Source organism: Microchirus variegatus (assembly GCF_963457635.1).
Source record: "Microchirus variegatus genome assembly, chromosome: 5".
In the NCBI taxonomy this organism is placed as follows: Eukaryota; Metazoa; Chordata; class Actinopteri; order Pleuronectiformes; family Soleidae; genus Microchirus; species Microchirus variegatus.
In genome coordinates, this window is record NC_139806.1 from 12,639,946 (window position 1) to 12,712,034 (window position 72,089).

The window sequence follows — 72,089 nt, forward strand, 5'->3', positions numbered from 1 at the left end:
ACGTGTTGTAAAATCTCAGAAATAGTTTCATGTGAGGTTCAGCGGAATAAAAAAAAAAAAAAAACGCCGCTCAGCCGATCAAAACATCTCTCTTAAACGTTAGAAGTCCACGCGTCATCGCGCCTTTACGCAGCCAAAGTCGCGTCTCCAAGCAAGCGCTATTTCTTTTCTTTTTTTCTTCCCAAAAACTTCTCTTACTTTGAACTCAGGTATCCAGGTAATCGGCGTCTTCTCTGGAGTCAACTGCACACAGCTCACAAACACTGTCTACAATATCCCGCAAGGACTGGAGGCTATGCGTAAAAGCAGTGCGCCGCTCCGCCTGTCAGAGACTGTGTGAAACCGGAGCGCGCGGTGGCCGCTGTTCAAAGTGCTGAGATGTTTCTTCCCCATCCACATAGCTCAGATGTCTTTTTGTTCCCGCGCTGAGAGGAGGGAGGGAGGGGGGGGGGAGGAGGGGGGAGTGATTGTCATAGAGGATGGTCATGGAGGTTCTCAGCAGAAGAAAGTGACATGTGTGTCTTTCTTTAATATTCCACATCTTTCTTGTTTTCAAGCAATTTGAATTTCCAGCAATAAAGGTGAACACTTCTGACAGAAGCCCTTGACCTCTTGACCTCTCAGGTCTATAGCCTGTGCCCAGTAGGCCACTAAGGTAATCCTTCTATACAAACATACACCTGCAAGTCATCACTCTCTACACACAACACACACTTGTGGCCTGTTTTGCCACTCTTGTGTTTGCTCGGTCAGTTTCTCGGCCTCTTGAGCAGTCGCATCTGTCACGGTCCTAAAAGGATGACCCCCACCACGCTTCCTCAGCTCACTGCACCACACTGTGCCGTTTCCAGCCTCTCCAGCCTGCAAGGGTTTGTCCCGTCCTATCCTGCCACCCACCCTCCAACACACGGAAAGGCCCTCCAGCTGGGGCACTCCCTGCAGGGCAAACAGTGAGGCCTGACGAGCAACAAAAGGCTGGGTAAACAGCTCCTTAGCTTTCCTCTCTGGGCCGACTCTCTGCACCGAGGCAGAGACAAATGCAGGGAGGATCCTGGTCTCTGCCACACAACTATTTATAGTAGCAACCAACGGGGCAACAATGCACACAACTGAGGTGCATGACACGCAGGAATGTACCGCCAGATAATAAGGATGAGCTCAATAACATCAGGAGGGAAGGGAGATCTGCTCGGATCAGACAAATTATAATACAAGACGGTAAAAATGTCACATTTTTATGGGCTTTTTTTTTTCTGATTGTAATCTCCCTTATGTGAACAAAAGATGACCACACACGTCTTACTTCATCGGCGGTCAAATCACTCATTTCCAAGAACTTTATTAGTCCCACTAGAGTCGATGACGGCGAAACACAAAGACAACTAGAAAAAACAAGCACGTAAATGCACCAGGTGTCAAGAACAACAAAACAAGATGTTTTACAGGTGTAATAAAAGCATTAAAAAAAAACTCTTTAAGAGGAGAATCTTTAAGACTGATGAAGGAAGGAAGGTAGAAATCGTGCCAGTGAGATAAAAATAATGAGTGGAAATAAGATAGATCGGTCAAAGTAAACAGCAGAGATTCAGCAGAGGGCACCAGAAATGGAAGAAGTGTGTCGACGTCATCCATCACAGTGTGTGCTGGTGATTAACTTGTTCAGCTTTGTGAGAGGGATTTGCACCGTGACACTGCTCGTACAACCGCAGTTAAACCCCATGCAAGCACTGCACACATGCATGCACACACACACGCACACGCGCACATACACACATATTTAGTCTTTGGCAAGTGACAAGGAACACGAACGCTGGAATTTTTCATTTCCTTGCAAGAACATAAAACTAAAAATGATGAGATTTTTTTTTTTTTAAAAAGAATAAAAAAAAAGTGATGTTAGTGTGGTGAAAGTCAATATTTTATTCTCCACATGCGCTGCTGTGCCTTTGGGATGTGTTAAGTGGTTTCCACGGATATAAGCTGCTGATCTGCGCCTGAGCTGTCGTGAGTCCATCAAGTTGAGAACTGGACGAGGAGAATGAGCTGCTTTGATGTTGAAAGGAGACAGAAAAGAGGTTCATTTTTTTCTCCCAATCTTCTGTTTGCAAAGGTCACCACCTTCACCACTAGTCCTTTCTCCTCTCTCTATCCAAAGGTGACTTTCCTTTTTTGGGGCCTCATCCAACTTTTAAGTATGTTTTCACATTTCAAGTGGGAACTCCCCTCGTGTGGAACACTGACCACAGCCCCCTTTTACAAAGTCTGTGGGACACAGAGTCCAACTGTAGCTGGGAAGAGCAACGCAGTGAACTCCATAACAACGGTGTTTCCACATTAGCTCAACAAGTGAACGTAGCGCAAATAAATCTGCAGTGATTTACAATTCATCAGAGCATTTCAAAGCTGCATTCCTGCAGGCGTCCTCCAGGTTTGTTCTATCACAGTTCACACAAACAAATCCTGCAGCAAAGTGTCAGCATATGGCTTGATTAGAAGCGTTATTATGCGGATGGATGAGACTGGGGCGCGCGACCAAAGAAGTGAGCAGTGTTATGGGTAATCAGAATTCCCAAATGCCGAACAAAGACAATGTTCGTGATCAATTGATCCTTTTATGTCATTGATTAAAGGTCCAGTGTGCAACAGTCAGGGAGGCTCTTTGGCAAAAAATAGAACGTCCTGTTTACAAAGCATGTTTGTAACTGCTATAAAACTGACAGACTATGACTTTTATGTGAGCTTATTAATGGTAAGAGTTAATCCTGACATTCAATCTGCACACGTGCCAGGAAACTCCTTCACAATGGACCTTGGGGTGCTATAATTTTGGGAATTTAAATGGACAATTTATTTTAAATAATTCACAATTATAACTAAATAGGCTGCCTAATCAATACAAACAGTGTTATCTCTGGCTACAAAATTGACAATAAAGTTGTTTAAAGGGGACATATTATACCCTATTTCTCCAAGTTAACCTAGTTCCCTGGTGTCCTAATGAACATGTCTGTGACATGTTTTGGTCAAAATACCATAAGGATGAAGCACCACAGCAGTTCAATCACCCTGCCAAAACAGCCCTGTTCAGAACGCTCTGTTTAGTAGTGTCTCTTAAGGTCCACCTTAAAAAAAAGCGACAGGGACAGGAAATGACATCAGCCACAGAGGCTACTGGGAGCTAACAGCAGTTAGCATTTGGAAAAGTGACCATTTGCAGGCTCTAGCAGGCACATTGCCGTCATATATAACATGTATCCACTGGACAGATAAATCCTCTGAGGCTGGAAGTTTGTGTAGAACTCTGTGCTGCACTGTGGAGCCAAGAATACAACTTGTCGCGGACTTCCAGTTTTCGGATGCCGTTGACCTCGCCAGCACTCTTGCATGTTTTACGGACAAAGTGGATCTCCGTGAGACAACAATTCCAGGAATTTTGCGCATTGTGACGTCCCAATGAGCGCGGAAGTCAACATCGCGTGTTTTATCTCCTGAGACTCCTGAGGACCACAAAAACGTGAGTGAGTCATCTTTTTTCACACTTTGCCAACTGATAGGGCCTCCAGAGTCCCAGATATAAGGATTTAAAGGATTAAAAAGTTGATTTTGCATAATATGCCCCCTTTAAAATGTCCGTGCGCTGCTTTCCTCTCATACATCAATCACCCATAGGCACATGTTTGAGTTCTTTGTTTCAATGGCAGCAGAAACGTCCAGAAAACACTGAAAACACCGACTTGCACACGACTGTTAAAAATGATGTTTTTAATTATGAAAGAATCCATCTGTTGACATTCTCTAATGATCTACGAACGATCACTGCACACTACAAGCTCAGAGTTTGACAGGAGGAGACGAAACCCTCGCTTGGTTGTGGCGATACAGGTACATGACAGCCGCGAAGGCGTGTCTCAACCTCACACAAAAGGTAAGACCGACAGAATGTGGGACACGGCGCGGAGAAGGGAATGTTGTTTTCCCTGATCTCAGCTGACCCAGCATTAAGTAAACACAGGGAAAAAGTCTGAAAGGACGTCTGAAAGGGTGTTTTCTCTCTCCCCATTCAAACTCTTTTTATGAGGAGTTTGAATTTCAGGCCCAGAGGTCATGGCCTCTCCGTTCCAACCCTACTGAGAGGAGGTGGGGTGGGGATCCTGTCGCTGAGAATAAAAGGCTTGTCGGCTGAAGAGGTACAGACACGCTCACTCCCCTGTCTGCAGGACAAACAGGAACGACCGCCTCCAGCCCTACAGCTGCCTTGAGGGGGAGATCCCTTGAGGCAAATATCCACCCGCTGTGGGGAAGGAGCAGTCAATCCCACCCTGTAGAGGTCACAATATCTGTCAAGTCAGAGCAGCCAGAGCTCGGTGGTTTCGGTGAGCGTTGAAGCATGACTTGTTGGAGCAAAAAAAAAATGTTTCTGGGGGATTTTCAGCGGGATGGGACTGAAGAGCGGAGCTTTAAAGGCCCTCGGCATCCTGTTCTCTTTCACCTCACACCAGCAGCGACTTACAGCAGCTCACAGCTGGGCGGTTTGCTTGCACTTGCTCTCAGCGACACTCCTTTGGTTTATGGCGACGGCGCAGAGCGTTTAAAGGAAGTGAGAGTTTCACTGCCACAGCTGAGCGGTCTGTATTTAGTGGTGTAGGCTCTGACCGGGCCCCCCTCAAGGCTACGTCAATGAAAGGAAATCCGCGTCAGAGTTGAGCAGGTGAAGAGAAAGAAATATACGGGAGAGTGATGGGAACAGACGGAGACATAGAAACAAAGAGGAGAACGAACATAAACACAAGAGAGGATGTTAGCGAGGAAAAATTATTTCCTTTGACTCTGTAGGTACAGAGCAGCAGAGGAAATGTGCACACACCTCCAACTCCATCCCTCCTTCATCTTCACTGTGAGCTTCCTGTTAAAATGACACAGACTGTTAAATGCACGATGTGCGCAGCATGAATTAAGTCAACACTTGCTGCGTGTGAAGATGTTCAAGTTGGCATAAAACAGAAAGTAGACTAAAAGTACATCGAAAAATATTTACTATATAAACTCAAAATTCACAGTGCACAGAAATGTGTTTATATAACAAGACATGTAGAAAACAAAAGTCTGTCCAGCTGTTGGGGGAAATCTGTCCAAGTCCAGAATCAAAAAAGATACAAACAAGCACAAAATTATCCATTACAAACTTATTTATTGAGTCGCAGAAAGTTTGTGCGCAAGTGTGTGTGTGTCTGTGTACATACACACACAGACACACATGACACAAACAGTCGTTTTCTGTTGATCAATCCAACTTTCGCTGATGGTGAAATGTAAAAATGAAACAAATGAAGTGATATAAATATGCCGAGCTAATACAGGTCACTAAAAACAGGCAACGTGGGTCCAAATCATTTGAACTCCTCCAGCATTTGTATATATAAAAAAAGAGGGGAAAAATAATAATAATGAAGATTCACTTCAACTAATCCTGTCTGTCTTCTGTCGGGCAGTTCCTGGGTCCCAATTATCTGTGTCGCTGATTCTACTCACTGATTGGGCTGTGATTACTTTCAATCCTTCTTGCTTCCCTTTGCGGGTGATGAGGTGTATTTGTTGGCATTGACAGCACCCTATAATAGTGTAATGGTCAGCTGTTGCCTGTAACACTTAAAAAAATCAAATGAAATAAAATAAATACATTTAATAAAAACTAAAAAGGACACAAATTTGCCAAAACTAATGATCAATTCGTCCAGTTTTGAAGGGACTGGGCTGGACGATCTATCCCAGCAGTGATTGTGGAAACATAATCAAGTACAGGAAGACATGATGGAGCGATGTAACAGATGCAACAGCAGCAGCTTACTGATTGAGAGTGATGGCAGCGAACCAGTTTGAGCACAATGTACAGTAAATATGCACTTCTTAAAGTGAAACTACAAACAGTAAGTGGGGGCGAAACCCATTAAAATGCACCATTACTATATATATATATATATATATATATATATATATATATACATAAAGCTGATTTTCGCTCTCAAATGATAACATTCTCTCACACTGTTCGATTGTGTAATACTTCACATTTCTCCACTTAACAATGGTGATGAACAAAACAATACTGAGAAGCATACGTAACACAACCTTCCGCTGAAAAAAAGCCCCGTTAGTGTGTGTGTGATTCACGACGGAGCCCGACAAGGAACAAAATTGAAACTCGAACGTACGTAAGCTACGTACGCGTAAAGCTGCATGACTGACATTTAACACCCATGTCAAATGAAAACAGATTAATCGATGAAGTCGATCCCTCGCCACAAACCCTAAAAAGATGCAGTCTTTGAGGAAGCACACGTTGGTGAAATCAAAAACACAAAGTCAAGCGTTCTGTGTTTCTCTCAGAACATAAACGATGGAAAGCAGGCCTGCCTGTGACCAAGACATTGGGACTTTGTAACAAAATAAATTATTAAAATTAACCTAAAAGCAAAAATATATATATTCATATTCTACAATCCGAGATTTCACCGTTTACTGAAGAAGAAGGAGAAGAAGAAAGTCTGCAGCAACATGAGATGGGGAACGGGAGATGAAACACACAACAGTCTCTGCTCTTTGACCAACACACCACATGTTAGAGTGATGCATGTCTCCACTGTGACCTGCAGGCTCACAGCTGATTAAGTGATGAAGACAGTACCGTGGCATGGTGGAGGAGGAGGAATGATTTATCAGGAGAAAAAACGGGTAAAGAGGAAGACGATATGTCCAAATTTCCCTTCAGGGTTCACCTGCCAGCGCTGGTTAACTTGAGGTTATGAGTGAATGTAATAATAATCTAGAATGAACTATTAATACATACTTTTCCAAATGCATGCTTTTAATGCATTGTAGTGCAGAAGACTCCTAAAAGCTAAAATCACAATTTTAAAAAACGAGCATTACTGTTTTCATTAAAATTTCTCTTCATTTTTGATGGCACCTGAACTGACGGGTATAAACTGACTTTTTTTTTTTTTTTTTTTTAAGAAAAACTACACTAAAAACCACTGATCTTTTCAGATTCAGATTCACAATAACACACAGAATCATCCAAAGAACGACAGTAAAACAACACTTTAAAATGTCTCCAAAAAGACACCAGTCAGAGCGGCAGGTGACCCTCAGTGACTCAGCTGTGGTCATCTGGCCAAGTAAAAATGTGACTGAAGAAAAGGGACACAGGGTGTGGCAGGGTGTGTGTGTGTGGGGGGGGGGGAGGGTTGCTGCAGCTCGATAAAAAGCACAGTAAAAATCTTTGATATTTACACTGAGGAAAGTGAATACATTCAGGCAGCAAAAGGAGAGGGGGAAGGCGACCTCTCCCCCCCTGTACGAGGTACGATTAGCACTGCTAATACTCAGCACTTCCCCGCACAATCTCCGCGACAAATGTCCGCTATCTGCTCCTTACACTTCTGTCCTCATCAAGTTAAGCCAGTAAAAATCACGCTCGGCTCACACAGTTCCACATCAGCATGTGACGTCCGCTCTCGACTGTCGATTGTTAAACTGGTTTCGGAAGTGGTAAAAACGTCGAAGCGTGGGGGGCTTTTTCTGCAACTGTCTGACGGTGCAGCAGGAACAGTGTAGATCCAGTCCTCCCCCCAGGATTCCAACCCCTACCTCAATCAGCAGGAGTCTTTGGTTCAGAAGGCACATGTGCATCTCCCCACAGAAACCCTCCAGTATTTCTTTACATTTTTCTTTTCATTAAATAATCTCATTTGATATAAAAACCCCTGGCAGTGTTCAGGACACCCAGATTTGAAAGGGTTTTGTTTTTTTTCTCCCCAGTTTATTCAATTCCCCACCTTCCTGGTCTGCTGTCCCTTGTGAAAGGCAGGAGGGAGGCTATACTGTAGGTGGGCTGTAAACTCAGATACCATTGGTCAGGTCTGTGATGACGTTGGCTTTAACCAGCTTACGGAGGAACTCCTTCTCCTTGGATATGTTGTGTGTCCATGACTGTGAGGAGAAAAAAACAAGGAGTTAATTCAGTCATACAGCAAAGACAATTTGACAGGCTGTGTAACTTATAACAAAAGCATTGTTATTATGCACTGAGGCACAAGCAGGTGTCTTAGTTTAAGATATTCTTATTCCCAGTATGTGTGGGTGTACATAATATGTGCATTTATATGTGTGAAGCCACGCTGGGTCAGTTTTCCTCCCTGCTGTGCTATGAAGACTCAGTCCAGAGGGTCAGTCAACTTGTAACCTGAGCTGCTGGTTCCTTTGTGGTTGTGCTTTGGGGTTAAGAAATGAAAAGCAACATAGAGCAAACGACGGAGGCACAGGGTGGAGGGAGGAAGAAACATGCAGGAGGGAACAAGAGTGTGAGTGATTGGGCTCTGCAAGACTCGGGTCCAAGATTCTTCCACAGGCTTTGAGTGATGAGTCACATAAGGAACAACGAGCCAGTTTAATTGGGAATTTGCATTGGAAACAGGGTTTCCCTGCATAAATCATGCTAAAATATTTCTTAGAAATAATCGTGTAACATAGATATTCTTTACATGCATTTATGAGGTGTAGAAAAAATTATTCTTCTTCGGTCCAAATTTCTAAAGGAGCAGGTCAGAGAAAACGGAGATGAGGTGCAGCAAAGAACGACGACTAGCACCGTTTATCGGCTAACGTTTGCAGTTCATGCATGTAAGCTGCTCTAAATGTGACGACTAACTGCCTGGGCTTATCTGAGCGAGCCTTTAAGATATCAGCAGCACATTTAGCGGTGAGTGGCAGCTTGTTCGAGAAACCAGTGAAGTTACAATGCATTAGGTAACATAAAAGCTCTTTAGCAGCTAAACTACATTCACCAGATAGTATCTAATGTTGTTAGTCTCCAGTTCACTGCTGGGCTGGTAGTTTACAGAGGTGTTTTTTTAGATCTTTTTTTACTGAGAAGAGAAAACACAAAAGGTAAAAGATGTCAAAAAGCCGAGGGGAAACTAAAGACACCTTTCACATACCAGAAGTCATTTGATTCATTTAGATAGAGTAATTGAAGCAGTTTAACTAAAATTCTAGCCTTTATTCTGCAAACGTGAGAGGCTCTGGGATAACATCTCAAAGCAGAGCATCTCATGAACTCAGCTTTTACAGTGACATATGTGACATTTTACTATCACTTTTTGTGCACCCTAACCCGCTGGCTACAGGATTTTTGTGGAGCTTCAGAGTATAAAGTCTAGATTGGAAACAGGCTGGAAAAAGCGGCAGAATAAAAGTGGATGGTTTTCCTGCTCAGTGGCAGTGAGGTCCCAGACCAAAAAAATAAAAAATCTGACACCTCCAGAGACTGGCAGTGTTTATTAAAGAAAGCTCCAAACAAAAAATCCCAAAGCATTCCCATTAATTAGCCATGTTTGGCTGACGATGACAATGTTGATGATGAAGATGATAATATATGCCAAAGGTTCATTGGACGTTTAGACAGCGGTTATCATCGTCGTGAGCTCATGGTTTACACACATCAGCACGCGGGGGTGACATCTTTGATTCCGCTGGGCTTCAGTCTAAACACACAGAGGAAGACTTGACCGATGGAGAGGAGAAAGGTCTGTCGAGACGGCACTTAGCAACGATTGTTCTAATGACTGTTAGCATGTTGCTGAAGTGACTAATGACGGACGAGTAACACTTGAATCCGGGGGTCTTTAATTTCTTCCTTTAAGCGGTTCAAAATGTTAGTAGAGTTTAATGTTAGGTTAAGTAGAGGAGAATTTATTTGATTTTATTATGTGTGCGTCAAATCAGACTGCAGAGAGGATAAGTTGTGCATGCTGAGATGAGTTAAAGGAAGTGTGGAAGAATTAGTGACATCTATTGTGTCAGCCCTCGCTTTCCCAAGTGCAACAGGCAACTATGATATACTTCAGGTACCAAAAAGCATATTGCTAATCTTTGTGTACATAATAAGCTTCTGTCTCACATCCCTAAAAGTTTGCTGTGACTGGTAATTCTGTTGGCTGAGGCTACAAAAACCACTCTACTATTATCCTAGAGCTATCATACACTTGAAAACATACATATGATTAGTTTATTTCATTTCTGCCAATGAACCCTCTTAACACAGGTCCTTTAAAACCATGCACAATTTTTGGACTAATATTTGCATCAGCCCTGAAATGGAAAATGAATGTATTTTGGATGAAAGCCACTTCAGCCCCCCCTAAACTGTCACAGGCCTGGTGGTCCCTCCTCATTAAAGAATAATTATTTGTTATTTGAGTGGAGAGGCAGACCAGAATATGTTGTTCAGAGCACCGGGGTCATCTGATAGTAGCTTGTATGAGTTGTGTTGTCAGAACGCTCACCTCTTTGATGGTGGACATCTTGACAGTCTCGTAGTAATGCAGCGGAGCGTGGGGCGTGTTCATGTCGTAGCCGAAACCTGCCACCGCCACCTCGTCACAGTTGTGCAGCGCCATCGTTATAGCGACGGTTCCTAACGTTGGAATGTTCTAAAGTCAAAGCAGAGACACAGGTCGATCATGTCATTCTTTGACACGGTCAATAAAGATTTATTTTGAATAACACTGGGGGATTAACGTGGATCAAAAACATATGGAGTTTCGACCGTTTCTGAAACACTAGTTCGGAGACAGATGTCCAACTCCTGCTCATGTATCTGCTTCCTTCCCTCATTCATGCTTCTCTGTCTTTGTTCTTCTCCGCTGCAGCTAACCGACTTTGAGCACTTGGTGATTAACTATTACCTTTAAGACACGACCCCTGCAGACCCCTGCTACGACAGTGATCTACTGGGTTGAACTGTGCTTCCTAACTGCCCTGGGCTGCCAGAGATCTGGGGGGTACTGGGGCTGAGTGTGTGATTGTGTGAGGGGATTCTGGAGAACAAGAGACAGGAAAAATGAATGTGTGCTGGAAGAAGGAAAAAAAATGTGGGTCTAGAAGAAAGAATGGAGGGAGGCCCCATTTAAACCATTACCCTAATTTGCAGCCCTCAGGGTAGGTGGAGCTGCACTAGCAGCTGGTCAACCCCCTACTGCGTGTTCTAATACAGATTAATTTACACACGCTCTCATACAAACTCAACATAAACACTTGTATAACAAATAGACCTGCTCATTAATTTCCATGTACATAAACATACACCCTGATGGTCATCACAGAGACGGGAGAGTGTTCTGGGGGAAAGAATGTGCTAAATCATACAATTCTACTGCTTGTACCGGATGAGACAGCACTGCAAACACCCAGACACACACACACGCACACACACAAATGACCACACTTATTCAATCACACACTTGCACCCACAAACTCTCTCACACACACACACACACACAGGCCAGATGCCCACATGTTGAGCATATGTTGCAGGGGGGAGTTCAGCAGCAGTGTTCTGGTGGCCCCAGAGGGCAAAGCTAAAGTGATACACTCCTCATTTCTCCAACAATATTCTCTCTCTACCTACAGCAACCATATGCATGAACATACCAAGATCACACATTTCTCTGCTCTGGGCCCGTGTTGTTGGCCACCATCATTTATATAAAATTATAAATGTTCTCTAGTGTCTGTTCAAGGCCTGATAAAACAGTCTAGACAAACGTGACTAATTTGCAAAGAACAGACGTCGACTTCTAAAATACAGAGGACTGCAACATTTTCACTGAACCACTCTCCAAGACTTTGGCAATATCAACAATGAAAATTAGGTAGGCATTTCCTTTTTCTTTCTTTGTATCTTTTTTTCTATTGCAAAAAAAATGTGGAAACGTGGTTTTCTGGGGGAGCAGAACATCAAAGAGAACCTTCAAAACTTTTTATCAAGAAGGTTGACTGAGACTACAAAAAGTCGACCTTTTAAAGGCAATTTGATTTAATTGTAAAACAAATTGCCTGAAATGAATCTACAATATGGCTTTTTATCTATATCAGGAGTTCCTAATCCCAGACCCAGGGACTATGTGAAGCTCTCTGCGTTACATTTCTTTTAAAAGTGCTTCATATCAGTTCTGTAGCATCCCCTCTCCCTTCTTCCAGCGAGCTGCTGTCCATTCCTTGTAGACAAAAAGGTTGGGAACCCCTTGTCTATGCAATTACTGAACAGAGGATATTGGACGAAGCAGGGCACAGTTCCGCTGTCATCTATCATTGGCTTTAGTATAGAGGTACTGATATCAATTCAGAATATTATTGCTGGCATGCGTCTTACCCCTTTGCCCATGAGGCCATTGTTGAAAGGCAGGCCAATGAACTGGAATGCAGCCTCCTGGATGAAGTAAGGGTTCAGGATTCTCATCTCAGTTGGCTCCCGCGGCACAGAGTGAGCCACCGACTTCCAGAAACCCTCCGTGCCCCTCTGAAGAAAAAGACAAGAAATTTGAAGAAATTAGTCACTGTGCTCATTTTATCTCTACAAGATCAAAAATGTACATAAAACACATTCACACAATGACACCCTCCCAACCTCAAAGTGAGATTATTCTCTGTTACACTGACATAAAACACAGAAGCCAGACCCCGACTAGCACTGATTAGGGAAATGGCTTTTGGGTCTTTAATGGATGAAGTCAGGGTGAGGGGCTCGCAGGACATCGGTAATTACGACCCCTGGTAGAAGGAGAGTCGAGCTGTGGGTGAGGGGTGCAGCCACCCCGTGGTGTCCCAAAGCGTCTCCAAAATGAATATGAAAATTTGACTGTTTTTCAGTGTCAAGTGTCTCAGCACGTGTACAAACGTCGTTTCCTGTAGTTTTACTAACTTGTAAAGAAATTTAAATGTACAACAAATTGCGTTTGTTAGATGTTAAAAGTCACTCACACATGTTTGTGCAGCATTTGTAGTGAGGACACTCACAACCCTAACCTTAAACCATCACAACTAGTGCCTAACCCTAACCCTAACCATAAAACCAACTCTAAACCATGAAAAAGCCATTTTGAGGGTTGCCAGAATGTGAGCACCAGCCACAAAGTCCTCACTCCCTATGTTTATACACTTTTTGGTCCTCACAAAGATACCCATACAAGAACACACACACACCTACTAAGCAGCAAGATTTATCAAAACAGTAATAGATTGATCTTTTCCTAATTTTCCCCAACATGCCCCGAGTTCATGTTTCTCTCCGACTACTGGAAATGAATCTACCGTTTCTTCTTTGTTGCAAACATGCAGAAGTTGAACATGGCATTAATGATTAGGCCTGATCAAGGGCTTTGCTCTGGGACCCAATAATAGTATACTGATCAATTACAGGATTTAAATTAGAGAACCGGCGGTTAAGTCTGCTCTGATTTGTAGGTAGACATGCAGCTGGGACATCACAAACCCCCCGAACACATTTGCTGGCCGACATCCGAGGTTAAATATGGCATTTGACAGGAAATGGTTCAAATCACACCTTGACCTGAGGGTGTTCTGCGAGACCGCGGGTCTTTAAACGCGAGGCAATCATCATCAGTTGCTAGGGAAACCTGTCAGGACTGTTGCACCACCTGAATAAAATTATGTAACTCTAATGAAACACACTTGGTCTTATCAGTCATACTAGAGCAGCCACTGAAGTGTGAGAAACGGGGAAACGGAATCACAAAAATATTTTGTTATTCCTGTTTTTACACTATTATTACACTCGTAAAACATTGTTGGAGTGAAGAAAACCTGTTCAAAATCACATCTCTTACAAATCAGTTATATTTGCAGCTTTGCTGAATTAACGTACAATGGACGAGCAGTGCGTGATGGTCTTGACTGACAGTGTGATTTCCTAAAAGGAATTGACTCCAATAGGCTCAGCAAATGTAAATGGGAATCACCTGTTCAAATAGCAAAGCACCCACACGGCTGCCTTTGATATGGCAACGTATTAGCGTGTGTGTGTGTGTGTGTATGTGCGTGTGTGTTTATGTGTGTTGGCAGAGGCAGTAGCAACAAGTCTGCTTGCTTTGTGGCTTCAACAGTGGCGGCTCCTTTTTGAACGTAGGCCCAGCTCTGTGCCTTCAGCAAGCTGCAACAGGAACAGCAGCTCATCTCTCCTGTCAACACAGCTTGTGTTTGCCAGGAATCTATTTAGCAGCACTGTTTGGATGTGTGTGCGTACGCTGAATAAAGAGAGTGATGCATTTTTTTCTTTATTCTAAGAAGGAGAGCGAGGGAAGGTAATGACACACAACCCTCGCTTTACACAGCTATGACCTGACATGTACATATGCACGACTTTCACGGGGCGTGGATTTCTTTGAAGATATTCAGACGAGTACAGGTGGCTTTGACAAACGCTAAGAGCAATTAGTATGTGTGGATTCAGAGGGAGGGGGTAGTGGGTGTTGTTTTGACTTTAGGAATGCAAGAAGTTGCTCACATTGTAACGTCTTGTAACGATTTGTACCAGTAGTTATCAGGCTTAGGGTAAAGTTAATGGAACACTCCTTATACAGCATTTAGTTATTAAGCCGACAGCATGGAAGGGCCATAATTGGATTTCTTTTCGCAACAAGTGGAGTTGATGTCCATTAATGCAAACACACCGTTCAGGCACTTCCACATGAACTTCCTGGAGCCAGAGACTAACAGAGCTTTTCCATTATACAGTTCTAGCAATTCTCAGTTCTCCTCGGTTTGGTATCAGGCATGATGTTTTCCATTACGTCATCGTACCTCCTCAACGTGGGCACTGTACCTCATGGCATGACTGTGCGAAACTGTTGTGATATCTGTACTCGACAAAAACACAGAAACTAGTGACACACTAATGTATTGAATCATTAGAATCAAAAAGCCGAATTTAAAAAACTGAGGTTCCACGCTGCTGACAAATTGGCTGGAAATCCCGTATCTCATCTGATATCCATAATTCATTAAACTAGACCGATTCATCCAATTTGGATTGGTTGCTTTCACACAGGAACCATACCAAAGTAGGGCAGATAAAGCGGTCCGAGACCTCAGACCGGTTGATTTGGTGCACACCAAAGTACCGAGATTACATTCAAACCTGACAACACTCATGCACTCATGCCCATCAGTGCCTGGGAGTCACATGTTGATGTCACATTTTAGTATCAGTTCAGCTGAATTGTACCCCAAAAAAAGCCAGAGAGTAGAGCCGAGTTGAGTGCTAGAACTGTATAATAGAAAAGCGCCATATAGGTGCAAAGAAGCTACAAATTCCAAAACTAGAACGATCACTTCCTCACCCAGGCAGCAAAACGGATGTACATCATGACAGATTCAAGATGGGCGACCAAAGAGTGTTTGGCGACAGCCATTATTGACATGGAGGCATGGGTACACTGTCACTCCACCATCAGTAGTGAATACTGCTGCAGCAGTACTCCGAGATTTGCAAATAACCTCCATGGAACAGGATGTTGATTTCACTGTGGACTAGTTTGTCAAGAGAAACAGCGCTGCGTCAGTAGCATGTGAACACAGACAGAACAGGAAATTGCAGAGTGGTACACCACTTACTCACCAGGCCCTGACACACACACACACACATGCTTAAAGGTGAACAGAAGTGTGTAGCTCGGCCTGTTGGGGCTGTCACTGGAGCTGTGGTCCGAAAGGAAATGGCTGTTTCCCTTCTCCAGCAACAGCTTTATGGTTAAATTGGTCTGGATTATTATATTTAAGTGTGTGCACAAGGCTGTGTGTTCCAATAAAGCACCTGTGAAAACAACTTTGAACTTGGAAGCCTAATTGTTGCAATGGGATAGACGGCAGAGAGGTCAACGCTACTCGGACAGAAGGTAAAACGGGCCATAACAATTCTACTTTTGTTGACATTAGTGTTATAAAACTTTCTGTCCAAAAGAATCAACTTATTTCCAGAAAATTTAAAAAGAAAATGGAAATGTATGCATTATTTTATCAGGAAACCAGGAGTAATCATCACACTTGAATAACCAGAACTTAATCAAGTGAGATTAGGCCTTAATTGCAGAGGCGACCTTAATAAAAGCCTGATGTTGTCAGAATACTGACAGTTGTTGGCAGAGTTTCTGAGATTCACTGAAGAGTCGCTGAAGAGGAAAAATAGTTCTGATGAATTCACTTCACATTTGACAGCCATTCCCAAACTTAAGAGTGCCGGCCCACGCAAACCTCAAATCATGACTCTGATCAACGCATGAGACTCAAATCAATTTCATGTGAACATGGGATAGAAATATTCAGCGCAGGTTAACAATCAGTCCGCTTCACTTCATTTCTGAACTTTCAAAACGTGCATGTAGTTATTACAGCTGGAACTCACCACTGAATCATTAAAGTAGAGCTGCAACTAACGATTAATTTCTTGATTAATCGATTGGTCCATAAAATGTTAAAAAACGTTGATCAGTGTTTTGTCCACAAACCAAAATGATTCAGTTTTAATGATTTCTTTCTTATGTGGAGCAAAGAAAATATTCACATTCAAGAAGCTAAAACAATCAATCAGAAACCAATTAATCGAATATCGAAATAGTTGACTACTCATTTAGTAATGAATTAGTAATTGATTAATAGTTTCAGCTCTACATTAAAACACATAACAGAGTGCTCAGTCTTGGAACATATCAGCCCTAGAGAGCCCGGTTAAGGCTGTTTGATGGCATTTAAACATCAAACGGATGCTAAATTTAGTAACGGGAACTTCACTTCACATCTGTAGTAAACACAGATCCCCACACACAACAACAATGTTGTATGAACAGATATTCAGCACTGGTGAGTGAGTGAAAGATAATACAAAGGTCACGACACGTATTACTGCGGATTCTAGTGTGGCACGGAAGATAATGTCTGTATTGTAAATGTATTTCCGAGTAGACAAACACGATAAAGACGCAGCCTCATCATGCCACTGTTGTAGACTACACCTGAGGCTTTGCAAATCCTATGTGTATTTACCTTGTCATTTTGAAAGTGCCAGCTGTACACAGACCGAGACCAAAGTGCTTTTAAAGACGGGATTAGAAATCGACAATGTAAGGGGGGAAAAGAGAGGAGCTACTGTAAGCCAGGAGTGACACATCACAAAGATGGAAAAAGTGATGCGGGCTGAGAGATAACGACTGCTCGGAACAATGACGACAGCTAAAATGGAAAATGTACAGCATTCTATACAGCGTTGCACTTATGCATCTGTTTTGGAAAAATAAATGCGCAATAAATATGATGTACAAAAGCAAAAAAAATGAATATAATGACATGAGTTCTTTCTATGGTTTCCATTATGGGTTAGTTTTAGTGTTTGTGATAACATAAACCAATTAGACTTAAATTTTGACTGAATAACAACAAACAAATTCAAAACAAAACACAGTTAGCACAAGTTACCTACCGTTTACTGACCTCGATAACCTAGCAAACGCAGTCTTACTTGTTGGGCAGCTATCATTTTGTTGAACTACGCTGTAGCCGGGCTCTTCATTGCAGTCTGTCAATGTGGTTGTGCATTTGATTTTTATTGAAAGGATGAATTTAGGAGCACCGTTTTCCACAAATATGGACTTAAAACTGTAGTGTGCAACGTTCGAATATAACGTAATAAGTGATCTGATTCACAGTGTTGATTAAGCTGCACACACAAAGTTATTTGTTTTATATGGAGACCGATGAGGCAACAGCAACACACACAGAGATATGGCTGCAAACGTGTGGGAGTATGAATGAAAACACAAAGAAGTGAACTCTACTTCTCAAAAAAACTCAAAAAGGATAAATGATTCTTGCCCTCACCTGCCCCTGCACACGTTCAGATTAAAGTATGCAGCATACAAACAACGGTACATCGTCTCTGTTCACAAAGAACAAACAAACGAGAATTAATCAGCAACAAAAATCAAGAAAAGTTACCTGCTGCAGCTTTAAAGGACAAGTGTGTATCATTTAGGAGGGTTTATTGGCAGAAATAAAATATACTTCATAAGTGTGTAATAAATTTAAATAACTTTTTTTAGTTTTTCATAACCATAGCCTTTTATATGCACTTTAATCAAGGACCTTCCTATATGGAGGCCACAATCCTTCTACAGCAGCCATAACAGAAGAACTAACCAGAGAGCAGAAGCTTACAACACCGAAAACACAGCACACCTTTGAAGCAATTTACCAGCATCCACCCCCAAAACTGCCAACAATCATAACTAAGTGCTCATATTTTCCAAAGAAGGTGGTAAATAGTGAGGTACGGAAGCATATTGCTGCCACACCAGCATCATTTTATAACATAAGTAACATAAATATCAACATACATATATTTTAAAATACAATATAGGCATTTTGGCTATTGCTGAACGTTATAGTTAAATAGTTTATTTCGTATTTGCATATTTTGACAATGACTCTCCAAGAGCAGCAACAATCAAAAGACATTAAACTCACTACACTACACTATATAGTCAAATAAAGTAAATAAAAAAAAAAAAAAATACTTTCAACTACCCTTATTCTTGTTTACAGTCCTGTACATAATTATGATTGTATATGTAAAGGACAAAAAAGCCAACCTTTAAAATAGTTTTGCTGAAGGTGTACCTAAATGTTATGCTGGTGGACCCAAGTTAAGTGCACCAGTGCAACCGATGCAAAACGTTAGTTTGAAGCTCTGCAAAGTGTATTAAAACAAACCTGTGTGCAGGTCTGTGTGCTAATCATTGCAGGATAGGTAAGTGAGTCATTGTTGAAACACAACACTCCGGGGTAATCAGTGACATCCGGACACTATGTTAGTCACTTGGTCCATGTTCAGAATCCATGTTTACAAGTATGTAAATGTTTATGGATGTCATGTATGCAGGCTACTTTGGGCTTCTGCACAGATGTTTGGGCTTAAAAAGAAATACCTGAATAGCCGTTACGTTTACATTCCACAGAGCTACGGCTGGGTGATACAGCCATATAAAACATGGGCTTGATCAATATTGATAATCAATACAAAGATTAGCTCCTTTAAAGAAAGTTAAAGAAACACGTTAATTGTGGTTTAAACCTATTAATGAGCATAAAAGAGCCAACATTTAAGTTCATAATACATGTTTGTGCAATGGATAAACATTTGATCAACATTATTGCACAAGACTGGCTTCACAACAATATTTTGACGCGCAGCAAAAAAAGGCCTGGGTGTACTTCTATTTAAGAAGGAAGTACTTTTCCTTAAATTGTCTCCATCCATCATTTATCGCTGGCCTGTAGAAAGGCAGGGAACGCTCCTGTAAACAAACAGCAGAGATAGAACACCGACACTCCACCTTCAAATCCCATGTTTACCGCCGGCTGTATATCCTTCGCTGGCTCTGTTTGAAAATATCCCCACATATACAAACAACTGAGGCTGTGTGTTCATGAACTGCGAGCGTGCGTTGCGCGTGAGGGCAAAAATTGAAACTCTTAACATAGGGGAAAAAACGAACTATTGACAATGGTGGAAATCATGTTTGAGCACATTTGTAAACAGCACGTAACCGGGCAATCAACTGGGCTGCTGCATGTGAGGGGTCAGTCTTTCAAGACTGACCAAGTTAGGTCGTAATCACGTATACCTGCCGTAATGAGGGATTAGAAAAGCTGGAAGCCTCGTTATGCAGCAGTACTGAAATCGCAGACGTAAAAGAGGGCTTCACTGATCTAAAATGCAAACACATTTCGAGAAAAAAAACGGATCTGAGAATCTATCCAGGACTATGGTCATGTCTTCCTTGGCCAGGACTTGGTCGGAGCTTTGCCCTGAAGTGTATGACTCTCTGCATGTGTGAGTGAGTGCGAGGCTCTGTGTGCATTTGTGAGAGTGGACCAAACACTAAACAACAGATTGGTAAATTGCCCTCGCTAATTTGTACTCTGTTCACCGATCCGAGACAGCACTGCAGGCATTTTAAAGCCACAAAGGCACAGAGCCAAGAATGTTCAAGCACACTGTCCACCACTGGCTAGATGAGTCACTGACGGCTGCACTACAACTCCGTACCACCCACTAACCCTTTTAAAGAAGAAGAAGGCAGAGGCAGACACTTTCATAACCACAGAAAGAGAGTGAAAAGGCTTTGCATCCCTCCGAGCCCAGAGTGTGCAGGTTACACAAAGAAATCCCTTTCTTGTATAACAAATGTAAAAGCTGCCACAGCTGTCCATGGTTACATTATGTCTGGTTACTTTAAATAAATCAAGCAAGGAGAGGGAATTTTGCTACTTGTTGAAAAATGGAGTAAGCAGCGTCACTCTCTGAGCCGACCATCATTGACATTTTGTATTTTACCAATTAGAAAGCGGTAATAAAGGGGCAAAAGTGGGTCAGTGTTTTTGGATGTACTGTGTATGTCCCCAAGTTCACAGAAGGAACATATACATACACACATAAACACCTCTCCATGTTTATGTTTCCACTGCATTAGTCCATGTGGGCGAGTCAGATACAATGAAGCTAGGATAACACAGTCTTTTAACAGGACATCACTTGCTTTCATGTTGTTGCTAAGACAGAGCATCTACCAGCATACAGATATCTTTCTGGATATGCAACTGCGTGTTAAAATTGACTTATTATACAGAGCATAAGTAGCATAATGTCCTCTCTGTGCGTCCTCCTTAAGCGATCTCTTATATTAAAATTTAAATCAGGGGAACCTGTGCTGCTAAATGATAGCTTAGAGGGAAATGTGGGTTAAAAGCTTTTGAGACTCCTATGGGCCAATTCATACTTTCCACTGTCTGTGAGTCTACCATCCACCTATGTTCGTGATGACACCTGCAGACCCTACGCAGGCTTAAACGTGCAGCATTTTGAGGCCAATGCATGAACATTACACACGTCCAGCACTTTCTGGTCCAGTTAGTGGTGCACCTTTGTTTCTGTTGAACAAAATGGCAAAAAATAAGACAATAACCATGGACACTGACTTCAAAGCAATCTTATAACATAACATTGGCACCTACGAGAGTACTATGGGGGCAAAATCCTAGACTACCACTGCTAGAATAGAGATGCAGTGTGCAATGCATGGAAAGCCATGTAATCTGAAGTGGAAATGACCTAGCATCTCTCGATGGACAGCAAAGGCATAAAGCATGGAATGGGCCCTCTGTCATGTTAGTTGGTACGAGCCCAAACTCTTACTATTGGGCTCTTTTGCATTGTCTGCATTCATAGAAAACGATTATTGTGAGTTATCGAACAAAGATGTAGAATATTGCTGTCAATGACCTGAGCTCAAGTTTAATGCCAAAAGAATAATTTAATTGACCTCAGTTGGCCATTTAAGTGGAATAAATAGCCCAGGAAACATTTACATGAGGTGACAAACAGTATTTATATAATGGTAAATCAACTAACGCAGATGTATAAAACAGACAAAAGTCTTGAGGACTATCCAGAGGTCAAAACATGAGTCTTTGCACATCTGTCAGTTCTCTTCTTCCAAATTATCATCAAGGCTCCAACCAAAAGACACTGATGATTTTTTTCCCCCCTTTTTGTTCCTTGATTTTTAACCCACGGGAAACATTCTTCCCTCCTCAGCAGATCAAAGAGGCCTGAGTCAGATGCCAGGGGCCAGATCAATTATCCCAAGCAGCCATTTCCACTGTCCTCTCCCTCTGACACGCCAGAGAAATCTGGGCCCTATCAAAGGCTGAAGGGGCCATCAGCCAGCCAAGTAAACTATTTTCCTCCATTTTACTTTTACCATTATACCTTCCACTGCTCGTTTTCTTTTCCTCAGCCATTATCCCTTTATCCTATTTAACTTTATCCTCTCCATCTATCTTTACTCCATTCTTGCATCCTTTAATCTAAATTCACACCACGACTTGACTTGTCTCCAGCTTGTCCTTTTCATCCACTACCAAATATATGGTCCTTTCCACTTTCCCCATTTTCCCCCCATGATTTAAAAATAAAAAAATACTTCTGCTTTGCCCGATAACACAAAGGCATTGTGCACTAAGGGCAGTTTAGCTAATAATAATAATTGAAAGGGATTTATTGACAGGACCATATTCAGCTATAGTATTGCTACTCGAGGGAATTAAATGAATACAAAAAGCACAAAGGCTGATAACAATGCCCCTTTAATATCTACTACTTTTCTTTGAATGACTGATCTTTTATTAAGTGCTCTTTAAGAGTCCTGGAGTTGAATGGGCACAAATTAATCTCTCAGTGACACTACAAACTAACCTCAATGAGAGCTTCTTTAGCGACAGGAGTTATAGGTTATAGGGTCACATGGGCCGTTTAAATGAATGCTTACCTTAAGAGATAAGGGAGAGCCTGTGCTGTCATTCAGTCTGACCCTTTAGTTTAAGAGGCCAGTTAAGAGCCGTTATTTCACTGTGGTAATCACAATGTTTTTAAGTGCACCATCGAGCAAGATTTGCGCTGTGATAAATCAGTTCATGATGAGGTTTGTGCAAATATCCTAAAAAAAAAGGAAGAACAGGAACTCAAAATGGCAATGTAGCTTTCCCTGAGACAAAGGAAAACAATAAGTAGCTGGTTTTTCACGTTATGCATTATGGCCCCCTCTACACCTGGCACTAGAAAGCATTTTCTGTCATTAACATGCGTTTCTGGAGTCAAGATGTGATTGCTGTCCAAGCAGAAAACCAACAAAAGCAGAGGAGACTTCAGTTTTGTCACCGCTTTCACGTTAGCTGCTAACGCATTTTTGCTCATGTAGTTGTTGTGGGTGGAGCGGAAATGCATCGTTGACATGTTGCATTCACACATCTGTTCATTACGGTTAATTCGGCAGAGATTTGGCAAGTCGGATAACAATTTGTCCTTGGGTGCATTTTCAAGTAAATAGGCGCTATCCAAATGCAATCCGATCACAGAAAAACGCATCTTAATGGGGACCTATAATGTAGAATTGCATGTTTTCCTCTTTGGGAGAATGGCTTACATTTCCAGAGAAAGGAATGTACAGAATGTGATGAGTGCTAAGACTTCAATGTTCTGAAAAAAAAGAAAACACATAACTCACCCACTGTAAAAAACTGCACTTCTGAGCTGAGTTTTGTTGTGCAGCTGACCCTTTTCTACATGTTTTACTTTTATATTTGAACACCCACACCGAAAAGATTTATTTTCTGCTGAGATTTGTCCGTTGTTGAGTGTGCATGTGCGTTACATATGTTCAAACCTTTTTTTCATTCATTTCTTAAGAGTGAATGATTCAACCATATTCTTACCAGTTTCTCCTTAAAGACCATCTGTCTAAGCCACTTGAAATCCAGAGGTTTGAAAGCAGAAAAAACAAAAAGCGAGTCTTTTTCATAGTTTTCAGGCTTCTGGATGGCTCCCTCTGGGTACGTAATCCTCAGGGTGGTTTTGGTCCCTACGTCTTTGCCATAACCACTTACTGGGGCTTCATTTAACCTGCCAGCAGAAAAAGAAAATGTCTTAGTGAGTGAAATTCATGCATCAAAGATATTCTTACTTGGAACCATTGCATCTCAAAAGTGTTGTCTCACCTCACTACGACATCGTAGTCATCTATGCGGGGGCCCAAAGACTTGTTGAACAGGATGCCCCCGTTGCCCACAATGATACATCTTTTACAGCTAAGGCTGGAAGGAAGAGGTTAATGATGTTAACTGATGAACAGAAAAAAACTGGGCATGCTGCTGATGTGGGTGAGTAGCAGTAATTACCTGTCCAGCTCCTCTCCAAGTCCATAGTTTTTTGTAGTAGTTAAAATGCCATCTATGATTTTCTCTGAAATTAAAAAAAAAAAATCATGATGAGGAGGACAACTGAGGGTATGTTGCACACAGTGTGCAGTGCATTATGTAAAACATTATTTTTCTTGAGCAGTTTGTGTGTAAAGATTTTCAGTGAGTTGGAACCTGTGATATCAGAACATCATCAGAGATTCATGTTGAGCAGCTGTGGCTGCAGGATGGGTGGCGGTGATGCTTAAAGATGCTGATATTTTGGAGTGGTTTTCTCATTAAGGTTCCATGATGAACGCACTGTTCCCTGACTCCTCCACACTCTGTCTCTGTGAGTGTATTAGGGCTGTCACAAAGTTCAAAAGATATTCATCAGACATGACTGCGTTCATGATGGAACCAGCAATCATCTGGCTGAGAGAACATCTTCTTCTAACTGGAGTTCAATTCTTTAAGATATTGCATTACATAATTTGGTAGCAAAATAAAAGTATTGTAATCATTTAAAGGGGACATATTATACCCCATTTCTCTAAGTTAACCTAGTTCCCTAGTGTCCTAATGAACAGGTCTGCGACATGCTTTGGTCAAAACACCATAAGGATGAAGCAACACAGCAGTTCTATCACTCTGACAAAACAGCCCTGTTCAGAACTCTCTGTGTAGTATTTTTCACGGATTTCCGGTTATCGCTGCCCTCGCCAGCATTCTCGCGTGTTTTACGGACAAAGCAGAGCTCCGTGAGACAACAATTCCAGGAATTTAGCGTCTTGTGACATCCCAATGAGTGCGGAAGTCAACATCGCATGTTTTATTTCCTGTACTTAGACCGAGGAGGACCACAAAAACATGAGTGAGTCATAATTTTTCTCACTTTGGCGACTGGTACGGCCTCCAGAGTCCCAAATATAAGGATGCAAATGTTAAAAAGTTGATTTTGCATAATATGAGATCTTTAAATCCTCACTTCTTATGTAAAAGTACAGAAGTTTTAAATCATTCTCTGACAGTGAATACATCAATATATCCCACATTGGAAAATCCAGAACAGAGGGAACTGCTCCTTTAGTAGATGTATAAACTGCCAAACGCTCCAACATACCACGAGAAATATAGCAATCTAGGTGGTCTTAAGACAGTTGGAGGAGAGAACACCTCTCTCCGTTTATTCAGTCACAGATAAGGAGAGACCAATCAGCCTTTTGGAACAGTGGTGATGGGATGAAACTGAGAGGAGGAGGAGTGAATCTGGGAGAAACAGACATACAGGGTTCTGGGATGGTAAGTGTGTGTATGTAAAAAACTCTCCCATAAAAGCACTCAGAGAGGAATGCTGTTTTCAAACAAGCACATTCTCCTGGTTAAGTGGGTGATGGTTGGCTTGCGTGGCCAGCACCCCTCTGATCGCAGGGTGAGAAATGGGGATGTTTAGTCATAGCGAACATTCCTGCCATGTTCTGAACGGCATTCTGCTGGAGTCATGGTTCCTGTATTAGATTATTGCATATGCTGTATTTATCTCTCCCCTTGACCATTTTTAGGCCTCTCATACTTGAAATTCACCTATCCTAATATCCCAAACAAAGCAAATTCCTGATTGTTGCTACTATTAATTAAAACCCGAGTTCCATTCGTAGTAATCCATATAAGGATAACACGGAACACACGACGAGGACGACTACCTTTACTTTATTTGTACCCCACGTTATAAATATCAGTAACCCTGCATCCATAACCCTGCATCCATCCATCCATCTTCTACATACAATACATAATATACAAACATAATGAGTAGTTATACAAATACAAACATAATAATGAGTAGTATAATTTCTGCCAATAAACTTTCCTAAATGTTTCAAACTGGACATAAGAGGCATTTCATTATCCTCAACTTTGAACATAACAATCACCATATAGCATATTATAAGCAAGAGAGGACCAAGAGCAACAGTCAAAAGTCAAGTGAGAGGGAAAAGAAGAGTGAGAAGAAGAGAGTTTAGACGTCGGCCTCCGAGCTGTTTGTAAGACGTATTACAGCCCCATTCACCCTGACCAACCATCCTAATGATTAACCTGCTGAGAAAGGCAGGCAGAGCAACGGCCCATTGTTTGGATGTGGTGTCGATGTCTGGCGTCAAGCATCACCCTGAGCAGCATAAACACAAGGCAGCAGACCACACCCGGATCCAAGCGGGTGAAAAGTGAAAAATCACAATGGGCATGACTCTCTTCCAGAGAACATGGAAGCCAATTGTTTTAAGTACTCGGGGTAAACATTTCAGCAAAGTATGTCTCATGGTCTCCAGACAAATGGCCATAGGGTCAGACATCATTCCAACACGGAACTCCAGAAATGACAAAAATCTTTACTGGCATCTCAGCGGAACAACAGAAGAATCCCATAAAACATCAACACAGACACAGTGTTGGGAAGAGGATAGCCTAAACAATATAAAAGATCATGTGATGAGAGATTGGTATTTGTTGCCCCTGCACTGAAACAGGCTGCTTACTCGTCAACTGCTATGGTGAAAATAATGACTATTTTAAGTGCAGGATGACATATTATTGATTATGGATTCTGGTATTTGAACAATACTTGGTGTCTAAGTCTACGGGGGGTGTACAAATACTTGGCCTCAGTCTTTCTGGCGTCCAACCTTTAAGTAAAGTTGCATAACAGTCTTCATGTGAGGAGTATGCTAGGAATGAAAACACCGCCCGATAGTTCAGTGATTAAATTTATTAACTTTATCGAACTTTTGAATTAATATTTAAAATCACAACTCCCATTTAATTTCTCCCACAAATAAACACCTCAAATATATGACCTTGGGACAAAGACACAGCAGTATGTGTAGGCAGCATATTCTATAAATGCAAATTCATATAACATAACATAACATACGAGTGAAGCCTGCTCTCTCAGCTATATCGGTTTGTAAATAGATGGTAAGAGATGGTTTGTAAAGTCAAGTTAATTTTATTAACATCACAAACGCAATTTGCCACAAAGGGCTTTCTTCACAGTCTGTACAGCAAGTGACAACCTCTGTCCTTAGACCTTCTTAGACTTAGAACTCCACAAAAACCCTTCTGTAAATGTACTTATTAATTATAGATAGACTCATCAACAACATCTAATGGGATATAACCTTTTACGACCTCACTCAGTGATCCAACCATGGCAGCTGAGTCATTACTGCATCTTTCATTTACGGCTGCACTGCACATTTTCAAAGCCCTGTACAGGACAGGACATATCATTAAACGCTGGTACTGTGGTTATTTGAACAGTCAGAATTACACAAAAACTGCCTCTTGTGCCATCATCGGGGGGGAAAGAAGACATTCAGTACTGACGAGCACTTCAACCCTGTTCCAAACTTGTCTCAAATTTCCTCAAGATTTACCAAACACAGACGATGAGACAGTATACACTACCGTTCAAAAGTTTGGGGTCACTTAGAAATGTCCTTATGTTTGAGGATAAGCACTTTTTTAAACGAATCAGAAATACACTCTATACATTGTTAATGTGGTAAACGACTATTCTAGCTGCAAACGTCTGGTTTTTAATGGAATATGTACATAGGTGTATAGAGGCCCATTTCCAGCAACCATCTCTCCAGTGTTCTAATGGTACATTGTGTTTGCTAATCGTGTTAGAAGGCTATTGGATGATTAGAAAACTCTTGAAAACCCCTGTGCAATGATGTTAGCACAGCTGAAAACAGATTTGCTGGTTCTTTGACAAATGGGATAAAATTATTATTTTGAATAAAAATCATTATTTCTAATCTTGTCAATGTCTTGACTATATTTTCTATTCATGTTGCAACCCTTTTGATGAATAAAAGTGTGAGTTTTAATGGAAAACACAACAAAAATGGTATAGGTGAACCCAAACTTTTGAACTGTAGTCTAGCTCACAGGAGGAGGCTACTTCGCACATCTATAAGATCCAAGAATTACCAAAGCAATATTCTTTGTCTTTTTATCTAAATTCCACAAAATGTTCCACAGGAAAACTGAACATGATCACACAGCTACCAATGTCCTTAAGTCTCCTCAAGACATTGCGCAAGATAATTTTATTTGCAATGCAGCATTTAATAATGTAAGTAAAGTATAACTAGAAACATGTGATGAACATTCGCTAAAGCGTATTCTGTCAAGTGGCTTTTCCCTGAGACCAAATCAACACAGCCTCATTGTTTGTTAGCTATGGCTGATGTGTGCCAGTAGATACTGGTGGAACAGAAAGTAAAAATAAAACTGACGCCCACCTCTCCGTGTTCCCAATTTGGAATCCTTTGTGGCGTTCTATTCAAGATCCACACGTATCATCTCTCCACATGGGTACCACTAAAAGGGAAACCCTACTGCTGTCGCAGTCCATGGAGAAAACAGAAACCAGGTGTGACACACACACACACACACACACACACACACACACACACACACACACACACACACACACACACACACACACACACACACACACACACACACACACACACACACACACACACACACACACACACACACACACACACACACACACACACACACACACACACACACACACACACACACACACACACACACACACACACACACACAGGGAGTGCTCTTTTCATAGCGACTGAGGCTGTGTGTGTGTGTGTGTGTGTGGGTGTGTGTGTGGGTGTGTGTGTGGGTGTGTGTGTGCGCGTGTGTGTGTGTGTGTGCGTGTGTGTGTTTACAGGACAGTGGAGCACTTGCCACAGCACAAAGGTAACATTCAGTATACCTTCAGCTTCTAAGTATTGGAAAATATGTGACAGAGCATGTCACTGAAGTCGGGTTAATGTTATCTCTTCACTTCCCATGGTATTCAGTGTGGGAGTGTGTTAAGGTCAGGGAGCAAACACCGTGTGTGTGAAGAAGTTAAAGTTAGAACATGAGAAACGTGACAATTTTCTGGTCCCAGGGCAGAACACTTTCAGCAAATAAATGCCCATCATTTACAGCATTTCAGATACGCATAAATCACATATCTATGCACAAAAGTCAACTTCAATTAAAATTATATAGACGCACAGAGGAAAATCAAAAGAACCGATGACATCAGACGGAGCCGTGGAAGATCGTGTTGGTTGTGTGGGCTGGGTACCAGGAAACCTGGATTATTCTAATGAAATTATGACGGTGATGGCCTGCTAAATATCTTGTTACAGGCTCAACAATGTCTCCGTCACCTAGTCTTCACTCACAAAACAGTGATAAGCCTAAGGTCAAACGTTATTTGCCAAAATCACCACCCAGACAACAGTGACAAATGACCAAAAGTGCAAACACAGCTGAACCATCAGAGGAAAACCTCGACAATGAAAAAAGGTATTAGACACATCAACTCGCTGGATTTTCTTATGTCTGAATCATTGCCAAACTACAAGATGTTTTTCTGAACTTTGAAGCTGAAAAGCAATGGAATGGGGACAGTTAGTTGATTGGCCTAGATCAGAAAAGTAGATCCATTATGAGAGGCCAACAAACGCCTGGTGATAAGAGAGGAAAATTTGGCAGACCTGAGTGTAATGTTGGCATCACCAAACAAAATCAGGACAATACTGAACACACGAAAGGCTGAACTTGGTACCAACATGATAGATAGGACAGAATAACACTTAGAGATACCAGGCACAGTAGTGAAAGAACTGCACCATGTAGCCAGTATCACAGTATCACTGTAAATACAGGCTCTCAACTGGCTTTAAAGGGATAATCCACAGATCACATGTAAAAAGCTCTGCTTACTAATCATTAGGAACACCATCTGATACCACAGTTAATACAACAGCCCTGGTGCAAAGATGACACTATGACTAGTTTATTGACACAGCAATGATCAAACCACTAAATATGACCCTTTTAACTGCCCTTAACTGCATGTGCTTACATTTTAACAGAACCCAAGGCATGGGGATGGAAAGAAGCAGGTGTTATGGAGGCAGGGGGTCTGTGGAAATATGTGATGCAATGTAATTAGCAGTTTTGTTTCCAATGTGCGCAATACCGAGAGTGAATAGTCAAGAGTGTCTCTGCTTGTGCCATTTTTCATTTTTAACAATTATTTTTTTAATCAGTCTTTCATGACCTTTCAGGTAGTACAACATTAATTGCATGATAACATGGACCTTAAACCATAAAACGTAGCAATTAGAATTATGTTAGTATAGAAATCAACCATCAGAAAACATTTTATTAGTATTAAGAATATCCCAATAGTGCAGATAGTAACCGACGTAATGAATGTTTCTTACCTTGTGTTTTAAAACCAAATGGAGGTAAATAATTGCCGACTTTTGCGAGACGTTTGAAGTTCCGATCAAGAAACATGGGCACTGGCCTCAGGAACCTGCAAAGGAAAGAATGTACATAAGGAAGAAAGGAAAAAAAGAGAAATTATTCATTAGCAGAGACAAACACATAAGACATTATGTGTTTGATATCAAATCATAATAACTACAATTACATCATTAAGCACTATCCCATTTTCCATAGACAAGACTCTACACTCCCATATAATCTGCCCCACCTGTGACAAGCGTTTATTAACAATTTCACTGGCTCCACTGTCATTAAAAGCATTCCAAGGCCCTGTGATTTGCCATTTAAGCTTCCCAAAACAAGCACAGGGCCCACGGTTGGTGAAGTGAAAAACACCAACCGTTGGGATTAGGTGATATGGGGATTAGGTGAATTGGTCACTCTAAATTGACCGTAGGTGTGAGAGTGTGAGTGAATTGTTGTTTGTCACTATATGTGGCCCTGCGATGGACTAGCGAACTGTCCAGGGTGTACCCCGACTATTGCCCAATGTCGGTTGAGATAGGCACAGCACCCCACCGCCACCCTCTGGTGGAGGATAAAGCAGTAGATGATGGATGGAAAACAAACACATTGGAAAGGTAGCTTAAAATTAACAGGGCAATACAAACTGAGAGGCAGGGAGAGACGCAGGAGGCAGCTGCAGAGCATTACCCATCAACATATCCTCTCCACCCAAGCCTAAATCACAGCTGACATGCAGTTTTGACAAATCTACCGACCCCTGCCAGAATGCTTTTCCTCAAACGATCTTCAATGTGTAGACCGTTACGACAAATTGAATGAGAAGAGTAGGAACTCAGAAAAGTAAGTGTAAAATAATAAAATACCTGCCCGTTTGTATTTGAGAACACTATTTTGTGACCGGTGTTTTTTAATGCTCCATGAACTGCTACTTCCATTATCTCCTCATCCTGTGTCTGTTAAAGTGTGTGTGTGTGTGGGGGTGGGGGGGCTCGTTGATTAATTACTTTACTGAAATCAAAAGAAGCCATTTCCTCTTAGTCACGCCTGCGACCTGACTGGGCTACGTGCCACTTCTGCAAGTGTGGCTTCAAGATGGATGTGTGTTTTCATGACCTGTTGTCATGCTGGGAGGGAAACGAGAGGAGAGAGAGTTGTCTCTTCTATGACGTTAACATGCATGGAGCACCTTGGATTTAATTCTGCAAATGAAATTATCTTTCAGGTTAGAAAAGACAATGCTCGGCACAATGAAGATGCCTTCAGAGCTGGTGTACTGTATATTACTCTTGTTTATGACAGCTACAAGGACTGTTATATTGTCTTAATAACTGGAACCAGACCACCAGCAACAGAACTACTACATCTGATGTTTGGCCGCCTCCAACACACAAATGGCTGGTCTTTCTTACCATCTATAAATTATGGCTCCAGCTGATGACAGACCACACTAACTACAGAAGACATTTTAAACTCTGGAATCAAGTGAGAACACACAAGTATTACAACAGTGCCTCATTTCTCACCAGTGTAGCTGGTTCACAAGGCATAATGGAGCAGAGGCGTCAAACTGGAGGCCCATGGGCCACATGGAGCCCCCCAATCGATTACATGTGACCCACCAATTAATATCATCTTATAGTGAAAATCTTCCTTTAAACACAGTGGGTGTGGCTGAGGCACAACTGCCAGAGAAGTAATAGAATACAATACTATACATTTTTTATAGAGATGAAATTATCACATTATTTAATGTATTACCACATTAAATTGCTAAAGGGCTCATTTGGCATTTTAAAAACAGTTAATTGATAAATGTGTCACGATTGTGAATACATACTTCCATATCAAAACAAGCACTTTTACTTTTTAAATTATGTGAAATATCATCAAGAATAAAATTATTTTATAATTTTAAGATCATATTGCCCACTTGTGACCGAACCGTTGTTTCCCCCCCCCCCCCCCCGAGACAGCCCCCCTCTTGACCAGACGAGTGTGGACCCAGGTCATTTTAGTTTGACACCACTGATGTGAAGATTGGAGCCACAATGCCCAAAAATGGTGGACAATGTCGGAGAGCTTTCCTGGGTAGCATCAACCTCTTAAAGGCACCCTAATAAGTCTTTGTTACCCTCATTATCCTCCAGCTTTAAAGCAGCAGAGCAGAGACTAAAGAGAAGAAGCAGTTATGTATGGTTTTCTCGTCTCAGATCACCTGACAGAGGCCCTCTCTCTCTCTCTCTGTCTCTCTCTCTCACACACACACACACACACACACACACACACACACACACACACACACACACACACACACACACACACACACACACACACACACACACACACACTTCTATCCTGCCAAAACAAATGGAGATTCATTAAACCCAGGACTGAGGCCGTAAGGGGCTATAAATAACACAGGATCACTGAACCCTGACCGACAGTCAGTCACTGACATCCTGACAAAGCAAAGAGACAGGGGGCTGCTTGTTGTTAAATAAAAAGTGAGGGCTCCCAAAACAGCCAACAGGCAGGGATGCATTGTGCTTGCTTCCTTTGCTGGGTCCATCTCTCACTGGCAATATTTTCATAACCGTGCTGCTTCAAGTTCACTGCCAAGACTTGATTTAGGGCTCCAATGCAAACAGTTTTGGGTAAAGTAGAGGAGAGAGGGGAGGTGTGGAAAATAAATTGGATTCTGCACGGGCAAGAGCTTCGAAAGAAGGCAAACATGGAGGAAGCAGGAGATGATTAGAGAGCCGCAGGACCTCACTGCTAGGGGTTAAGTAGGTTTTCTAAGAGCTGAACTATTATAGACCCCCTCCCATTTAGATAAAGTGCTAACAAAAAAATCTCAATTGTTTTTTTTTCCCTGAGCTTTGCAAAAACAAGTTTGTTAATTGCTTACCTCCTTTCTCATAACTGACACAATAAATCATGAACAAATACTGTGTATATCTAAGCACACACCCATGCATACAATATATATATATATATGCACAAACTAGCACAACACGCTGCATTAATTGTGCTTATTGACCTGTGTGTGACTAGGTTATAGGTGGTAGTAATCACATGGCTCCCAGTGGGGTTCTGCGTTGGACAGAACTTTGATCCGACACGTGCGGCTGATTAGAGGAAGTCATTATGAGAGAGGACATTGTTAATATGTAGCCTCTCAAATAGGGAGAGGGCAGTTCCACGAAACTACTTTGTTCATCTTGCAGATGATGTTTGTCTGTAGTACAACACAGTCTAATCATTCAAAAACTCGAAAAACTTAAATTAGTCGTACAATGTTTGTATTTTGTTGTTCAGTGCATCTTCAGACAAGTTGGCAAATGTGTTCCATAACTATGTCAAGAACTACATTAAAGTGCCACTGGCTGTTGTTCAGCAATGCGGAAAATTGCCCCACTATTAGCTTAGCTCCAAGAATGCTAATAGGACAATGTCTTATAGATGGAGCTGGGGTGGGCACCAAATAGAGGCACAGAGGAAAATCAAAAGAGCCAATGACATCAGACAGAGCCGTGGAAGATTGTGTTGATTGTGTGGGCTGGGTACAAGGAAACCCGGGAATGAGTCAAGACAGGAAGTTGGTTTGTGTCATTCATAGAAGAAAGTCTCTTATGCGCTGGGAATATGGACAGGGAAAAGATGGGAGAGCTTGTACTTGTGTGACAAAGGTTCTCTTGTGTGACGGGAGATCACAAGGACACAGGCGAGGTTTTTGTGGTGGGGGAGGAGGAGATGACAGAAGCATGACTGAAACTGGGGGAGATTGTACAGGATTGTGGCAGCTTTTCTGTTTCTAACCCCCAAACCCCTTGAGGTCAGGTTGGCTCATGGAATGTATCTTGGTTACTTGAGTGAAAGTTTTAGCTTTTCTTGAATTGACTTACAAATTAAATCATTTGTTTGGAACTCTCCTGATTGTATATGTGAAATTCTCTTACATTTAGATCAAGTACATTCACAGACATTTATTGCATTTCTATGTGAAATGTGTTTATGTGAAATGATGCGTAAAAGAACAGGCAATCCTCCTCACTTAGGATAGATAGTGGTCATCTTGGCTGCTGCATATCCTGGCTTGCACACTCCTTCGCTGAGGTTGCCATACTTGTACGCCAACTCCAGTGGCCTATTCATCCAACAGAAGAGAGAGAGAGAGATTAATCGGACACATCATGACAACTGATTATCAGTCATGCTGACACATTTCAAAGCATCAAAAGGCGAGTTTGTCAAACAATCTGCTTGAGGGAGAGGGAAACGGGTTGCTTAGGAAGTCAGAGAACTCAGCAACAGCTCACAATATCACCTGTGTGTGGCCAGACAAAGCAGAGAGGCCTTGTTCAAATAATCACACGAGCAGTGCTAAAGCTAGAACCTCCCGATTACTAGCACGATCATTAATTACCTGATGAATGCCATGAATCTAGTTCAAATAAACAAGGGGATGGGAAAGAGGCCCACGCCTGAGCGCTATGTGAGGCCCAAAATCAATGTTGGCACGAGAACGCGCTAGACTGGGGCCTGTGCTTGTGTACAATTTGAATTCATTTTTATACTTTTTCTAATCTTTAAATCACTACAGATCCCATTTACTTATTCACACACTTTCTGACAAGGTCTCACTACATAACCGTGCGGTTTGCATGCAGAGCATTAAACCACAATCTCTCAACCCTGCTCTCGCGAGTCACCGCCTGCTTTGAATATTACTTAAACCGTGCTGGAATGTTGTTCACCTGCAGTTTGACTGTAACAGGTTTTAAGCTGGTAAGTGGTTTGGTGAGAAAGAAATCTTTGGGACACTTTTCTATCAGCAGTGGAAATAAATAACCAGTCACAGAATATTTTACTGGCTCTGAGATTGATTGCACTAATGTATGCATCTGCTCTAATGGTGTAATTAATGACACTGTAGGGAGCTGCGCTAGATAAATCCAGACGATGTGAAACCCACCTTATATATATATATATATGTATATCTACACTGTATACTTAAGTGCTTACAGTGTGTGTGCAGAGTGTGGACAGACATGCCCTATGAAAGCCAGGGGTGGTGATGGCAGCCTATGATTATTGAGAGTGTCAAACCAATTCAGGGAATTATACACACATCAACAGACATGCTGACACAATGATAGCTGCATAATGACTCAAGGTAGTGTGTTCTCACACTAACAAACCACAGCCGTTAAGAAAATGGAAATAACACTAACTACATCTTCATTTACACTAATTTCTTAATGTAATACTCGGACCAAAAACCTAATTTGAGCTTTTGTAACCAGGTTATGCCTCCAATGAAATTCTGTGTATAACCTATAGTGAAAAATAAAAACGAGTGGGATGAATTGGCTGCAGGTTTACATTCCCATGTTTTCCCATTGCTCATGCTTTAAAAATGTCAACACTCATGGGAGTCCCAAGCCTGACTGGCAGTTTAACAACACTAATTGTGTTGACATAAAAGAGCATCAGTGTTTTCAGGAAACACTATTTACTCACAGTTTTGTATTCAGCTGCAGCAGGAAGCCCTGCTTATCATACACTGAAAAAGAAACAGATGTAGAAATGAAATGTTACTACACAGATCCTCAAACATTGCAGGTAGAAAAAAAAAAGGGCAAACTTTATGTGGTTGGTTCATGAGCACGGTGTCGTCGGGTGTACGTAAATTCAACTATCAGCTCATTAGCTGTAGTTAATACATAGTGGGCACAAACCAAAATGGCAAATAATGTCAAGGTAAAAGCATTAGAATTTGTGACAAAACAAGACAAGCCAGGTTAGGGTGAAGCCAGCCAAAACAATCTGTTGAGTGTAAAATAAAGTTAGAAAGGGAGTTAAGGGATCACCTATGGACAACCAGAGGGGCAGCCAATAGGTGCCTGGCAAAGCATAGAGGTAGAAGACAGAGAAGCACAGAAAGCTAGGAGATTAATACTGACTGTTACAAGTGAAATAATAATTGAATTATGGCACATAAACATTAATTGCATTATCATTCTTATTGTTATTATTATCATATAGCATATAGTAAAATTAACATGATGAGCATTAGTTAAAAGTAGGAATAAGCACAGTTTTACTCCTTTGGTTGCGGCTCTTGTCTTCACAGAAAAGCTGGAGGAGAGAGATAAAGAAAAAAGGACGATGGGAATGCATGGCGGCTGGTTAGGGAGAGATCCAAGCACTGCCCTGGAGGACAGGGACTTTTGCCATAGCAGCCGAGATGAGTGAGTTTATATGTTACCGTGAAACGGCGCAAGGCAGCCAAAGGGCCAAATAGAGGGAAAACAGCTTGGGGAAAATTAAAGGGTCCAACCACTAAGACAAATGCCGATTTGTAGAACCTTGCAGTATTATCACAACAACACTCCTGCAGGCTGCTGCACATGGCAACAATTTATTACAGAGGTGAGGCAACAGAGGGCAGTGGTGTATCACAAGCAGCTTCTTGAGATAATGCAGATTTAAACTCCTCACCAGTTGTCAACCTCTCAGTAGATGATGGCTGTACACTAACACACTTACACTACCATTCAAAAGTTTGGGGTCACCTATACTATTTGTTTTCCATTAAAAGTCACACTTTTATTCATCAAAAGAGTTGCAAAAACAAATAGAAATTATAGTCAAGACATCGACAAGATTAGAAATAATGATTTTTATTCAAAATAATCATTTTGCCCTTTTGTCAAAGAACCAGCAAAACTGTTTTCAGCTGTGCTAACATAATTGCACAAGGGTTTTCAAGGGTTTACTAATCATCCAAAAATCTTCTAACGTGATTAGCAAACACAATGCACCATTAGAACACTGGAAATGGGCCTCTATACACCTATGTACATATTCCATTAAAAACCAAACGTTTGCAGCTAGAATAGTCGTTTACCACATTAACAATGTATAGAGTGTATTTCTGATTCATTTAATGTTATAGATATTGAAAAAAATAAGGACATTCCTAAGTGACCCCAAACTTTTGAACAGTAGTGTACTTTGTTTTCCCCTATCTGGAAAAATATCTGGTTGATACTAACAATTTTTCCCAAACTCCAAATGTGGCAGCTGAAGTATTGTAGGGTATTAAAAGGTTCTGAACTTTTGACTGAAATGGCAGAGGGATAAAGGAGTGGACAACTTTGGTTGGGCTGCAGATATACCTGAGCCTACTATTTGTCCCACGACGATGTCTGGTTCCACCTCTGAAACACAAAAGCGTCAGTTAGCACTGAATGAAGTCAGTCTGTTTATGGCTGCACTGGACTTGAAAATGAAGCCAACTGCAAATGTCACACATAACAAGAGTTAAGAAAAAAACCAAAAAAGGAGGATAAGGACGACGAGGAGAGGTTAGTAGCTTTAATCCCAGTAGGGTGAATTATAATGCTTGCTTGCTGAACAGCCCAATGAAGTGGAAAATTAACTGCAGAAATCCCCCATTGAGATTTTGTGATTATTAGGGTGGTATTCTGAGTTGTTCATAAGGACTGAATGAGTGACTGCACACATCTTTTCAAATGAAACAAATGATAAGGATAGGTAGTGTGAAAGAGGAAAAAATGGAAAGCTTACATTGTTGAGTTAATAGGGAATTATAATCCATAGAGGAAAAAAAAAAAAACTCAGCAACAGCCCACTTTAAAACCACTTGCTTCAAAATAGTAACCCAGGATATGAAGGCAGAGTCTCATCGCCTCTACCTGCAATTCTTTTCACTTCAGCACCTTTAGTCAGGACTACAGTTGTCTCTTCTGCATCACTGTCTGTAAACAAAAGGGGTTAAGACACTGAAGTAAGAGCATCATCACTGTAGAACTTTGGAAGCAACTATAGAAGACAACTATGAAGCAAAGACATCAGCTTCAGCAAAAATCAGACAGTGGCTGTGCACAAAAACAGATGGGTACAAACAATAAGCAAACACAAGAGACACAAAGAACCCAGAAGCATTAATACATAATATCTAGTGGTGTTTTATTAGCGGTGTTTGTTATGGCCAGACTTTGGCAGCTGCTGTGCCTTAGCTTCTATTTCCCCCTTTTTGATCATGATTTGTTTTAGTACGTAAATAAATCAGTTAACAAGAACAATTTCATTGTGATTTTGAGAGAAAAAAAACACTAGAGCATAAAATACTTATTTTGCTTCTATCTCGGGATGGGCCCATACCACTTTTTGTGTTAGATACCGATATTAGTCCGATACAGGCATTTTAGACAATTTATCAACAATGATGACACATTTGTGCTGAGTCATTTCAAAGACATCATTCTCCAACTGTGTAACAAATATTGTTCTCCCAAAAAGAAGAAATAAACAGGCCAAACATGACAGCTAAACTGCCTTTGCTGATTTTTATTTACATTTTACTGTGCATATAGAGGCATGCGATATACATAGGATTTTATCAGATTTTTACATTTTTATCTGTCCGATATCTGATCCAGTGATTTTGACCAGTATCGGACCGATACTGATTCCCATAGTTCTACCAAAAATAATCAGAGCTCGGTCACTTCCCAAATGCCCAAGTATGACAAAACCACGGGTAGAGAACAAAAAGTGCTTTGTGACGAAAACACAGCAGTGACAACTGAAAACCAAGCATGTTCTTTGAGCAGCTGCTGACCTTAATTTAAAGAAACACTAACAACATCAGAGATTTTAAAATCTGAAAACATGCTTAAAAATATACTCTAAAATGACATACTCAAACAACTGGATTTGTAGAATTACATTACATGGGCTACTTGTATGCATCATTTGTATCAGTTTACAGGTGGAATAGAAAGAGTATGTCTTCTAAGCAAGTGCAAAGAGAACAAAATACTGGAAGTGGAAGCGGCAAACCTTAATTTCTCACCCTGCAGGTGTTACTTTCAACTGTGAATTTGAACGGAGGTGGTGTTCCTGTTACTAGCAACAAAGCTAATTTTAAAATAAATGGGGCCATGCAGCTTAGAAGCTCAAAACAGGATATCAACTGTCTCTTGTTCTAATCAGATAGAATAAATGATTGATCTTTGGGGAGTGAATTGAACAAGATCTAAATTTCTTGTTCACACTTTCTAACCACAACTGTCATCAGTGAATAGATGTTACACTATATTTACAGTACAGAACGACCCGTTATCAATGACTAGAATCCTATACCTCAGTCACATGATAGTAAGCTCACAGTCAATTTGCTGATGAGCTGAAAGCCATGAGATGTAGCTAAAAGTTCCAGAAAATATGAAGTAAGGGGGCATATTAATCCAAGCAGCATCAATGATTATAGTGCAGCTTATCAATAGCTTTTCAGTGTAGTGAGTTTCCAGGAGCTGATTTGTATTGGTCCCTTTGAAAATTCAATGGGTCCAAATAAATGCATTATTTCTTAAGTAATAGTATTGTTAAACTCCCGTTTGATGCTGGTAAAATCATGTACAGTGTTTCCTCTTGGATGTTTACTGCAAAATTTTGGCCCAAATTAGGTCATTTCTGGTACATTTTAACTCATTGGCTGCCAATGACGTCATCTACAGAAGTCAATTCAAATATAACCGTTCACTGCCAATGACGTGATGAAAAAAGAGAGTCTACCCTTATCTTTTGGTGTTTACATAGTCATAGAACACACCGTTTTGTGGGTCTTGGATAATCAGTCAAAATGTTTTAAAACACTTGGCAGTTCTGCGCTGATAATGGTTGGCAGCCAATGAGTGTTAATGACACAATCCATCATCATATAAGCTGATCTTAAACATTTGTGTTAGTTTATAATGAAGTTTTAAAGAATTAGAAAAAGAAGAATAAATATTTCTTTTGGTTACTCGAAGAAGAAAAAGTGTACAGATTGGCAGCAGACTAGAAACTTCAGTTCAGACTGTGTGAACAATATGTGTCAATTATGTACAAATGCAGGTATACATGAGTAGTGAGTATACATATTTGAATTGAAATTATTTTTGTTTTAAGTCAAGCTATACTTCAATATCCACTCTATACTGGATAACACGATTATACGAGCATTACCACATGGTATACTCTCAAAATACTAACTAGCATAAACCCCGGGTCAGATACATAGCCTAAATTGCAGCCTTTGTGATTTGTTAATTGCGTGATGTGAAATTTTGATTTCAAAGCGATTTCTTGTTCGACCATACTGCAGAATAAACGACAAGGAAGAAAGTCACAGGTAGAAGACCTGTGTGCGACAGCACCCAATAAATTATTACTACTTAGGAGATTACATAACAAGACATGGAAAAAAGAAGGCTCCACTGTTGAAAGGACACCTCAAGGATCAACTCCCGGGGGGAATGACAGCTGTCACATTAAGCTGCTCTGAACTTGACACTGGCAGAGTCATAAGATGGTGTAAGTCAAGTTGCAACAGGGCATGATGCCCATGGGCATCTTACTGCTAAAACCTAAACCAGTCTGATGTTATGTTCTGCTTTCTTTAAAAATGGGATTAAACAGCACACCCAAACCCCCACTGCTAAAAAAATGCAGTGGTTGTGCAGGGGCTCGCACACTAAAAACAGCACCTTTTCATGTTTCTGTTAGACAGCTGATACTGCTAAAATATTGCTAGTGGAAACTTACATGTAGGCCCTTTATACAAGCATGGATTAAACATCAAGCTGGGGTTTAAGAATAAGGGAAGAACAAGACTGGAACATTGTTGATGTGGTGACCATCTGGTCGTATGTGAACCCATACCACCACCAGGAGGTCAGCTCATCATGGCAAGGGCTTGTTAAAATACAGGATCAAAGACGCATCACATACAACTGCAGTGTTGGATTTTATATTCCAAACACAGCGCATCACAAATGTCTGTGTTCTGCTGCAAGAGGGCAGAAGTATTATCCATATAGCAAACGTATATGAGTGAAATGCTTTGTAATCATGATGATAATGATCAGGGTATAAGCCTCTACATATATAGGAGTCATGACTTAGTCTTTGTTACTAATAAGTCAAGAATGACGAGGAGGGATTATCCAGATTTGAGCCCCTCAGTGAGACAGCATAGCTTAGCTGACCAGGGAGGAGGGTAGGTGAGACCCTCCACATGCTCATCTGTCCACTTTGACCCTCTTGTATCCAAACATCTGGCACCACTGTGCTGCAGAAAGCCAATATTTCTCACTGCAATCAAAGTGCTGGTGAACTATTCAGGGTTTAAATACAGCACATTGCTTTGACTTTCCTCAAAATGTATTATACAGTTATAAAATACATTGAGAGCATATACTTTCAATCCAGTGTATGTATACAGCAGAATGAGGGAATCCCACACAGCGGTGTTAAATGGGGATGGTTTATCTGGGATTGGATCCAGTTTTATTTTCACATAGTTAATTAAGATGTGACGCTCAACCAATTTGGCAAAGACTTAATCACATTTGCCCCAATAATAGGCCACAGCCAGACAAAGAGGTTCAATAAGTGTTCATCATTCAGTTTGTTTTGTCTGTGTTGTACACAGGGAACAGCTGAGAAAGTTTCACGTGTTCAAGTGAAATCTTCTAGCCCCCTCTGCTGGATTTTAAAAGTTATTTCAGGGTGTCCGCACAGCTTGATATACTTCCCCAATATCTAACACTATCAGTTTGTACACGCTGACTAGAGCCATATAATGACAGTATGCAAGGCACCTTATCACTGCATCTAAATCTCCAAAACACAGGATATTCCACTAACTTGTAGTCATGACCTACACCCTAACATTACACTGTAATCTCGAAAGGAAATTGGAAGTCGTGCTTTGTCATCATGTGGCGAGAAACATCATCCTATTGTGAAAATTTCACAAAAAAGTCATTTCCTCCGAACTACAAAAACAGATGTGAGAACAAGTAGGATCTAGCATGTTCAGACTAAGAGGGAAAATCTTCAATTTGGTTAGTGCAGGGAAAGGTTTTGTATCGTGGTATCCACGTAGGGCTGTTAGCAGATTTCTCTGTCTCATCTGACAGATAACCTGCATGGGTGCATCCGCTCATTTTAAGTGGCAGTCTGAGAGTGCAAGGAAATTTGATTTGACTCCGCGCAGCATCCTGTGGTCTGGTGAAGTCAAAAAAATTATAATAATGGGCACACAAACGTTGAGCAACATCAACAGTTGAGCAGAGAGAGAGACTGCAAAACAAAATGAATCACACTCAAATAAGCACAGATATAACTGGCAGTCGTCGGCACAGAGAAGCAGACGGCAAGAGAGACAGATGTCTTGCAGTAAACACACATAAACACATTTCAACTGTTTCAAAGGGGACTATGGATGATTATGTGATGAATAAATGTTGTCAGATTGAAGATGTCACTTACGAGGCTTCTGGCCCCATAGATGTAGATGCCCAGAGGAGTAGCATATAAAGCCCACGACCAGCATCGAGCAGAAGAAGAATATCAGCTTGTGTGTGGGCTTCATGGTCTTCATGTGCGAGTCATTCACATGGCACCATCCAATTCATCACCTGAAAGAAGATGAGGATAGGGGAACGCTACGTTTATATATACCAAAATAGAAATGTAACTGTCAGCAGGAGCACAAATACAAAAGTAACAACACCAAACATGGGTCGGTCAAAAGAACCTTTTATAGATGCATGTAAATAAGTAGGGGAAAAAATGTAGAATGGAATGAATGCAGTTTTAAAAACAATGTATATTAATAATATAATATAATTGTTCAATTATCTTGGTTATATAATTGCAACTTAAAGAGTGAGGGTTGTCTGGAGCAAAGTCTCCTAATGCAATTAAAGCTAAAAGATAAAAAAACACAGGCTGTGTAGAACCATGATACATTTCTCAAGCAGAACAAGCAGAAAGAAATAGTCGGTACATGTTGCAGTTTGGGGGAAACAGGGGACATGACAACGAATAGTGAAAAGTGACACATCATCGTTGTCCCCCGTGTCAAAATAACTGTAATGTTCTTAGAAGCTTACAGGAAACCCCACCCTTGCTGACGCAAACATGACCTGATGAGATGATAGCACCAAGACATATTCATATATCTGCATGATTTACAGATTCATCAGTGAGCCCTGCAGAATATGTCATGCAGAATTTGCAAAAAAGGAAACGTATCTGGTTCTATCTGGGCCAACTTTGTTTAATACGCCACACTGCTAAAAGCAACTGCAAATGAAGGACTGAATAAAAGGGAAGTGCGAGAGCAGTGTTGAGCTCAGATAAGACGAAGAACATTTCCATGCACAGTTAAGTCGACCTCGTTCAGTTGGACTACTGCCCGTGTGCCAGTATACAAGGACATTGTAGTGGTTCACCGTTAGGCAGTTAAACCCCCCCCATCATACAATCTCTCTCCATGTAAGCATGAAAAATGCCCTGGCCTGAATTTGTCCATGCTTTTGTTGCTGTTGATCTTCTTCGTACCAGTTTCTTTTATTATTTCCGGGTATTGCCCAACGGTGAGAGTCTGACTCTGGTCCGACTGAAGGTATAAAGTATTAGTAGTAGTTGTCTGGGGGTGTTAATCCCACTTTGAGAAATTCAATTTAGTGCCTTGTCAGTTAGACTAAAATATTTACATGATGTCATATAAACATACAAACTAAGACCTCGGCAAAACTCAGATTAAAACCACAACTTATGATAAGGCAAATTTACCAAGTGATAATATTGAAAACAGTTTAGTCTACTCTAAAATGTACTTTTCAAACACCAAGACAAATCAGACACCTGTGAATAGAGATGGAGCTCTACCCGTGTAATAAAAATCATCAGCATATAGAATACAATGCATTTCTGTTTACTATAGACAAACATGCAGCTCCACCACTAAGTGCAGTCAAAATAAAACATTTAACGGTCTCCAACATGGGCAATAACTCAATAACAACAAACACTCAACCGCCACCCATTCAATACTACTACTTCAATACAAATATCAGCTCAGCCAATCATATGACAGCAACTCAATTACAATTGTGACCTCTGAATTTAAACCCATTCTTTTTACACACCAGAAGTGAACAGACAAACTGGGCACATGAGAGTGGGTCGTTGGGCGCCTTGCTTAGGGGCACTCAAACCCTTCACCTGTCCCGCAACCCTCTGGTTACGAGCCCAAATCCCTTCCACTCTGTCATGGGCTGCCATTAAATGGGCAATAACTCAAAATAATAGCTCACCTGCAAGAGGGTTGCTGGTTTGTGTCCCAGACAGCCCAACGCTTATCTCTGCGGAGTTTGCATGTTTTCCCTGTGTGTGTGCATGGGTTGTGCATGGACCTGTCTTGCCCTATGTCATTGGCACCAACAGGCCCACAACGATGTACGGATGGTGAGCACACCTCTTCAACTACTCTTTAAAACAAACATCCAATCAGAAAATCACATGGAAGCAACCCATTCAAGCATGTAGACCAGGGGTCACCAATACAATGCCCGCGGGCACCTGGTAGCCCGCAGGCAGCCAATATGGTACCCGCGGGCTCACTTCATCTCACTTGCATGTATCCATGAGTAAAACAGTAAAATATCATTGATATTGTTTATAAAAACTGATTATGGGAACCCTAACCCATTAGGAGTTAGCACTGGAATTAATATGTATGCAATTGAAAGCATAATATTAAGGATTTAAATGGTAAAAAAAAAAAATGGTGCATAAAATGTTAATATGGTAGCCCTCCATATTATTCTTTACACTTCAGGTAGCTCTCTGTCTCAAAAAGGTTGGTGACCCCTGATGTAGACATCGTCAAATCGACATGTTCAAGGATGAACCAATAAAATAATAATAATCTGTTCAATGCCAGTCAAAATCACTGAATTGAGTGTCAGCAAATTATTTTTGCCCTACTGGGGGTAAAAAACCTGAGGAGGTTAAAGACAGTATTGGACTGAGCCATTCCTGATTTTCATGCACACCCATCTCTAGGGTTTGAAATAATTAGAAAAAGAGTAATATCCAGAAAATCATCCTGTGAGCTGCAGTTCTCTGGGCAAAAAAACATAGATAATACCAGATGTCAGAGGAGAAAGACAAAAGCGAACCAAATAACCACCTGTTCTGCAGAGACTGTATAAGAACACAACATTTCAAACATTGATGGAGACAAAGGCAGAAGACCTGAGCACACTGGTGACTGATGACTGTATGATCACAATAGAATGTTATTTAGTTGCACTATAACAACGACTCAGTATTGATATGGTATTCATTACGCACAACTGACAAAGTGTTAAGTTCATAAAAAAAGTTTACAACCACAATTTGGTTTCGACTTTCACTTAAAAAAAATGTATGACAATTATAGATATCGAACGAATTATTTCATCGTTACTTGGTGATATCGTCCAGATATATACGTGTAACATTATCATCTGAAACCAAGCATTACAAGACTGCATTCACGCCAGGAAAAGATGTAAAATGTAAAAAGCTGACGTAAAGCTCACCACGTCGTTGTATAACGGGTCTTAGCAGCGGCAGTGAACGCTCACACTCTCCGTTTTTAAGTGTTTAAGACCATGTCGCTGTGATATCGACGTGACGACGTTCCGCAGCCTCGCATCAAAACAAACAGCGGGACTTTGCGGTCCTTTACTCTAACCTCATAATGTTCCAGTTTGTTCGACCACACACACACACACACAATGGCTGCTAAATAACCTGCGGCTCCATCTTACCTTAAAGGCACCGTTTGACGCCGCGAACAGAGCTAACGGACCCGTTCACACACATGAAGAAGTGTGAGTGTGGGGAAAAAAACGACACACACACACACACACAGCATCAAGCAGCTAGCCAGGAATGTTAACTTAGGTTAGCTCGTGATGCTAGTCTGCTAACAACGCTACGTTGGCAGTGAAGAGTTTGCATTCATCGTCGTCGGCAGGCCTGAAACAACACAGCAGCACTGGTGGGGGATACGTGTGGACACAGACGTGGGCTTTTACTGCAGCAATAAATGGCTGTTGGCAGTCCACTAATGTCCAACAATTTATCAAATAACGGTTTTTCCACAACGTAAAGGAGTCTGAAGGGGAAACAATAGTAATGTTAAAGTAGACGAGAGCACTGGTTCACCAGAACGAACCAACGTCTCACTGCCATTTTTCCAAAAACATGTGAATGACTGTGTTCACATTACCTTCTTTTTTTTTCCCCTCTGAGTCCCCGTCTCAGAAGCAGCGCCAGCCCTTAGTTTATATCATGGATGTGTCGGTAAACCCACGGTGTTCTTCTCTCCATCATGGAAAGACAGACGGAGGAAAAATCCGTGGACGTGTACCGTTTCTCTGACGGAGCAGCCAGTCTGTCTGACTGCGTGTTTCTGCTACTGTCTCCTACTTCACATCGAGACTGGCACAAGGGAAAGGGCACCGTCCGCTGTCAACACCTCCACAGCCATTATCACCATCATCACCATCAGCGGCAGCCGCTCACTGGTCACACTTTTCCACCCACAGTCACATGAGGCGTCATGTTGAATTATGAAGCCCCCCTCCTGGTGTTTCATCTGGCTCCTCTCACGTGGTCTCGTCACTGGTTCACGTCCCTTTGAAAACTGGATTTGTCTCGACATCCATTGCCACTTTATTTCCTGATAAAGTGTGTACTTTTACTTCACTACATTTCCTCTAACTATCTTTGTTACTCGTTGCTAGCAAATAAAACCAGAAAAAGAGTCAGTAATGGCACTTTTCTAGTCTCGATTATCTTTCATACCCATTTAATAGGGATGCGAATCTTTGGGTGGCTCACGATTCGATTCAAAATCGACTCTCGATTCAACTGATTTGATTCATACAATTCTCGATTCAAAAATGTATACAATGCATAGTGTGTTATGGCAAATTATGGCATCAAAAGAATACAGTTTGTATAAGATAATGTGATCACACAAAGGCAAACTTAAGACAAAAGTTAACATTTATTAATTCAAAACAAATAAAAACTTACTGTACAAAAAAATAAAAGCTTAGGCTAGCTGCCTTTTTCTCGCAGAAGTTACAAAAATAAAGTGTACACAAATAACAGAAACTGTTGTTCTGTGTGGTTTTTCAAAATAGAAACTAAAAATTCTTTTTTTTTTCTTTCAAAATCGATTTTTGAAGTTTACGAATCGTGATTCCCCCCACCCTACCATTTACACACTACAACATGGGATTAAGTGTCTCAAGGACACTAGTAGAGCCAGGAATTGAACCCACAGCCTTCCAATTGAAAGACAACTCACCCTACCACTGATCCACAATGGCTCAATCCAAACTCATCACTGTCTTAATAATTTTACTTATTATACTCAAGTAGATTTTATATCAGAAAATTACTTTTGATACTTAAGCACAGTAAATGGCATATAATTTAAAACTTTAATTTCAGTCATATATATATATATTTTTTAAGTGACTTCCAACTCCTACCAAAGTCATTATCTGGAAAGAAACACATATATTGCCGATTCTGTTCACATTACCAGACTGTCAGTTTCTTATTGACTATTTTCAATAATGTTTCTTATCTCAAGTCCAGTTGCCTACATCTGTTATCCGTGAAATCAAAACCGCTTCATCAAATGAAAATCTGCTCAAAGGTTGTAGGTCAACCAGTTGAAAAACTAACTTGCCTCTGACCCTCACCATGTCCTGAACCATGAATATAGACTATCACCATCCCGGCCGGAGGTACAGGGTTCTACGGTTTTTACAAACAAAGCTGCTGTGATGCAAGACAAAGTTCGAACATAAACTATTCTATCGTATTGTATCTGTCGTGGCAAACTTAAAGCTTAATTTCAAAACCACTCAAAGTTTCAGTTTCAGTCACAGAAGAGTCCAGTAAAAGTTCTACACGTTTATTTCACGCAGAAAGGTCCGTGTTCCTCCTCCCAGATCAACAGGTGAAACTATTTCTTTAGTTACACTTCAAAAGAGCGCAGCGATCATGTAATTCCTGTGTAGACAGTTTCTATCATATATCTAACTATCCATCTGTCGGTCATAGCTATCAAAGGTCCACCATACCACATTCCTTCCCCCTTAAGAGTAACCACTCAGGTGTGCTGAAGGTCAACAATGAACTCTTTAACTGTTCACATATTATATACTGTAACATGTAATCCTGCGTTAATCATTGAAACTGAATCTAAACTAGATCAACTCAATATTGGCTCCTACAGTATCGTATCTACAGGGAAACAAAATGGAGCGTAAGCTCGAGTAGGCGTGCATGGAATGTATGTCCCAGCCCTAAGCCTGTACTTATGACTCTGTTTCTTCATATAGCGATGTTTAGATCTTGTGTCGCTGCACACAGGAAGTGATTCATTTGCCAAGACAGATAGAGGCAACAGAACATTGCACTAGCTCACTCAGTCAGACCTGAGAGCACTGCTTGGCTGAGCCCATTTTCAGATGAAGCATACAAATAACGTGACATAATTTCTGTTCACGAAGAGCAAACAAATCGACAAATAATATCAACAACAAAAGTCATGCACTCCAACTTTAAATTAGGATTGGATTCAGATTTCTCTTTGTAATCCGATTCGACCATACTTACTTATGTTGTACGGCCGTGTGTTGGATATACCGCAGTATATCTGGTGATACAGAAAGTGTGCAAAGGCGCACAAATCCATGACATATCATTACACCTGGCAGGAAGTGACAAATATTAAGAAAGTGGTTTCTTATATATCAGACATAGGGCTGCTTACCGATGTGTACAAGACTGATTTCAAAATTCCCAATTGACAATCAGATTTCTGCATCCACCCAGCCCTGAAAACCCCCCAGATGTGAGTCACCTCTGCCTGGTAAAGTGAACCTATTTGTCTTTTTGCTGATACTCATGAGCTGTCGTCATCAAACTGTAGCAGCAGAAGGGCCGATGGAGGAGAGTGTAGTGTACACTTGGGTTGATGAGGACAGTCAGATTCAAAGTTGGATTGTTTGGATTGAGTGCACGGCTAAAACAGGTGTTTTGAGGGAGTTTGGGGTCCCCACGCAGAATAGCCCATGTTCTCGTTCAATGTAGTCAGCAAATATTATTTGCCCAAATCCTACTGACTCCCCTCTCAGCTTAGGACCCCCCTGAGGAGAGAGGCGTGTTTTCCATCCCACAGACAAAGACCGAACAGGTTGTTAGAGATTTAAAAGTAATCATAGCTTAAAGTGTAAAAATGTGAAGCAGATTATTTTGTATGTTCCTTTGTTTGGGAAGTCCTTCACCCAGACCACCTTCCTTGTCTTGTTTACACACAGTGTTTTCCCATGTCAATATTGGTCTAAATCAATAAAGACCTTCAGTAATGTTGACTGTGTGAAACGAAAAACCTCAAAGGTTAAAGCAACACACTGTGTGCGGCAGTTTGTTTGTGCCTTAAAACACCAGTAACAAGATAATTTTTGATGAACAAGGACACATGCATCCTATGGAATTATATTAGTGTCAACACTTTTCACGAAGCAGGCAACGCTTTTTAAAAGAAGCAAACAGTTCCAGACGGACGGCACCTCCAAGCCCTTGACTACTACGCTCCAAAACTCAGTAGCCAATCAGCAGGCAACGTCCTAAGGCCCGCCCATGGACAGAATCGCAAAACACGGCGCAAAGGAGGGAGCGCAACAAATAAAATACAATATTTTTGAATGATGATACTCTGCACAGTGTTGGTTTAAGGTGATCTAAAGCAGTGTTTCCCAACAACAACCCACTCGTTTGAATTATGTGTGTTGGAGCAGGGAAACATCTAAAACATGCAGGACAGGGGGCTCCCCGTGGACTAGGATTGGGGAAACATAGATTACAGGAATCACTGCTGTGTGCAACTTTCACATTCAAAGTATGAATTAATACGAAACATAACATAAATGTAAACGTGGTACATGTTCACATATTCAGACACGTCATACTGTATTGTTTGGGGGTTTATACAGTATTTTATTTCTCTGAATAAAGCATCTTTATGGTAGTATTGGAAGTGAAATAGCAGCTCTCAGCTCATGTTACTGTGTGCACGCATTTGCAGTCAAGCTCAAATTCAGTCAGACTCGCCATCAGTCCCGATGTTAAACTGATGCCACTGACGTTCATTCACACACTCCCGTTCCCATGATTTAAATAGACGAAAAGTTTTACAACTCTCTAACCAAGATGCTTACTAAACACTTTCATGGCAGACCAGATGTTATCCACAATCCCAATGCGGCGTTTATCCTGTCATGTGTCTGATCCCAGTACACTGAAATGACAACAGATCCATAGTGCCGTCCTTTACACCCGCTCGGGTTACTCTGTTGATTCGTTTATCGCATCTTTACTTGCGCCCTGACGCTCACAACAACTCGTATCCTACATGAGCTGTTGTTGGGCTGAGAGCCAAGGAAAGAGAGGGTGGCTGCCGGGGGTCAGTGTTGGGTGTTTGCCGTGCAAGGAGAGTGGCACGGTAGAATGGCGATCTATTAATATTGAATCAAGGAGGAAATACAATCTGCTCACCCACTGTTCTCCATCTGGGCTCTGGAGATTAGCAGGAGCAACGGGAATAAAAGACATACAGTCCCCTACGGAAGCATTGGAACAGTGAGGCTAATTCCATTAAAAGATGAACATAAGATAGGTATTTACGATCAAGATAGACTTGAATGAGATTAAAAATAAATAATACAGAATATTTAGTTTCCTTTGCTTACAAACCACTGACATCACCAAACTTTTGCATTCTTTTCTTCTTTCCCAGGCTTTTATCACAGTCTCTTTCAGCTGATGGCTCTTCCTTCACCTCTTTATCCAGATTATGCTCAATAGGGTTATAGTCTGGATTGACAAGGCCAGTCTGAAAGCTTCCACTTCTTTCCCCGGATGAACGTGTTGTGTTTGTCGTTTGTCGTCATGAAGTTTGGTTGCAACTCTCTTTAAATTGGTAGACAAAACGGTGCCAAAGACGAGTTAATGTTGCTGCTGCCATCATGTGAAGATTGATGAGCTCTTCCCAGATGAAGCCATGCAAGTCATCACTTTGGTAGAAGTTCATCTTTGCCCATACATTTTTGTCCCAGAACATTTGAGCCTTGTTTTTGGCAGATTCTAATCTGGCTCTGTTATTCTTTTAGTGAACCCTTTGTCCTTCGATTCCTGAAGTCTTCTTGCATTAGATTCACTCGTGTCATCTGGAGGCTGTTGGTGATGTCACTGATCTCACAATGTTTCTGTCATCAACTGTTGATGTTTACCTTGGTCTACTGCTTGGACATCTGTTGCTCAGTACACCAGTGATTTATTGGGACATTTCAAATAGTTGTGTTGTGGCGATGGACAATGTTTGTTTGTCCAATGGCCAATTGGTTTTCCAACTTCTCTCTGCTTCAAAATAGCTGACTTTTCTCATATGGACACCTTTCTGGTCTGTTGCTGTGAGGCTCCTCGTGAGTTGGCAGCACCTCACGGCCTTTGGTGCTCAGACCTTTCATTTACATCAATAGGGAATGATCAATGACCTGAGGAAACAGTGCATGAAGCTGGAATGTCCTTCCTTGTCTGGGAAACACACTGTTATTTATTTATCTGCCAGTAAATGGCCAAGTTTCTGTTACCTCACTGTACATCCGAACTCCAACTGCCAAGAGGAAACCCCTATCCAGTTTGATCTGTCAGGCCTTGAAATGTGACTCAGTCTTTTTTTTTTCAAACGGGGAGTTGTTTTCCTGCCTTCAACTGTCACGCACCACAGCGCTGTTTTTGAAAGGAGTGAAAAGTCTGTCGCGATAACAGAGAGAGACTTCCATCTAAACTGAAATCCCTCCAACGTGCGACAGAGTCAGTACCAAATTCACTGATACTGTTACGTTCCAGGGTGCTGTGTGAGATATCCCTATCCCTGTGTTTGCCGTGTGCTTTGTAGGTCCACCCATTCTGCTTGTTCCACAGGTGCCTTCAATTCAGCAGTCAAGCTGTGGCCTTTTTTATGGGGACATAGAAAGCGCAGTAGCACGACCGTTCCTATCAAGTTTGATCAACTTCTTAGAGCCAAACTTTACGGTGGCTTAATAAATAATTGATTGTTATTTCAGTTGTTTCATCCCCTCAATGACATAGCGTTTGCTCTAGCAGCCGGAAATGGACAATGGCAAGATCTTGCACACACCTCTCCTTCCCACACCTCAAAGTGTATAAAAACTATACTGTAACCCTACTAAACAAATACAATCAAAAAGGTGTACCACATTAGCAACAGTATTTTTTTGAAATAAGATCATGTCCATACATGATATGAGAGAAAATATAAAAGTGCTAGCGAACTATCAGTGCTGTCAAACCTTTTAGGCCAAGGCTATTCAACCAGAACCGGCCCTTCAAGCAATTTGGACTGGCCCGCGGCCAATTAACCCATAAATAATGAACGTATTATTAAAAAAACAATAAAACCATAGCTTTGCCCATTTCTGGCACTTTGCAACACTTTGCCTTTATATTGTTGCCTTTAATTTTGAGCCAATTGTGACTGTCGTACCTGAATGTTGGTGGTTTTGTTACTTACATTTTTTGCACAAAACTAGCAGCCATTTCAATAAATAAGTGCTAAATAATTTATAACATTTTGTATGTATTAGTATCCGTTTACGGCACATGCAACACAAAATAGTTGCACAGGGGTTGACCGACCCATTGGCTGGACAGCCTTCCGAAAAGCTAGCCCTCCGGAAATTTTAGTTGAATAGTCCAGGTTTAGGCTAACACAGAGTGCTGCATTCATGATCAGTGCTACTGTGGGAATATAGAGACAGTGACTAGTCTAGTTTATTTCTCAGTGTTTCTGGTGGGACCACAGCCTGGGCCACTAAGCGGTCGCTTTAGGGTCAAATGTGGCCCACAGGCCGCCATTTGAATAGGCATGCGTTAGCCTAGGGTTGATGGAAACGCAATATTTCCTCATGAATGTCAACTTAGAAAGTATTGCGACAACTACCTGGTTTTTTTTTGCACATATTAAACAGATACCAAAGATATCAGTTTCCCACTGTGTGCAGCTCTTCTGTTATAAAGCATCAAACTCTAGGCTGTAGCACAAAAACATACGCGTCCATCTTTCTCAGTCTGGACTAAAGATTCTTCAGTAGTGAAATAACTGCACAAAGCAGTGGTCACTCACGTCATTTCCCGTCTTTCTGTTTATTTTTCTGTTGTTTATCAGCTCTCTCTCGTTCAGAGAAATAGATTTTATCGTATTTGAACACACGCAATGTGCGCGTGTAGACTATAAGTTATAGAGTCAAAGTAAACACAAGAAAGTTAAGAAATACCCATTTGGTTTAGTTCAAATTCATTCAGAAACATCCGTGTTGGCCTTTAATCTCACTGCTGTGCACTGTTTATTCAGTACTTTATATAGGACAGTTTAACAAGTGCGTTGTGATGATAAACATGCTTATCTGATAAATATGAAGCTCTGGCCAGGAAATGGTGGTATGGAAATGGAGAATCAGCAAGCCAGACAATTAAGTCTGCTGACTTAAACTCCCCACATGACTCTCACACAGATTATTATTATTCTAAAGCACCAGCAAAAACATCGCTATGAAGAACTGTGACACTAAAACTAAATGCTGTCGAGTATAGAATCTGCTTGGCTTTCTTATCCACTGCACTGTTTACAGCACAACTTATTTTAAAGGTCCCACTGGCCTAAGGTCATGGATTCATCCTTGGCTCACAAGTAATTCCTGTTTTTGTTTCGAGTCTCCGTCGATGAGGGCGCAGAGATGAGACCTTTACGAACAGATTGTGTGGGATCATGTACATATATTACAACCTGAATGGGGCCTTCTGTGGTAAAAAAAAAAAAAAAAATGGAGATAATATTCTGTTTTTAACCCTTTAAGGTATGCACCAAGGAAAAAGCAAAGGAAATTTTTTTTATTTGCATTTTTTTATTTACTTATGATAACAATAAAGACAATCATTATTTATTTATTTATTTTAATTAGACCCTAAACTATTTCGGATACAGGCCTCTACCAAACGGTTGAGATGTCTGTTCATAATAAACCTGGTTTGCATAATTGCATAAACAAGTCACATTAAGTGTTAGTGAGTTCAGCATGATGCATTTTTCAATGAGATGTAGTGAAAAGTGTGGTGACCAAATGGTGGAGAAGTACCTTAAAGGGTTAAATATGAAGTTGTGTAACATTTGTATAAAATAATTCAAACAAAGGAGATGCTGTATGTCGAGTTCTATCCACAAACAGATTATTGCATTTACAGGGAGAATAAACCCAGTTAAACACAATCTTTTGCATCTACTGACAAGAGACAAGAGAGCACAGAATCTTCCACCTAAACCCACAGTAAGCTCTTCTGACGTGCAATGTTATGGAAATATCAGAGAGAAAAAGACACACTTGGTTTGAACTTTTCTTGCCACGTGGTAGCAGGCAGGATTTTGTGAGGAAAAATTCCAAATTAAAATTAAAATTATCTTTTTCTCTAATTTTATAAACGTAACCATGTAAAAGTAACTGTAAAATACTCTGTGTGAGTTATATTCATTTGATCAAATATTTATTCCCATCTGCAACCAGGCCACGTTGCTATATCGCTGCATTGCATACATTTTTTTTTTACTTAAGGATTTTTGCATAGAATGTACAAAGTGCATCTGATGCTCTTGCACGTATTTTGCATGAATGCAAAAAATCCCAACGCAACTGAGCGTAAAACATTTTAAAGAAAGCACGACTTCTGCCGTTTCCACGTTTGAGGTGTCGCAGACCACACATTTAACCACACGCTCTTTTTCCTTCAAGAATCACGGTCTGACAGAAACCTAACGGCTAAAATAGGTCTCAACACAGCGAAACCAAGATAGTGCTGTGAGCATGACCTCAACAGCATACATACTGTACATATACAGTCGTATGTTTGGTCTCTAAGGACATGATAGTTTTTTCTTTTTCATCATCCCTGACATTCAGGGTTATTCACCATAAACAGTGAGCATCTGATGTCTATATATATATATATATATATATAAATATGTATATATATATATATATATAGTTTAATCATTAAAACTGTAATGTATTCTGCATTACAAATATATTCTGTTCATTTAGTCAGGTCAACATATAATACAATATATGACAATATATATATATACATATATATATGTATATATACATATATATATATATAATAACCAGCATGGAGGGCAAAGTCGAAAGAGAGCTTAAAATGTGTTAAAATGTCACTTCCGTTTTTTGTTACTCAACACTTAGACTTTCTGTCGCTGTCACACACACACACGCGTGCACACACTTTTTTTCACACTCGTGTGTGTGTGTGTGTGTGTGTGTGCGTGTGTGACATCGACAGAAAGTCTGCGTGAGGATGTGTGCTGCAGGATGTTTGCAAGTTGGAGGAACAGAAGCGAAAGAGGTTTTTTTAAATTGTTTTATTCAAAAGTGAGTGTTTTAGTCCACAATTATATATAAGATTGCACTAAATTCAGGATTACATTTGGATTCATTTTAATCTCATTTGTGTCCTCCAGTGCAAGATGAATGCAATTTGAACCGAAAGCAGCAGCGATCGCTGTCAGTTTAACAAGCCCAAGAGGAAAATGAGGTCACATTTTACTCACTCAGGTTGATGGTAATCCTGCTTTGAACTGACCTGCGGTTCTGCTGTGGCTTCTCCTGAGGCTTCTCCTGAGGGTTCTCCTGTGGTCAGATTGAAACCATGACAGTGGTCTCGCAGTCAAACACAGCAGTCAACAAACTCCAATGTTAAAGCAGTGAACATGAATCTTCCTGTTAATGGACTGTGCTTGTGTTTGACCTTCATGAAGAAGACCTTTGGGTAGAAGAGTCCACTGTCTTTGACGTGGTAATGATTAATGTGTGAGTGAGTGAGTGAGTGAGTGAGAGAGAGAGAGGCAAGCACTGTGACCAGATTCTAACCAGTGAATGGACTTGAATTTTAAATACAGTTTCACAAGGGGGGGGGCAGGTAGAGAAACTGGCTGAAAAAAGGAAAGCAGAAGTCACAGGAAAGTACCTTTCACACCCATAAGATGCCAGTTCCGGGTAAAATCCAGTGAGATAAATCGACATGCAAACCACCACCAGAGTGGCAGCGTGTTTGTTGTACCACAGTGACGACTGTCTGTCTGCGTCAACTCAGAAACTTCCCTCAACGTCTACAACCACAATATGAGCCATAGCTACACTTCATTAAGCTTATTTTGGACAGTTCAGCAGGTGTGATCACAGAATATTAAGTGAGTTATAAAAATAGGTCAACTTGGTTTGAGTCTCATAAACTCTGAGGTTTATGGAGACAGACATTCTTCATCAATTAATCAATCAAATTTGATTTGTATAGGCCACAGTTTGTCTCACAGGACTTCACAGGCTCGGTAACATCCTCTGTCCTTAGACCTTCGACCAGGGTAAGGAAAAACTACCTTATAACAGGGAAAAAAGGTAGAAACCTTAGGGAGAACCACAGGTGAGGGATCCACTCTCTGGACGGACAGACGTGCAGTAGATGTTACCCAAAACATACAATACACAATTACAAAGAGTAAAAAGTCTTTAAATGCCAAGATCCATCTGAGTTTGTCACAGCCTGTAGCATTCTTGGCTGACTCTAAAAAGACACTGGAACCTTCTGTCAATCCACTACGGAATGGTCATTAGGATCAGTCAGAAAATCATTGTTAGAGTCTGGAGCAAAGATACAGTATAATCTGCAGGTTTTGAAGCCTGAGATCTCAAATACTTTATATTTGATTTGAGGTATCAGGGAAATTCAATCAGATGCATCAGATATGGCAGCTATTTCTTTCCCCACATGGCACAGGGGAAGTACAGCTTTTAGAGGAGTGGGAAGAAAGGAAAGACTTGTTTGGGGATGTTAAGTAAACATTCTTTAAACAGTACTTTTCACAGATATGTGTGATTTAAAGGTGCATTATGTAATAAATCAAAAGCAATTGGCCATAAAATCCTCCTAATATGTCACAGAGACTCAGGAATAATGTTCATATAAAAAACTGAACTCACCAACAACAACAGTACAGACAAAACATTTGCATTAAAAAAATCGTTTGCAGACTGCAAATCATGTTTATGTTTTGAAATCATGTTTTGCCATGTGGCGCCACCTACCGCTGTCTACCAATCATTGCAGTCAGTAGAGTCTCAGCTGCCGAGCAACCACGGGTTGCCAGTTACAACTACGTCAGTGGCGGAGAAAACGAAACCTAAAAGACCTCGGTATTTTGAATTTTAGTGAAGTAACCGTTTTTGGCCACATTCTTACATATGGCGCCTTTAACAGTTAAAGTACAGAGTGGCATAAAACATTGTCTCATTACTTACCTAAATAACAGAGTCTTCTTGAGCTGAGACTCGAGTCACCTCTGCTTTTGTGTCGTGTTTTCGCCACCGATTTGAGGTCCTGAGTCCTGAAGACCTGAGTGATCGACAAAAAGAGTCTGGGGTTAAAAGATGACTGCTATATTGTGGGACTTGTCCATTAATTTCTCCAAAATTCCAAAGTACCTTGTTAAAAAAACACACACAGCATCAAGTAAACGTATGATGGTGAGATAAATTAACTGATGTGTTCTTAACAATACGAACACTTACCTTAACTAGAAAAGCACTCGGAGAGCACAGACCTTCATTTCCACTGCTTTTGCCGTTTGTTCAGTGACGTGGGTTCTCTGAATCTGACACACAGCCAGAACTCCACACAGAGGCCACAGTCTTCACTCGTGACATTAAAGAAATATATTTGAAAAAGTTTAATACCACTAACCACTGCATGCAAATGATATTTATGACGATGTAGGGCTACAGTTTAGTTTTTAAAGAAACCACAGTGCGCGTGAGCTGTGTCACATGACTGTGGCGTGACTGCTGTGAGGTCAAAGAGTGACCTGAGGGAGCTGCAGCTGCTCCGTCACATGGGAGGTCGATCACAGAGGCATGCTGGGAAATATTGTATAAACATTATTATGATATGGTATAGCACCGTTTCATAACCTGCATTATCTAAAGGCACTTTACGCAGTAAAGTCAAGGCTTTACAATTATTATAGAGAAAACTGCCTTTTAACAGGAAGAAATCTCTGACAGAACCAGACTCTGTGCACGGACATCTGCCTCGACCGGATAAGGTAGGAGAGAGGAGAGAGAGAGGAGAGGATACAGACCATAATAACAATTATCATCATCACGATCATCATCTTCACCAGTTTGTCCAGTGTGTGACTTCATGCCTCTTTCCCCACAGCGTCATCTGGGATTAGCTCCAGCTCGTCATGTGAGGAAAAGGACAAGATGAAGGATGGACGATTATTATAATAATAATAATAATAACTGTAGCAGTAATGAGCAGTTCTATAATAGAGAGAGTAAAAGTTGTAGTGTTTGAGCTGTGGAATCAGGGATACCTGTGAAAAGAGAAAAGGGGGGAGAGAGAAAAAAACAGCATATAAAAAAATGTACCTTTAACTTTACCTTTAAATGTAGGGAGAGTGACTTGGTAATAAAATAATATTACTAATAATCCAAATCTGTGAAAACCATGTTGTTATTGTACTATAATGTAAAGTATGATTGATTAGTTAGTGAAATACAGTATTTCTACACTTTAAATGCATGAAAACAGTAAAGTACACGCTGAATTCTGTGACTGAAAATGAGGAAAGAACATCAAAAGTAGCTCTGTGTGCTACTTATTTTTTCTTTTTTTTTCTTTTGCAGCATTTCTCTGTAACGTGTAACCACTGACTTCCCCATACTTGGCACAGAGGGCGAACAAAACAGCTCCAGCTGGCGTTACATTATGTGTCTGCAGAAACGAGCACAGACACGCTCGCGCTGGCAGGTGCTTTGATCCGGTTTAGACGTTGTGAAGCACGAGAGGAGGGGAAAAAACGGCACAAATCCAGCAACGTCTACAATGCACATGGTTTAAGTGACACGCTTTGTTCCTGGAAGGAGACAACGAACCGCCATCTGCTTTCCTGTCACCTGTCTGTCTGCTCATTCATACTCTACTGTATATGCACTCTTTTTAATTATGGAAAAGGTACATTTAAAAAAAAAAAAAAAAATCAATTTAATGAGTCTAATTTTTTTGACACTGGACAAAGTTAATGTTGTCATTATTATGGCCTATCACTTGAATCAGAAACAAACTGTACTCATCAAGATACTGTATATTAAGAGCATGAAAACGCACTAAGTAATAATAATAAAGCAATTCCAATCATTTAAAGGTGGAGTATGTAACACTTTACGTACATTTTTTGTCAATATGTCTGCAAAGTGAGGTTCATGGCTGCTGAGTCACCGACTCATTCAGAGGTACATTTACAAATATGTGAACTCAAAAAAACTTTAATCTTTTGACTTTAATCTCAGAATTCGCACTAACTTTTGACTCAGAATTCTGACTTTCTCATAATTTTGACTTTAATCTCAGAATTTTGCTTTAAACTCAAATTTTGACTTTAATCAGAATTTTGGACCCTCAGAATTCTTATATTAATCTTTTGACTTTATCTTCGCATTCAGACTAACTTGACTTTAATCTCAGAATTCTAAATTTTGACTTTAATCTCAGAATCCTGACTTTCTCCAAATTCTGACTTTAATCTCAAATTCTGACTTTAATCTTGGAATTCTGACTAACTTTTGACTTTAATCTCAGAATCCTGACTTTCTCAGAAGTCTGACTTTAATCTTGGAATTCTGACTTTAATCTTGGAATTCTGACTAACTTTTGACTTTAATCTCAGAATTCTGATTTTAATCTTTTAAAGTCTTAATCTTTAATTATTTTATATTTTACTGTGTTTCAAACATGTTTTTTTTTTTTTTTTATGTCGCCCTAATATAATACCCTCCAAGGACAGACAACAAGTACCTGTTGGGCTCACATGCGCCCCCTCATGTGAGGCAAGGTACCTTTCACTGCAGTTTTATGTCCGATCAGCAAGACTAAAAAAAAACATGTGGCACACATTCATTAAAGATAATCGCCAGACTGAGGAAAGTGTGGGTGTATAATAAACTGTGTCTGCAAGCATACGTCAACCCAGTGTGTGAGGGATAGCACAGTCTGAGCTGAGGCTCTGCTCGATGCTGCCACTCGTCACATTTTTACCCTGGTTTTCAACAGGAAATGTTTGCTATTAAGTGGACTAACTTATTTTATGTTATCATTAGCAGTATTTCAGCAACAAACCATTGGTCAAATGAGTTCACACAGCTCTGAGCTGCACACAGGAAGTGACTTACTTTACGTTGAAGCAGGTGGTGGAGGCAACAGCAATATTGAGCTGGTAAAGTGAGAGAAAAAAGTGACAGAAAAAAACAAAAAAGGTTAGAGAATGCCTGTAAACAAAAAGACTAAATAATTTGGCTGTTGACTAGATAAGGAGATAAAGACTTTTTGCCCTCCAACCTCTCCTGCAGTACTGCTGTATACACATAGGCGTTCCCTCAGTCAGGTCTGATAGTATTGCTTGACAGAGCCCATTATCAATTCTGAGACTAATAAGATAATAACATACAACAACAAAATTAAATCACCAAACTGCAGCTTTAACCCAGGTGAGAAAACACTGCTGTGTAAAAGTTTGACTAGATTATACGATAAATAAGAAAACTGAAATTAACCAAGAAGTATTTTATCTCAGCAATATCACTAACAAATGCTGCCAGTCAGTCATTAAACATGAGGGGAATACCTGGAACCTCACAGAGGCTTTTCTTGTTACAGAGAGGAAGCAAGATTGAGGGCAAAATTACACCAGAGCGAAAGTGGTCAAACCATACCACAAGACACCACCACACATCTATACATTCTACTCATCTAAACAGTTTTCATCGTAAATTACACGATCTTACAGAGGAAGCCCCTTTACAGCACCAGAAGTGAGCGTTCCTTTGAAGCGTGACTCAGTCCAAGAATTCCCCAGAGGCATTTCATCGACACAGACGAGTCACGACTGCGACTTTCAATAAAAGTTTAGAGCAGCATCCACTCCCTCAGGCCACACCAATGCTAACACGCTGTGTCCGTAAATCTCAATCGGTAATGATTTCCTTCTTCAACAGAAAAGAGCGATATAAATGTAGCTTCATATATGCATATAATAATTTTATTCTATTGTCCCTGAGCATGTGATTAATGGGAGTAATGTTGTCCTATGAGGTAGAGATGTAGTCTGGGATTCACTCACCTGTTACACTGGTAGGAGGGGAAAAACAAAAGATGATGGTTAGTTCATTTACGGTTACATTTATATCATTGGAATCAATCTGGTCATTTTCCTGTGACGTCAGACAACAACAAGATGGGTGGTCGGGTGTGTAAATCCCAGTAAAATCAGCAGTTTCTGAAATACTCAGACCCAAACTGACATAGGGGGGCGAAAGGTGGGGTACATGTTTTGGACAAGTCTCCAGTCCATCACAGGACAACAGAGAGACACATTCACTCTCACATCAACACCTACAATCAGTTTAGTGTCAAATTTGCCTTTACCTCAATTCTGCAATTCTGCACACAAGGCAAGAACATGTGAACTCCAAACCCAGCTCTACTTGCTGCCAAGGCAAGAGCCTGTACATGCATATGTTTCAGTATAATTATTAAATCTTCAATTTGTGCCAAATGAAAATAATTCCAACTAAAGTTTAAACACAGTACATTTAAGATACTACACTAAATGTAACTTGGGATCAATTATGATGAAGAAATTGGACACAGTTCAATAACCTGGTGTTTTCTGTTTTTATCAGATTCCAGCAGTGATTTGCACAAGACTCATCCTGCCTGGGCCCAGCTGCAGGCCCATTGGCTTAGACCATGCACAAACACACACACGCACACACACACACAGAACTGCCTCCATCTTTACATGTTTGTAGTTGTCAACAAAAAAAATACAAGTTTTGTTTGTTTTTGTTTTTTTATCTCAAACTTTACTCAGTTGATGTTTACAAAGGATACAGATTGAATGCTGCTTTGGACATTAGCCGAGATGAAACCACACTGACATCAGAACCCATGAAAAGCGTCCGCTCCACCACATTGTCCCGCAGCCAGCATCTCCAATGCCAACTCTTTACACAACAAGACTATTTTAAGGCAGCTACAGGGGACTGAAAGTGAAAGGAAAAACCTGCATCGTTCTGAAAATGACTTGGGGGGGGGGGGGTCAAACTATAGCCTGGTGACAACATTTGTCTCTATAGCTAAACACACGCTACATCTAAACAGAGCTTCTGTAACCCGTCAATATAATAAATATAAATACATCTCAGGTTCTCTACAGTGTGTGAAAAGGACATGACAAAAATAGCTTTGTTGTCAAATGTAATGCAATCGCATAAATAAAAGGAGAGGAACAACTTTAAATTGTTATTACAACACGTGTAATAAAGCTTGAGCTTTAGAAAAACTAAAGTAGGCTTGACCCTTTCAAAAATAAGGCTTGGGCCACTGAAACGCATCTATAGTCGTCTTTTTTTTAATCTTCATAGTAGATGCGTGTCGTCGTTCCAATGAGCAGGAAGCACGCAGTGCATGATGTGGCCAGTACAATCTCAAACACGTGTCTGAAAACGACCATGCTTTATGCTTTAGATGTAGGAGTAAAATTGTTAACGTCGTCATTTTTCAAAAACCGATTGGGCTTAAAGTGTACAGTTCTGCTTTAGTTTAAAGTCACGTACAAAACAACAAAAACATTTCCCACGGTCACACTTCCTTTAAAAGATTATTATGACCAAGCATTGTCAAATATTATGATGAATATCATGGAAATCTATTTTTTTGTGTGTAAAGAGTTTTAGGTTGCCAATAGAAAAACAGTCCATTGTGTTAAACTGATAGCTGCTAAATATGGTGATAGAAAAAAACACAAAAACAACCTCTCATTTTGCTCCAGGTGGACAGCCCAACATTTTCCATCATTTAATAATTCATTGATGGCTTCTTCCTGAGGGGAAAAAAAAGAAAATCTACAGACTGTGATGAAACAGGAGGCTAATGATATTAATTAATGCACACAAAAGTCATTTGAAGTCCCAGCCGTAGTTTATAAATATGAAACCTGAAAGGCTGTGACAGAGGAGGAGGATGTTCCTATCAGCAGTAGCCAAAAACCAGACAACAAGGAGCTCTCTGCAGTGATTAAATGAGGTGAAGGATTGATGGAAAGCAGGTGAAAGGGGAAAAAAAACGTTACTCCATGATGGTTCGATAAATGACGGGCTCAACGAAGTCCTCTCTGTAGCGAGAGTTGACGACCCGTTGTCTTTTGGAGTTCTCTCTGACGTTGCTCTGCGCGAAGAGCTCAAAGCGCATGTCTGACGCCACCGACTGAGGACGGAAAAAAACAACACCGGGTAGAAAATGTCAGAGCTGGTTTGTTGCTACAAAACTCAAGTGCTATGACCTGCATGTTAAAAGTCACAAATCATAAAACACACACAAAAAAGGGAGATTTTTCATTTACCAATCGTGACTTGACTCGCTTGGGCAGATCTTCATCCAGAGTGTAGATGTCGTCTCGCTTGACTGTACTCTGTGAGCCATCCTCAAACTCCACCTGAACGTTCACACACATGTAAGTTAAACCATCACTATACACATTGGAGATGCTATATCAGCACAAAAAAACGAATTTTGTCAATGTATTTACTTTATCACTTAAAGGTCCCACATTATACCCTATTTCTCCAGGTTAAGATAGTTCCCTGATGTCCTAATGAGCATGTCTGTGACATGCTTTGGTCAAAAAGCACCACAGCAGTTCAATCACCCTGCCAAAACAGCCCTGTTCAGAACACTCTGTTTAGTAGTATCTCTTTAGGTTCACCTTTAAAAAAAAAAGTGAAACTACAGTAAAACTGTATACATACAGTTGTGTAAAGCATCAAACATGTATGTTGCGAAGGGATCATCACTCAACTATGCATATGTGTTGTCTGTATCTGTTTACAATAATTAATGAGTGTGTGCAAAACAAAACCACAGGTCTATGACCCCTAAGCTTTGTAGATACCGAGTCAATGAGGGGGAATTTACCATGACCATAGGGATCGAGTGTGATGCTACAAATTTGGCTCCATATATCAGCCCATCCGTCCACCGCACTTGAACAGCATCACCTTCAGCGGGTGGACCGAGACGGGCGCAGTCGCGGTTCTGCAAACGCAAATCAGAGCAAGCGGTGAACATTCAGAGTTGTTGGTTTACATCTGATACTTTGTGCACCAGCAGAGACATGAAACGTGCAATGTTCACCTCGATGTCCTCAGGCAAAAGGTTGTCGCTGTAGGAGCCGTCATCGAAGACCACCTCGAAGAAGGTGGCTGTGGTAAGTTCCACCACCTCGCTGTGGTAGTAACGGCCATTTTTGTATTTACAGATCACCCTCTGGGCCACTGACAACTCTCGCATGGATGACTTGCTCCGCTAAAAGACAAGAGATTAAGTGTTAGTAATGTCACAGGGCAGAAAAAACAGTCTACAGACCTACACTGTAGTGTCTGTTAGTCCAAAAAACAAGACCTTATGATGCGTTAGTTGAGTTTTACAGACTAGGATCTAAACACAAGCCCAGATTCCTGAACAAAACTTCACAGGTAATTAAAATTCAGTGAACGTTGCTGCATCATGTCTCCTGACAGACGCAAACATCTGTCTGTCTCCTCCAATTAGTGAAGCAGAGCTGGCTTCACGCAACACCACAAGAGCTGAAATCTCCAGACAGTTACTGTGCTGCTAAAAAACGGCACACTTGTCAGTAATCTCTAATAGCACAAAGGCGTCGTCACACTGTACGTGCAGTTATATGCAATGATGGAAGTAATTTGTGGACATTTTGGTGAAGTCTTACTCACAATGGGAAACAGTTGGGAAAGGCCATAACGAGATCAGAGAGGATTAACCGCTTTAAAACCTAATTGCACATTGTGTAAGGACAGATTAGGAAATTTCGCAAAAGATGTGCAAAGTGTGATCCTGAAAACACACACACGCTCATCTCCAGAGATACAGTTCAGTGTGTGTCTGAGCATGTCTGTGCCTGTTGGTTTGATCAGCTTCTTGCTGTAAAATGGACTGAAATCTGGTTACATGGAGAACAAAAACAATGGGAAAATGACTAAAATCTACACTAAGAGCTCAAGGTTGTGTTTCAAAACAGCACTATGTTCAGGGTGAGTGGTGTTAATGAAGGGGAAGCTAATAAAATCAGGTAAAAAGGTAAACCGACAAATACTCTCCCGAGAAACGAGGCTATTTCCTACAACATGCAGGTCAGTTCAGTTGTGAGTCATTACAATCATGAATCTGCAGCTTCCCCTTGAACTTAATCTGAGCTAGGGAACAAATATTCACCATTAACTAGGTGCTTACTAACGTAAATAAGTCACATACTAGCCCTTTATTAGTAATCATTAAGCACTTATTAACACCTTATTCTACATAACCTTATTCTACCTCTATTACGACATGAATTGAGACTTTTCCTACACAAGGTGTTAATACATGCTCAATATTTACTAATAAAGGGTTGGTATGCTACGTATATGCATGTTAGTAAGCACCTAGTTAATGGTGAATATGTGTTCCCTAATCTAAAGTGTTACCTTATATCTTAAAGTGACTGTTATTTTGCAGTGATACCTCAGGAATGACAGGCGCTCTGTGTCTGTGGCATGTGATGTAGACTATAAACGGCCAGTCATCTGGGTGCATGTGGATGCCAGCTGCCTGAGCACAGGTGGGGTGAAACGCCGTGGAGCAGCGCCCGTGGGAACACTGGACACAACAGCCCGTCACTTCCCTCTTCATCCGCTTCCTGCAGTACACACACTTCTGCCAGGGCGACAAAGACGAGGCATAAGGAGGGGGGGTGTTCAAAAGGAAAAGGGGAAGGAAAGGGGGGGAAAGGAAATGAGACAAGTGGGGAGGATGAGGGGGAAGCTGACCGAAAATAAAAATGATCATAGTGAACAAAAGAAGCAGACAGACAGACATGGAATGCAGATATGTTAAAAGGAAATTACACAACTTCCTTTTGATTTGGACCTGACATCATATGTACTTATTTAGAAGTGGACCCCCTGAGATCTAGACCTACAACAATAGACACAAGGACACCTATTGTAATCCAAGTCCTGCTACATTTCCACTGGATTAGTGTGTGCAGACAGAAAGGACAACTGCAGCGTCAGCCTTTCACTTCGTCTTCAAGATACAAACAACTCTGATTATTTTGAAATTTCCAGGGGAGAATACGAGAAGAGGAAGTGAGTGAGCAGGGACAAACAACAGGGTCTGTGTCAGTTTCACTGTCAGTGAGAACCACAAAACATGCCACTGAGGTAAACCCCTGTATACCAGGAAATTTGACCTGTTTATGAGTCAAGGGAAAAAATAGAATCGACTCATTAAGACATTTAAACCAACACAATGGAAAGTCTACAACCACAATGAAAGTGTGGTAAATTTAATTATTGGAAGGAAATAGTAGTAGGAAGTAATATAGGGTAATTTGAAGTTTCTGGTACCTAAAGTTCTCAGGGGTTACACTTTGAACATAAAGCTACATAAGTGGTGTGTCTAATACTGGTAGTCTTGTGCTCGGGCAAAGCTTAAAAATCTATTATCCGCTTCCTATTGGAACATCACCAACATCATTCCTCTTTCACTTCAGCACATTAATATTTAACTGGTTTCGATCAGCCAATGTCGAATTAACAGATTCAAAAAAATGTGGCATTATAGTTGCTGTCAACTATGACATTACTTACAGTGGAATGATTTACATTTTAAGCACTAAATAACCTTAAAAATATGAATTATATGTTTTAACAATATTTTATCTGACATTTTGGGCCACAGATTTTTTCTCTGCTTCGGGCCAAAACCAGACTCATAGTGTGAGGTCTGACAAAAAAAAGTCACATAAGGACGTACCAGTCTGAAGCGTGGCAGTGGTATGGCAGAGAGGTCGATGGGGCTCCGCTCAGTGATGTTGACAAAGCAAGCTTCCAGCACAGTGATGGCACACATCACATGAACCCACCTGTGTGAAAAGCAAACACAAGATAGATTTAGGGGCAAAATAGTTCAATGTCCAGGTTGCAATGTTTCTGGAAATGTTACAGCACGTAGCCAGCAAGGTTGCAAAATTGAAATGAATAAATATAGTGTTCAACCCCATGTACTGTGGGGACAAAAGGTAGAAGTTCATTTTTGAGCTTTGACTAAACTTTCTCAAAACAACAGATATCTCTGGACGTGAACAATCTGCCAAACAGAAACACACCGTATGCCCAGGCTCAACATCATGAATTCATGTTGAATACTTTCTTTTTCTCGTCATTATTGTGCTCTCTGGTGGCACAATTCTCTTGTTTTACTTACTTGTCATTGTTGGCTCGCTGCAGCGCTCCACCTCTCAGAGAGCACAGGCAGCAGTCCTAGGGAAAGGGAAGGACAGGGAAATACAACAATGTCTGTTATTCTGGAGATTCTACCTCAAGCAGCTGACTTCATAATATAGTATACAGTATAGCCTAAATGGGGGAGGATAATGTGTATGCACAAAAATGCTGCTTATGCTTGCTATCATGAACTTTTCGTTAATCTTTGTGGATTGCAGCGCAAACTCTCGAGCTGTTTTGAGAAGTTGCTGAGCGCTCTGCAAACTTGACAAACATGAATTATTTTGTGACAAAAACACTGATGAGTATGTGGATCAGAATGTGAATTGAAGCAAAAATTGACCCCGCACAACTACACCAATCTTTTCTGTAAATCTGCACCACAATGGTCTCCCTCTGTGGGTGTGCGTGTTCTGGTATTGAGCGCTAATAACTGATCTTCTGATCTGATTTTGCACAAATTAATATTTTCTTTGTGTTACACAGCAATGTAAATGAACACACATTACTACATTATTTGCTGTTGTTCTTCAGGAAGAATGTGCCAGAGAGGGTGTTTTAGAGTAATGTGCATATTAATTGTTGGGTGGCTCGTTCACATCCTCTCAGTTACACATTTGATTGGATGTATGAAGGAAAGGTGCACAGGACTCTTCATATGCACGGTTTCAAACATCAAGTAAAATACGTTTGCTTTTGTATCCCCCTGCACAATTGCTATGGCAGCTGTCTGGATTAAGTCTGCTGTTAACTGATAAAATAATTTAAACACATCACAGTTTTTCCATGCCTTTCTCCGTGGATGTCAAAAAAAACATGCCACATTTTACAGGAAACACTGTAAATGTTGACTGACTCAAATCACATGAGTAAATCACATGAGTGGTCAGGGGGAAGTGTAGTGAGCACTGATAGAGCTCTTAGCCACAGTAATAACATGGGTTGCAAGAGCTTGCTTAAAGAAAATCTGTGGCATCAGATAAGCTCCAACAAGCTATATAATTATTTCTATATGCTACAAATATTCATCAAGTTTAAGTTGATTGTTTCCAAAACTGGAAGAAAAAACAGTGTGAAATCAAAGTGATTTGAAGTATCAAAATGAACGGTTCAATGCAGCACTGCCCACTGGTGGTCAGGTGTGTGAGTGTGTGAGTGTGTGCGAGTGTGTGTGTGTGTGTGTTGGGCTACATTCCCAGAATGTCTACCTATTGTTCTGAGCAGAAAGGAATGCTTGAAGGCAAAGGAAAGTTCAAGATGGAGTTCACAAACAGAGTCAGGAGAAACTAAGACACAAAGGGAATGGAACAATAACGCCCTCTGTGCCACAGAGTAAGTGCCGAGTTTACTCAAGTGTGACAACAGAGGAGCTGCCAACAAGTTGAGTAGCACAGTGGTATTTTTATACCACTTTATTGGTAAAAAGACAATTGAAGCTTGTCTGTTCTGTAATCCGGGGAACTGGGCTGTGGTTAACTGCTCCATCAACAAATATTTCCACTGCCTAATTATGCATGTAGGGCCATTGAATTCATTTCAACACTAAGCAAAGTTATTTCTACTGAAACAAAGTATCCCGATTACTGTTTCAATGTTGGGCTGTCCTGACAGTGACACTCGTCTACTCATCCAAATATTCCAAAACTATTAGGGGATCTAGTCGGTGCCATGACCCATTTATCTCACCTCAGTAATGGCATTAGCCTCACAGCGCGCACACAGCCAGTCGTCTAATTCTTCTTCATCAGCCGACACACCATAGCAGCCTGGGAAAAAGAAGAGAATGGAAACATGTCACACATTTAATTATGTCCTTAATTTCACAGTTTGGTGATGTGACCGTTTGCCTTTACAAGAACAGAAACATACCAACTAAATCTTAAGAGCTCGTTGCACCAAAGACTGACAAGTAATAACTGAAGAAGTGATTCATTTCTACACCTCAGTGTGTGGATGGTACAATTAACAAAACACACATTACATTTAATTTCCACGTTCCAACCATGCATGATTGATACTAAGTAACCATCAGTGACAGAAGAGTGGCTTACTGGTGTGCACACGGACACAGCACTGAGCACAGCTGACAAGCCGGCTGGTCCCGTCCTCTGCAATGTTGGGAGTCGACAGCTGTCCCTCCTGGTTCATCTTGCTGGTTTGGGTGTTGAAACACATTTCTGGAATAAGTGGTTTGGACCACTGACTGCCTCTGGAACGGTTCACTATCATCACGCTGGAACGTCCACTGCTAGACTCAGACTTAAGGGAAAAAGATTAAATCCATGCGTTTGTTAAAATACTCTTTCATACACTCATCACATGCATGTATTCTTTTTTGTTTCTGATGCCTGCTTCAAACTCTCATTTTGAATAAATGCCAGCCAGCATTGTCAAACTGTAGCTGTTCACTGTATATTGATGTAAAAACTACAAACAACTTGCTTCATTAAAATAAAAACTGTTTGTAGTTCTCACTTGATGGTATGTATGGAAGATTAGGCAGATGGCGCAGAAGGGTGCCTGTTGTCCCATTCTCTTGTTGTACTCCCTCTCTGCCTCAGGGTTAAATGGCCGACTCTGCCACAGCTGTGCTAATGGCTTTGCCCACTCCTCTTTCTCCTCTTGTTCCACCTCTATATCTACATACATTTCTACATGGAAATGTAGAAATGTATGACACAAGAAAAAAAACCTTATTTATTAGAAAGAACAGAATGGGGTCAGGAACTTCAATTATGAAAGAGAAAGTCTGCAAAATAACTGTAGATGATGATAATGTGCTTACCATCGTCACTGTGCACCTCTCTGATTAGAGGGTGGTGGCGAGGCAGCTTACTGAGGAGCTCCTGCTGCTGCTGTTTCTTTACCACTGACTTACAATACGACTGCTCTTCTGCCACCTGCTGGAGCAACAACTGTGTTGCAAGACAAAAAAAATATAAAAAAATTACATTCAATCAAAACCAATTAACATCAGCTGCTACACTATTTGATATTTTAGTGTAGCAGCTAATGAATAAGCTCCATAGAAGTCATCTTGATTTTGTAAGTGTGTTGAAGATGGCGCCCGTGTTGGCAAGCCGTCAGCCTCGCTCCTTCGCTGTTATGTCTGTTTTCCTGCTCCTACTGCTTTTTGCCTTCGGATATGTTTCTGCTCTACTGGCATACGACCGCCAAACCCTCCTCGACCTCAGGGCTTGGTCAGAGTCCCTGTTGCCATCCGATCGCCCACTTTTCGATCAGGAAACACCGGTGCTGGCGGACATTCCCGATCACCTGCGCCGACTGCCTACTGTCTCTCCCCGGAGGGATCGTGACCAAAAGTCCCGCTCCAACGGACCCTGCGGCTCCAAACACCGATGCCGGCTGTTATGCCCTCTCCCCCAGAGAAAGCGCTCTAGAAGACGTGGGAAACGTGCCGGTGTGATCGCCCGTCTCAAAGCTCACCTGAGAGTCTTTTCCTCGGCTGAGCTGCGCCTAGGATCTTCTCCCCCTGTCCGGTTCGTATGCAGCCGATGGATCCGTCCTATCTTCCCGGAGCCAGCGCCGCTCATTACTAAGGTAAATGGACCCGCCACCCTGGCACAGCTTACAGCTCGAAGCTCGCGGAGAAAGTTTATTTACACCCAGCCTCCCGACACCGGCTCCATCTCATCCACCTGGCTCGCCGCTCTTCCTGTCGCATCGCGGATACGTCATCAGAGTGCTGCCACCGCGGTAAGGAATATCGCCGGCGGAAACATCGCGAGACTGTGCCATGTTGTGCGTGATGGAAAGAGAGGTGTGGATCCCAGCCTGCTCTGTCCCATCCAGAGGTCTACTGATCAATCCCACATTAAAACTGAACTTTTGAATGTCCAGTCCCTGTCTAATAAATCAAGCCTGGTTCATGATCACATTCTTGATAAAGATATAGACCTGATGTGCCTCACTGAGACCTGGCACCAACCTGAGGTCCTTCATCATTAAATGAAGCCTGCCCCCCTGGATACAGTTACCTGCAGAGGGCTCGCTGCACTGGCCGAGGTGGTGGCCTGGCAGTAATTTACCGCGACACACTCAAGCTGTCTCCTCTGTCTCTACCTGATGTGTCCTCGTTTGAATATCTGGCCTTCAAATCAAAACCCCCTTCCAAGATCAATGCTGTACTGATCTACCGGCCGCCCAAACCACACCCATCCTTCATCACAGAGATTCACGACCTTCTCACTTCGCTCTGCTCTCTATCCTCCAATAACATCATACTTGGTGATATGAACATTCACATTGATAATCCCTCCTCCCCCCTGGCAGCTGATTTCCTTCATGTACTGGACTGTCTCAACCTCACACAGCACGTTGATGCACCTACACACACCAGAGGGCGCACTTTAGACCTGGTCATCACAGACTCTCCTTCCATCAAAGATCTGTCAGTATATGACCTGGGCGTCTCTGATCACAGCATCATTTCCATGGACATTTCCTGCCCATCTCTCCTCCCCCAGCCTAAACGCGATATTCATTTTCGCAACATAAAAAACATCAACCCTGCCATCTTGCACTCTGACCTCCAACTGCTGGCCTCAGTCAACCTTC

At 41.1% G+C, this 72,089-nt stretch overlaps 2 protein-coding genes across 2 annotated transcripts in view; both read right to left on the bottom strand.

Annotated features, from left to right (window-relative positions):
- Positions 1-7,899: 7,899 nt before the first annotated feature.
- Positions 7,900-46,246, bottom strand: LOC310928043 (CMP-N-acetylneuraminate-beta-1,4-galactoside alpha-2,3-sialyltransferase-like; the record flags this gene model as incomplete). Its single annotated transcript, XM_083890505.1, has 13 exons — positions 46,163-46,246; positions 42,361-42,509; positions 37,734-37,796; positions 37,194-37,235; positions 35,533-35,575; positions 34,064-34,156; positions 29,976-30,070; positions 23,644-23,707; positions 23,464-23,559; positions 23,182-23,368; positions 12,212-12,358; positions 10,344-10,490; positions 7,900-7,989 (listed from the first exon to the last, which is right to left on the bottom strand). The coding sequence occupies exons 2-13, from the start codon at positions 42,470-42,472 to the stop codon at positions 7,900-7,902; spliced, it is 1,179 nt and encodes a 392-aa protein (XP_083746631.1). The 5' UTR covers positions 42,473-42,509; positions 46,163-46,246.
- A 15,827-nt stretch (positions 46,247-62,073) lies between these two features.
- The window catches only part of LOC310927128 (lysine-specific demethylase 4A-like), an 18,367-nt gene continuing 8,351 nt past the window's right edge, over positions 62,074-72,089 (bottom strand). The window contains exons 13-23 of the mRNA XM_083889395.1: positions 70,297-70,426; positions 69,987-70,162; positions 69,563-69,770; positions 69,198-69,277; positions 67,492-67,547; positions 67,042-67,150; positions 65,746-65,937; positions 64,360-64,530; positions 64,141-64,260; positions 63,569-63,661; positions 62,074-63,432 (exon numbers count right to left, since the gene is read on the bottom strand). Of these exons, the coding sequence (XP_083745521.1) occupies positions 63,295-63,432; positions 63,569-63,661; positions 64,141-64,260; positions 64,360-64,530; positions 65,746-65,937; positions 67,042-67,150; positions 67,492-67,547; positions 69,198-69,277; positions 69,563-69,770; positions 69,987-70,162; positions 70,297-70,426 (1,473 nt within the window). The 3' untranslated portion in view covers positions 62,074-63,294. The remainder of the gene's footprint in view (positions 63,433-63,568; positions 63,662-64,140; positions 64,261-64,359; positions 64,531-65,745; positions 65,938-67,041; positions 67,151-67,491; positions 67,548-69,197; positions 69,278-69,562; positions 69,771-69,986; positions 70,163-70,296; positions 70,427-72,089) is intronic.